Source organism: Scophthalmus maximus, chromosome 20 (genome assembly GCF_022379125.1).
Source record: "Scophthalmus maximus strain ysfricsl-2021 chromosome 20, ASM2237912v1, whole genome shotgun sequence".
Taxonomy (NCBI): Eukaryota; Metazoa; Chordata; class Actinopteri; order Pleuronectiformes; family Scophthalmidae; genus Scophthalmus; species Scophthalmus maximus.
In genome coordinates, this window is record NC_061534.1 from 11,840,620 (window position 1) to 11,910,704 (window position 70,085).

The window sequence follows — 70,085 nt, forward strand, 5'->3', positions numbered from 1 at the left end:
TTTGTTGTTGTTGATATGCTTCTGACAACAGTCTCAGATTTATATCACTTTGCACAGCCGAGAGGTAAATTAATGTGCATTGTTTTACATTATCGATAGGCCCTATTATTATATTTTCATTTTATATTTTTATAACCTTTTTGATATTTCTATAAACTCCTTTCCAGTCACGACCACGTAAAAATATACAAGCTCTTAGGTCTTGCTCGAGAGTCGCGGGGACTCAACACTGCACATCACAATATGATAAGAAACACATCAAGCCCCATGGACAAGCAATGTTTTCTTATTTTCTATTTTCACATTATTTGCTGCAAAACTATGGATATCTCTACTTTCAGCTTTTGTTTGTTGTTCACTCTACACAAAATACTAAATAAAACTTTAGTATACTATTATGCATACTAAGATTATGTAAACAAACCGTGATCCAACTTTTAGGGTTCCTCTGATTCATTGAGCAAGAGTGTGCATTTTCAAATTTAAGTCAACCTGTAGTATCATTAATGCTGCTGAGTAAATGCCCTCGACATATACAATATCTCAAAATGTACAGTTTGTTAAATCACACTTCTAGTTTTTAGTTAAGTATTCATACAACTGGAGCAGGTACCATCTTATGTTGATAACAATTTGATGAGTTACACCAGTTTCTTAAAAATTTAGCAGCGTTTCATGTTATTTTGTCTTTTAGATTACAGCAGCACTTATTAAGGGACTTATGAAGTCTCCTTGATGATCTTCTCCGATCTTAAAATGATATTACCTGTGTTTTTCTTGCCTGCTACATGGAACATGACATGCTGTACGCGCAGAGGCCCGATATGAAGTGTTGAAGGGTGAGGCTCCAAAACATGCACTCTGATATACAAGATTGCAGGAGGAGGGCTGGTGGCACAGACACTGGAAAAATACCAGTACTTCTTCACCCATGACCTGCATTTGTCACATTCCTGCAGCACTGAAGGACACCTAGCTGAAACCTCAAGCCTGAAATGTTTGCTGAGGAGCACAGAGCCAAACTTTATTAAGACTATTGGGACAAACAATATTTGTGGGCATTCAAACCCTGACAAAATGCTTATCGTTGAAAATCAAATGGCAATGTTATTCTTAGCTCGGTAAATTTACTTTCTTGTGCCTCACTTAATGACATCCTGCACTATTACCATCATCCAATATACATTTCTGTTTTCCTTAAACCTTATCTGTTTAATCCCAATCACATACACTGACTCCATATTTAGATTTGGTTACAGCCTGCAGATGGAATTTTTATTGAACTGAAATCAATCTAATTGTTTCATCTGATTAGTGAACTAGATTGACTTAATCTGTACTGACATTTAAAAAACAATAAAGCTTTCAGCACATGTCTGACAGAGAGCTAGGAATTATAGTTCGATTTCACCTTGAGTGTTTGTGTCAGCATTGATCCATCCTCGGTCACACAACCCCCCAAGAGCCTGCTGCGCCTTTAAAGTGTCTGCTTGTGATTGATTTGTGAAAAGACATGATCTTAAGCACCTATTAGAAACATTTTAAATTCAGTTTTGACACTAAAACCGCAAGCTATCTCAAAATGTGAGACTTTCTCGACAATAAAAAAAAGGTTACAAATAACTGAGCAGGTGGAAACTGCACAAATATCCATCATATTTTGAAATCAAGGAAAACATTCTGATGCTTGGCAAAGTGTATGACGTCTACAGTGTCATGCAGCACAGCAGAGTGTGTGTCTACCTGTCAGCGTAACATGGCAGAAAACATGGAGAAAATCTAGCAAGTTACGTCACTGTGGGATCATACGCAAAAGTCTTATGATTACTTGAGCCATTAAAACAGTTGTCAATCATGTGAGGGGGATTTCCAGCCATGCAAGTAGTACGTACCCTTTTCCATAGCCGAGCAGTTGAGGATATAGACCTATGATGTAGGACTTGAGTATGAGCTCAGGCAGAGCTGGCAGTCTCGGGGTGTGAGTCTATTTTTAACTGTTGTCCCCCGCAAGTACAAAGTCGGTTACCTGATATTGCGGGCATGTGCCGATCTTGAATATTTAACACTCGATATCTATATTTACATGCTGTTTCAATGATGGCCTGCTTTAAAGAATGACTCTGGTGAAAATGTTGCCTTTTGGTTGTTGTAGAAATTACAGTTGGAAGTGAGTTAATTGACTATTGAGAATTATTTAAAGCTACAGTGTGTAATATTTAGAAGAACGTATTCACAGAAATTTTTGTCCATAATTGTTGTGTTCATACATGTATAATCACCTGCAACAAAGAACCAATGCTTTTTCGTCAACTTTGAATGAGTTGAATATAGTAACATTAAGGGGACCTGACCTCCGTGTAAGTCGCCATGTTTGCTACATCGTGTGGTGCTGCCTCCGGTTCCACTGCGACTCGGGAGGTCGGAAAAAAAATCACCCCCCCGACTTCCAAGGTCCGAGTTCCGAGGTATAATGCAATGCAGCATTAAATATGGTTGTAGAAAACGGTCCAGAATACGTCGCATTCGCGTTGAATTTCCAGCACTGCAGGAACCAAAAATGGAATCAGCAGTGCGCCACCATAAAGTGTCCCCTGTCGGGTGCTCAGTTGGTTTCGGTTTGCAACTTTACCACCAGATGCTGCCAGAAAAGTACAAAAATTACACACTGGGGCTTTAGGAATAAGAATTTAGGCAAACACACATGAAAGTAATTGTTTTTCTGTAACTAGGTGTTTTGTATACAGAACAGTCATATGTGAATTTGTTTTTGTTCCACGACTGTAAAGTGACATCCAATATGTTTATCAGTTATTTAAATGTACCTGTAAGGTGAACATTAAATTGACACTTTGGGAAACTTGGCTTATTAGCTTTCTTGTGGAGAGATAGATTAGACGCTTGATACCACTCCTATCTGTTTGCTAAACTGGAGCTACTGGAGATTGTTAGCGTTAGTTTAGCATAAAGACTGGAAGAAGGTGGAAACAGCTAGCCAGAAAACCTCCCTATCAACACCTCTACAGCTCACTAACACATCTGAGCTAACCAGCTGCTGATCTGAGCTTCATTAAGTGTATTTTCCAAACGTTGAAGGCTTCGCCTATGATCTGAAACTCTATGAGAATATAGGATAATCGAGTAAACATTGTCTTTCACCTGGGCTAACTTTATGATCTGTTCCACTTCTCTCCTTTGTCAAGCACAACTCCAGTTCCAGTTACACATAATTGCACATTTGCACGCCGACCCTATTTCTAGGAGTCAGTTTGATTATTTGAGGGGATTTTCTCAAGACCAGCAATTTTCATGGCCTCCTCTTTCTTCTGATTACTTCATACTCGACGGTCCGATCCTACTATCCTGCTGCTTGACTTTCAGTGCCTCATTCTGTCTCTTTACTCATTTCTTTTTTTGTGGGAACCTCATGTTTTCCAGCCTTTCCTAATCCTCATCAAGTGTCACCTCTTCCTCTAACCTTGAACAAAAAACTCGAGACTTTATTTATTGTCTTTTAGTTGGATCTAACATGCTTGCAGACGTATTTTCCATGTCCTACCACATTGCAGGTAAATTTAGATTAATAAAGTTTGTTTTTCAGTGAACTATGTACTAAATGTTTTTGCATAATGAGAGTGAAGGGCAGTTTTATAACCAAGTAATGTGCGGCTGTTACATCATTGTTCCAGTGAAAGGTGAGAGGAACATATATTTTTATTTTTAAAATCAGCACATTGTAAATTGTGTTTTTAACAACAGAGAGCCTCCACTAAAACAGTGTTGCCACTGAACACTGACACCCCTACAACTGCTTTGGGAAACCAACATGTATTAGTGGACTATTTTTTACTATTTTTCACTGTTTATGTGAAAGCACTTTTCTGGGTTAATTTGCAGAAAGATTGGAGATCCCACTATATTTTTTCTTTCTTTCATTGGGCTACAGAAAGAACGGTTCAATTCTAATCAAACAAGTATAACGTGAACAATGGAATTAAAATAGAGTTTTATTCAGTCTCACATGTCACCTGACTGACCTGTAGCAGTAGTAAAGTGTGCCTTTAATAAGGCAGGAATTTTAAGGTCTCTGCAGGGAACAGCTGAATGTTGGGTGGACTGTTAGACAACAAGTAATCTGAGATTCACTGAATACAATTGAAAAATAATCACTTTTTCTATTCGGTGGTGGGGGTATAGTATAACAGTATATGTAAATATCTTTTTAATACAGGTAGAATTTTAGAACTACAGAATGTAAAGCATAGCAGGTACTGTACTGTACTAATGTATGTATGATCAGTTTTTATTTACCAATAAATATACTAAATTTATCAAACAGCAGCAGAGACCCCTTTCATCAGGAAACGCTTGAAAATGTGCTAAAAGTCTTGTTACACCATCTTGAGCATGTTGTTGTGGGGTGTTGAATTGGCTCTGGCCCCGTGGACTCGTGTAGTCATGGTGAGAGTGGTATCATCTTACCCAAGCAAGATATATTTTTACACCATGTTGTTGCACAGTCTGCGTCCGCCTGGCGTCTGCCCTCCCTCCTTAAACTTCCTGGACTGAACCAGGTGGATTGTGTGGTGCTGCACATGGGAGACGTGTGCGTCACAACCACGTTTTGTTTGTGTGGGTGTGTGAGAGGGTCAGCTAAAGGATGCTTTTTCCGCAACCGCTTGAGGCAGGAGAGCCATAGCAGGCAAATGAATGGCATGAGAGACATCTTCCAAACCACAAAGATCCAGAAGAACAGGCAAACACATAGCATTTACGTTCACTTCTAGTTTTTGTCATTATTTTGAACAGAGATAACATAATAACACTGAAATAATTTGTGAGTAATAGGAGTGACTTACTGTAAATAGGCACCTGCAGGCACCGGTTCAGACATATTTTAGGTGTTCAATATTTTCTTATAATTTACTGTTTGTTGAGCTTAAAACTTGTGGCCTGTTTTCAGACAATCTTGAAAAATAAGCACAACTAGAAATATACTGACTATGTATTTTTTTATCTATTAATTTCGCTGTCAAATCAACCATTGGTCTTCAGGGTCCAGGCATTGTGAATATGCACAATCAACCTATTATAAGGGGCAAGTCTTATTGTGACGGCTTCTTCTTAAAATTAAAGCCACTGTAGCTTTGCAGTAACACAATTACAGCTGGAGCTACAGCTGTTTTGCCTTAGTTCCAGTCTAATGTTTTTTTTGTTTTAGTAACGGTCACAGATTCAAACCTCACATTTTGAACAGCCTTAAATAAGCACAGAGGCTACTCAATCATTCTGCCAGTTCTTGCCAGTCTCTATGCTACGCTGAGCTAACCAGCTGTTTATTTTAGCTTCATTAAGTCTATTCTTCCTATTACCTGATGTGAACCAAACTCTATTAGACTATTCAGATATTAGAGTATACACTGGCTTTCCCCTGGGATAACTGGTCCACTTCTCTCCTTTGTCAAGCACAACTCGTTCCAGTTTCACATAATTGCACATTTGCACACCGATATATTTCTAGGAGTCAGTTTGATTATTTGAGGGGATTTTCTCAAGACCAGCAATTTTCATGGCCTTCTCTTTCTTCTGATTACTTCATACTCGAGGATCCTATCCTCCTATCCTGCTGCTTGACTTTCTGCCTCTAATTTCATGCCCTGCTAAATATTTTTTTGTGGGAACCTCATGTTTTCCAGGCCTTTCCAAATCCTCATTAGGGGTCACCTATTCCTTTAATCATAAACAAATATTCAATACTTCTGTAATTTTCTCTTGGTTGGATCTAACATTCTTTCAGATGTATTTTCCATGTACTACCACATTGCAGGTAAAATTCCCTGCTTATATCTGTCTGTGTGTGTGTGCGCCTGCGTTCGTGTGAGAGATAGAGTGCATGATAGTATATCTCAGAGGGAACAAATTTAAGATCTCTGCAGGGAACAGCTGATGGGTTTTAAAAGTTGGGTGGACTGTTAGACAACAAGTAATCTGTACAGAGATTCACTGCATTAACTTGAAAAATAACTTCTTTTTCCATTTAGTGGTGGGGTTATAGTATAACAGTATATGTTAATTTATTTTTGATACAGGTAGAATTTTAGAACTACAGAATGTAAAGCATTTCAGGTACTGTACTAATGTATGTATTTTTCTTTACTTGTAATTATACTAAATTTATCAAACAGCAGCAGAGACCCCTTTCATCAGGAAATGTGCTAAAAGTCTTGTTACACCATCTTCAGCATGTTGTTGTGGGGTGTTGGATTGGCTCTGGCCCCGTGGACTCGTGTAGTCATGGTGAGAGTGGTATCATCTTACCTAAGCAAGATATATTTTTACACCATGTTGTTGCACAGTCTGCATCCGCCTGGCGTCTGCCCTCCCTCCTTAAACTTCCTGGACTGAACCTGTTATGATCCGCCCCTTTCCCCTTGTTCTCCTGCCTCCCCTACCCTATTGCCTGTGTCCCCAGTCTGTGTGTGTATGTGTGGTATTGGGTCAGGTCTCAGGTTATTTCATGTATCTAGATCTAACTTCCACGTTCAAGTCAACTTACCGTAGTTCCTGTGTGCTCCAGGTTTATGCTGCCTTGCCTCGTCCAGCTCTCCACCTCCATCCGTCAAGTTACCTGCCAGGATCAAGTCCCCGGAATTGCTCCCGAGCCCGCCTCTGGAGTTGAGCCCACCAGTCTCGGATGACCGCCGCATAGCCAGGAACTCCAGTCCTCCTTTTTTGTGTGTAAATAAATGCCCTTTACTTACCTCAAACCATCTCCCTGTCTTCTGTGCTTGAGCGCTCTGCATTTGAGACCAGGCCTTCCCCGTGAGAGATTATAGAACCAGGTAGATTGTGTGGTGCTGCACATGGGAGACGTGTGTCACAACCACGTTTTGTTTGTGTGGGTGTGTGAGAGGTTCAGCTAAAGGATGCTTTTTCCACAGGAGAGCCATAGCAGGCAAATGAATGTCATGAAACACATCTTCCAAACCACCAATACCAAACCATATTTGGCATTTATCTTATACTACTGAGCTCATGGTAATCTATCCTAAACTATACAATGATAAAATTACAGTTAGTACATGCTTACATTAGAAACTGAAGAGTTCTTTATTTTACCCTAAGCTTGACTCAAAATCTCATAGTAATAGTAATAGTAAGTCTGTTAAGACATTGTGTCTGTCTATGTTTGTTTGTAGTGCTTTGTATTAACACTCTGTATTTTACTTGAATGTGTTTGATAATTATCTTATATGCTTTGTACATTTGATAATAGATTGTAATACATTATCTTAACAGACTGTAAGAAACTGGGCACAATTAATGAAAAGCCATCAGCAGTAGTTCAGTGTTGATTTTATATCCAAGACACACAATATTTTCATATGCAGATGATATGATAGTATATCTGTGAAACCATCAATCTAAAAACCAATTCAATTTTACAAAATTTTGACTTTTCTCCAACTCTGTATTCCTGATTTGTTAGTGTGGTTGATTCCGGAAGTCTTTGATTGAAATCAAAAATACATTTATAGTATCTTTTAACAATTATCACTGTGAATGTTGATGAAAGAGGAATCACTTATGATCTTTCCTTGTTTTGTGTTCTTTATCAATCATTTAAATTATGTTTATTTACTGCAAAAGCATATGGACACAGGGACACTGGCATATACAAGGCACAAACAAACAGAATATAGAAATGGGGGTGTTAATAACTAGATACGGTTTCTATTGTGTCTTGGCGTGCATCTATGTTCGGCTGTATTTTAGGAGGTAGGGCTTCTCAATGAGCACAGTCAACACGTAACTCCCCACCAGTGTCAGCACCAGGTGACCAAGGAACAGGTACATCTAATGAAGAGAGGGGACATAAAATACACTTTGTAGAATAGCACAGAGTGACAGCCAACCCATGGTAAAATCTGAAATAGCTCAGCATTAGAGCTTGATGAAATTGAATGAAAAGGACTGTTTAAAGCACTTACGAAGTTTAAGGCTGTGTAGTGGGTAGGGGTCTCTTGCAAGCCCATATAGAGGAGTATTAAAACAGGATGTGACAGATAGCTAGCAAAACTGATATTGGACAGTGGAAGCCAGAAACCCAACGACAAGAAGCTCTTGATAAAACCTGAAGAATCAGAAGAAAACAGAGAAAAATAAAGTGCCATGGACATTGTATTTTGTTTGGTGTGAATACAGTGTTGGATCTCTGGAACATTCCTGTCTGGACGTTTTACCTCCATGACCGTCCTCACAGGCCACTATGATCCAGGTCACAGCCAAAGACCAGAGTTCTCTATGCAGTCCTTGATAGAGGGCATGTGGCACAGATGGATGGTCTGGGGTCTCCTTTAGGACGTAGGCTAATCCAACCACCACAGCCATGAGGGAAAGAGAGCAAAACCAACCAAGTGCTGCCTGCCACTGGAGTGACAGCAAGAATAATGACAACAAGAACATAAGTAAGATGGCAGCATTGAGACTTGTATGTGTACAGAGTCTGAATGGCTTGATGATATTTCAAAATAGCGTATAATGTGCTCAAATTAGTGCTAAAAGAATGAGCAGAGTGTCAACATTTTGGCAGAGATGCCTGTAAGTGTGATCTTAATTTCTTACCTTTTGCTTCAGAAGCTGTTCTTTCTTTGACGTCAAGTACATTCCAGTCAAGATCCCTATTAAAAATGGCCCATATCTTGTGTGGGGATAAGTATAGTAACGGAAGATATAGTTGTAAGATTTCCTGCAAAACAAACATATACATATATATTATTCTCTTTAACATTGGATTTTACCATATAAAATCGCCAAGTAAAGAAAATGAGTGGATGTGTAAGTCACACGTCACTTAATGTATTTGGTTGCTAAGCTGGTTGTATTAGCACTAGACTATAATCTCTTACAGTGCAGAGAATCCGAAGACTGGCAGCTGCAGGAGTGCAGTTGTAATAGCACTGGCAGCAGTGGTCATCAGCAGCAGGCCTCCTGCCACGGCTGCAAACACACCTTTGTTGCTGAAAACACAAGATAGGATGGGTAAGATGTGACTAAGGGTCAAGGTGGTGACTATTTTACAAGATAGCAAATTAGAACTATTTTTATAAGATAAGGGACAGTGGACATACAGTTTGTAAAAATAGAGCAACAAAGGAGTGGTGGCATAACACTGGAAGTCAAGAGACAAGTACCATGACCAAGGAATACACTGAAGACAAATTGAGAGACAAAAATTAGTAGGTCAATACACGTATAATTACATATTGTGTCAGAAATAGAACCAGAGCCACTGAACTACTGGTTAAACTTACTACTTCAGGGTCATTGATGAGATTGTTGATCAAAAGCACGTGAGCCCACCAGTATGGCTTACAATTCATCCATATATCAAGATATGGAAACCAGTAGGGTCCCCACTGGACCACACAGATGAGGCCGTGGGTAAAACACATAATAAACAGATGTAGTGGCTGAAGCCTGTAGTGAGGCAAAGACAAAGAACAAAACAATCCCATTTATTTTGTCACTAGCTTTGAGATTGCACAAAAAGTACACAGACAGATTGATTCACATGACTAGATTTTGTGAATTGATGAATATACGTTACCTTTTAATCCTGTTGAAGAGGTAGTTGGCCACCAAAGAGGCGCTCAGTTTGCCTTCAGCCCTGTTGATGGAGTTTAGCAGGGATCTGGCACTGAGCAGACCTCTGAAACACAGAAGCTGATAGGAAAACAGCTAAAACTGTAAACTAAATACTCATCATTATTTTTTAAATGTAATTTTTTGATTCATACACAATGTTAACTCAACCAAATTCCATGTGGATTCAGTCTCACCCCAGCAGTAAAAAGGTGTCTACAGCCAGATAAACCGGTCCGCTGATGGTAAACACATACAGGACGCTGCTCTCTGTTATTTTCCTCATGGTGTTGGTGTTATCTACAACAGAGATAACGTTAAGTAAAATGATATGTGTGTAATGGGAGTGACATGCAAATTAAATGAGCTAATACAAATAACTCTGGTTAGTACCCAGGTTACTTGATTCAGTAAGTTGTGTATTGTGGCCACAAATGATCCATAACAGGCTGAGAACACGGATCCCATTCAGGGAGGAGTAGCCTCCTCCTGGGATGGAAGAGGAGGTGTTCAAGACTCCTAGGCTGGTGTTCTGTAGGGAAAAGGCCTGCAGGCACCGGTTCACACAGCCTCGGGGAAAACACAGTGGTGTCTGGTCACTGCTATCTACAACGACAATATTCAAGCAATATCTCATCATAAACAGAGGTTAAAGCTTGTGGCATGCTTTCAGGCAATCTATAAAAAACAAGCACTCACAAACTAACCATGTACTTACTATTTTCCTCTGAAATGTCGCCATTCATTTCGCTGCCAGATGAGTCATTGGACTTCAGGGTGCCATACAGGTTGAGGCCAGTGTTTAAACTGGAAGACTCTCCAGATGGACTGATCTCCCTGCTCCTTTGCCACACTATTATAGTGGTGAACAGGGTGGCCGCAAGAGGAATCGCAACCATTACACAACACACAAACCTGCAGGAGAAAAGGTATATCGGTACATCAGGGGAAGAGTGACCATTGTTGAGTATCCTGAGCCGAAGACTTGCACGTGTTAAGAGACACCTCAGTGCACATGCAGATAAGACAATACAGAGGGTTAAAAAAGTCCACCACTTACAGGCAAGTGATATGTGATGCATCTGGGGTAATCCTTGTTGGCAAACAGCGGGTCATGATCAACTGCTGATTAGACTGATTCACCAGGATGGAGGGAAAAGGAGGAATGAGGGACATCTGACCAAACTGAAGTCTCCCTGTTGAAAGAAGTGAAAGTGAAAATGAAACATTTGACTGAGCGAATCAACACAATAACAAGATTTAAAAATCACTCACCGGACACCACCAGCATTTCCACATCGTCTCCTGCACAGGAGTCAGGAACACAAATACCCACAAAATACTCGACCGTGTCCTTGGGTAGTAAAACAAAACTTAAATCAAAATCTAATTTTCTCACCTTCTCATAATTTTTCTTCTGTAATTGCGTTGTTATTGTTACCTGCCGAAGAAACAATTGGCAGTACTGTCCAGAGAAAGTGGGACCGTGGGCAGATCGACACTCCTGCAGCAAGCCAGGCCGGTTGGCATTTCCTCCTCTAACGTTGCTACCCATCTTTCCAAATGAATCATACACTGATAATACACACAAATGCACATATGTAAATGCAGTGAAGTGTGAAAAACAAAGGAATCTATGAATCAGCAATAGCTAATGTTTCAGTTTTGTGAGCGACCATGATTTTGTGAGACCGCCCTGTGGGTACGTGTTGCTGAGGATTTGTGGAAGGGAAAAAAACTCATCATGACATAACTTATACATCATTACATCATATGTCAAACCACCTGTATCAGGATCTTTGCTAACATTTACATAGCTAAATATATGTAATTAATTTGTTTTTTTAAAAGTGGTGTAATGAAGTTTTGTAAATTCTATTATTAACTCTATATCCCTATTTACCATGATATTGAAGCTTCAGTGTTATTAAAGGGTTTCCTTTCCATTTATACATTTGCCAGTCACCTACTGATTGTGTGAAATTTGTGAGAAGGCCTAAGTAGGTGGTCTTCTTGAGAAGAGGAATAATGGAAAATATGATTGACGGTGAAAATAAAAATTAAATGAGAACTGTCTGTCAATATAACAGCAACCAAGATAATTAAGATCTCCATAACCACGTCACTATAATTTTAATAAATGAAATCCTTTAAATATTCGAGGTACAGTTAGCAGTGATAATTACCTACAATACAAGAGGAAACACACCAAACACAGAGAGCATGTAAGCTGTGTATTTGAAATGATGTGAACATAAAATTGTATGTTTTGTAATACTGCAAATATTTTTGTATTCAAAGAAAATGCATATGTTTATGTCCATCTTCTCTTTTTGATTTGAGCTAAAGTCTGTTGTCTAAAAGATTTCTAGATGAATATTAGTACTACTACAAAAACAACACTGTACTATTCAATAATTTATTCTAACAAAAGGCAGCAACACTCACTGAGAACAGCATATTCCTTTGGTCTCTCCTGGTTAATTTCCCAGAGGAAAGCATTGGTATCCTCTTCACATCTTTGAGTCACAGTATAGTTCAGAGTATTTTCCAGCTCTAAACTAGTTCCTGCAAACAGAAGGAAAACCAAAAATATCAGGGCCATCTCAGGAGTGACTGCATACGTTTGGAGAGAGGTGTTTAAATAACATGGGAGGGGACACACCACACCATTATTTAAAAAAGTGTTGTGAAATCATCTGCCATAGGCTGGATTTAAAAAAAAAAACTGCCTTCTACCCCACCCACAGGTGGATTGTTTACATAAAGGGGCCCAACCTAGAAAAACAGAAAAACACAGCATTTCCATTTTCTTCCAGTTTTTGTCATTATTTAAAACAGAGACAACTGAATTTAAGTCAAATTATATCTGAGTAATGGGAGTGAATTACTGTAAATAGGCACCTGCAGGCAACGGTTCACCATTGGTTCGAGGTAGGGGCAAATAACTTGGCTAAAATATAAAAATCTATAAATCATCAATCCTTAGTCTACATTACAACCAAATCATTTTTCTACGATCCCTTGACTTCCTGTTTCAATCATCGCTTTGGTAACAAGGAACTGATCATTAGATCTACATGAGTCTTGACAGAGCCTCTTACACTGGGGTATTATATTAGAAATTAGGTAGGGAGGGCGATGTTTTATCCGTGTTTTCTTTTGCTATTCGGTAAAGTGAAAACATGCAGAAAGAAAGAAATTCATAAATGTATTGTGTTGAGTGAATGTGTGCGTTAAGGGGTGAATGTGATTCATTAGCAATTTGACTGGTGGTTAAGAGTAGAAATGCTGTATAAATGAACCCCATTCCCTTAATAATCAATGCACTGCAAGACAATTACATTTCAAAACCCCCTTCATCCAAATGTAGCATTTAACAATGCAAGAGTTTAAATGATCACAAGAGGAGTTCTGATTTATTTCCACGGAGAAGAGCTGATGTCGTATGTGTAGTAGACATCAGGTCGCCTCTGGCAGGTTTCATCATTTATTGACGCCCCATATAAAAGAGCAACTTTATACACAAGCATCAGAAATGTCTAAAAACAGCAGCAGCAGCAGCAGCAAGAAAGACGCGTTCTAATCCAAAAACAATTCACAGACTGATTCTCACATGCAGTTTTACAGCGCTAGACTGTTGGTCTTATTGTTGGAGTAAAAAAGGTACTGTTCATAACAGAGCGATGGTGATGATGAGATCTGGAAAAGAAAGCAAAGGAAATTAATGAGAAGATAGTATTCCTTTTTTAAACTTCCAACGAGATTTTTGATTTACTTGAACGGGTCGGCTTGTTAATTGGATTGTTAAGTTTTTCCTCCAGTTTGAAATGTCTTCATCAACATAATTACTGTCCATCCACAACCACCCACAAACTGAAGAGATTTAAAAAGAAAATAAGACAAACAGAAATGTTGACATATGAAATACAGGATAATTGGAAGTTCCTGCGGGCAAGTGCTTTCACTAAAGTGTTAATATCAAAGAGCTGCCATTGATAGTACATTAAGTTTCACAGTCTTTTACAAAATACAGTATTAAAAGCAAACTCAACTTTGTTTTTAAAATACTCCTGTTTCTGAAACTAATGCTTGACCTAATCATCCATAAAAATATGAGCTTTAAACTCATTTTCATTTTTTTAAAACAATTTTAAGTTCATGTGCATTTGATTTGTCATTGATAATAACTTGACAGGGTTTTTAATTGAAATGCAGGAGGAGATGGATGTTCAATGTAATATTATCTCAAAATGTATTTATTTATCAGAAGGAGACCAGGGCCATGGTTTATTGTAGAAGTCGAGAAGGGCTCAAACTGAAATATTAGTTATCCATGAAATCAAAAAAAAATTTGAATGTTCAACTTTTAAATTACAAAAATGAAGACCTCGGCTAGGTGTGGCTAATATAAAGGGGAAACCTGAATCTCCAATTTTAAAAATGTTTTCTACCAGACATTCATTGGACATTAGCAGCATTAAGAACTCAGAACACTGAGGTTTAATGAGGTTTAATCCCATATTATACTGACATCTCCTTAGATTATCTAATCCTAGTGAGAACACAACAATGGACACTGTTTAAAATAAAAGGATCTTCTGTAATAAGAGGTTTACTCAAGGCCTATAGAAACATCTATGAGTGTACAAAAAGTATGTTGTTCAAACACTGACTCTGACATATACTACACATTGCGGTGAGTATAGTGTATACACATTGCAGTTTACTTTGTTTACATTATATATATATATCTCTCTCTATATATAGAGAGAGATATATATCTCTCTCTCTATATATACAGCATAACCACAGCCAATGCACATACTGCCTGTTGTTTGCAACAATTAAACAAACAACAGTTGAAAAGGTTACAAGGTGAGTTTTCACTTCTCCGCCGCGCTCAGTCTCTTTGACTTAATGAATGCCATTCCATGTGTCCTCATGTGAGTGTTCAGGTTTCCCTCCGTTTCAAACGTCTTCCCACACACTTTGCATTTGGTGTTTGGTGTCCCGTCATTGTTCTCGTCCGTGACATCCAGCTGGTTCTCCCTTTGACTCTCGTCGTCGCCCTTGGCCCGTCCGTTGTATCGGCCGAGACCCTGCGGCTCCTTCAGCCGGTGGACGATGAAGAGATGCCGGGCCAGTGAGCGGTTGGAGGTGTAGCACAGGCCGCACTCCTGACACTGGTGGGACGAGCAATCGGACTTGTGCTGGGGAATGTGTTTGTGGAAGGCGGCGATGTCCTCTGTGGGGAAACCGAGGACAGCACACTTGTGAACTTTGGGGATGTTCACCTTGAGCCTCTTCAAAGGCTGTGAGTCGAAACCCCTGGAGTTCAAACCTGGAGACCCCTCATCTTCCTCTTGCTTCCTTTTAGGGCTGGGGGTCTGTAGAGGTGATCGAGAGGGTGTGTTTTAGGCGCCACAGGAGAATCGTGAAATACACTTCTACGGTAAAATGATTCTGATAAATGACTGTATATGTATGCAAATTTGAGCCACATTATCGTCACCTGGTCAGGTAAAATCTCCACTTTATCAGTGTTGACAGTCTTCCCCTCTGCTTCTCTGACGCTATGCATCATCTGAATGTGCTGATCCAGCAGAGATCTTTTAGTGAATGGTTGGCTGAGAGCTGGACAGTGCCTATCAGAGAACAGGAAATCACAATTACAAACTGATTTTGTCTTCTTTTATTTGCATACACACAATTTGTATTTTGCACTTGTCTACAGGAGCATTAAAGATTTGAACTTCTAGTGTACCTGTGTAACAGGGTATCTAGACACAACTTGTTGAAGACTGCATTTTTTTTGGACTACGTCTCTTGCACCTCTGACATACCAGATTCTCTTCTATTCTCTCTGCTCTACTAGTATGAAAGGATGCAAATAGAGACACCAGACAGCTAAAGTATTTTAAAGACCATTAACTTCATCAACTACAACAGAAGCCTTCCTGGTGTGGTTGCGATGGCAGCTCCTGTTCATATAAGACTATGACTTGCACAGTTATACACATTAATCGTTTGGACAATGCATGGATTTGCACCATCTGGGACCATGCAGGGCCATGAGTCCTGAACGATGAGTGAGTGTACTCACGGGCAGGTGTAGACCCTCCGCAACCCCTTGTGTTTGAGGCGGTTGTGTCGACAAAGACTGTGGGAGGACCTGAAGGACTTGTCACACTGTCGACATGGGTGCTTCTTCAAGATCTGCAATATGAGTGTGAGACTGCGTAAGGTACCCAAAGAAATGCTTCAACAGCCTTATCTTCGGAATGCAAGAAGTGTGCCTCTGTGGTTTGGATGAATGTTAGTGGCGGTCTCTTTCAGTATGGTTTTCTTTTGTGTGTGTGTATGTGTGTCTCCATTGCAAATCCATTTCCTGACAGGAATCTCAAAACAGGACAACGTGATCAAATTCAGCACTTCTCTATGAGAATGAAGTTGGACATTCACCTTGCCGTGCTCACGCCGCATATGAGCCACAAAGACCTCACGGGAGCTGAAGAAGCTACTGCAGTCTCCACATGTGTATCCTGAGCTCGGAGGGCTCTTGAGGTCTGCTGAGCAGTTGATGTTGGTTTTCTTCCGTGGTGCAGGTGAAGGCTTCTTCTCCCCTTTGTCTTGAGCGTTGACTTTTCCTCCATCTTTGTTGCTATGACTGCTTGGGCTGTTGCTTTTGGTGCTGTTCGAATTGGTGGGTTTGATGCTGAGAGGAAGGTTGATGCCCAGGTTAGGTGGACCCTCAGTGGTCTTCAGGGTCCCATGAATGGCCTGCATGAAGGATCCAGACGCGCAGATTCAATTATAGTTCTGCATTTATAAAGCACCAGTAAGTGAAACATTTGTAGACTGAACATAATTGTTGTTGGGATACATTAAAAGTGGATACAATTGTCAAGCATGCTGAAAAATATATATATATATTTTTTGGCCTACTTTGATATGGTCCAACATGAGCTGTTTCTGTGCGTAATGCATGGAGCAGTCAGGGCATTTGAACACTGAAACTTTGTGATTGACGACATGTTGGTCAAAGTGTGTATAGAGCAGGGACTGCAGAGTGAACACAGTATCGCACATGGAACATTTGTAGATCATCCTGAAAGAAAGAAAAAAAATCAGGTCTCTCTTTTAAAACACTGCCAATTTACTGCTAAATGTTAAGAAACGCACTTTATACAAAAATAAAGCACCGGAAAAAAAAGGGTTAAATAAGTGTGTCCTCTTGTGTTTTGCATGAAGCTTTTAAACATTCAGCTGCACCCAATGTGTGAGAGAGAATTTGGTTATTTATATAATGGGACTATTAGTCAAATTCAGCACACATTGTTAGTACAAACCGTTTGCATATTGTTTACCATCAGAGGTTTGCCAGAACACCTGCTCCTTCCAAAGAAATGAATTACGAGTGGTTTCAGTGAAAGGTCGCCAAGTGGAAAAAAACAAAGGCAGGTTAAGCCACCATGTCTAACACCAGCAAATCCTGCTACTGATGAAGCAGCAGCAGAATTGGACATGGGTATTTGATTGCATTGAAGTGCGCCTGTGTGAAATGAGGTGTTTCGATGTGTAAATGTTAGATTGGAATCTTTTTGAGGAAAGAGTTTACGTGTGTGTGTGTTGCCTGTATGTAAAGACCTACTTGGGCTCTCCTGCCACCACTCCTGGGTGCTGTGTATGAGTATGGGAATGTGTGCCAGGCGCAGACTTGAAGGCCATGGGGCAGAGAGGACATTTATAGAAGATCTCACAGTGAGCACTCTGGACGTGGGACTTGAGAGTTGCAACATCAGCGAAGATCACGCTACACTGTGTGCAACTGTGGGGAGGAATGAAAGACACGGGGAGAAAAAGTGTTTGGTGAAAGCAGGTTTTCATAGCCTAGAGTCATTCTGAATAATAAAGTTTTCTAAATTGGGAAAAACAACTATTCACTTTAAACAGGTTAAATGAGGGAGAGAGAGAGAGAGAGAAGGGGGGGATTTCTCCATGATGTAAATTAGTCAATAGTGTCGTTGCTGTCAAACTTTAAACCTGTTCTCCTCTCTTTAGGTGTCAGCTGTCATTTCACTGATTCGCTGTTACCGTCCTCCATCCCATTCACCTCTTCTCTGCAGAAACTCCTCATCGCATTCAGATCTTCAGCCTGGCTAAATATTTAGAATACGGATATGAGAATAATTTAAATCTGCTCATCTAACCTTTTGCGAGATGAGTGTCTTTCCCCAAAATATTGGACTACTCCTTTCAGGAGAGCATTTAGACTTAATTTTGTCACCTCTTGTTTCAGGGAGAAGATTTTTTTTTGCATTAATTACAAATTTAAATTTCAAAGTTTAAATCTCTCATGTTTTGCAAGTGCGTGGGCATGCAATGTCACATTTGTAAATTTGGCGTGAGTCAATATAAATATGCAGTTAAACAAGGAGACATTGTTCATTTCATACCATTATATTAGGATTGTTCAATTTTTAATGGTTTGTATCTTGGGTGACTCCACATAAAAATTGTTACTTTCTATTTTTTTCTTCATAAGTTTCATTATGAGTAAAATCCCTTAAAGTGATGTTGAATTGCTGTCAAGCTGAGGCAAACCTACTGTAACATTAAATGTAATTAGAAAATGAGATTGTAAGTGACACTTACAATGAAAGAAAAGCAAGAACCATTTAAATCAGGGTGTAACCACTTACCAAAGAAGGAAACTTCTAAATAAATGTAGTGAACTTATTTTTCCAGATTTGACAATCCAACAAAAAAAGATAATAAATAGTTTGGAAACCAAGGTGGAATGAACTTTCCTTCAAACTTTGGGAACTATAGCTTACTGGATAGGACTAAAATGCATATTAATAACGTCTTTATTTTACTTAATGTGAACTTACCGGTAGCCGACTCTACGAGTGTAATGTAGACAGTTCTTGATGACATGTGACTGGAAGTGCACAGATCGCCAGCTGGCGCCACACTCGGGACAGATGTATGGAGACTTGTGCTGATGGATACGTTGGTGTGACAGAAAGCTGCACTGATTTGGCAGAAGCATTTGGCAAATCGTACAGGTTTTCTATGGGTACAAAAAAAGAGGATAAAAAATGTATTCTATAATGGCTCTGACATGACAGCATCCTGAGGAGTTTTTGTATCTAATATTTGCTTTAACTCACGAACCTGTGCAAACAATTTCATTTACAGTATGTACCAAAGACCTGAACACTCAGGTCTTGATAATCTCAAAAGACATTTGTATTTCCATAAAGAAAATACTTGGAATAATCCACATATCTCTTTATGACTAGTGTTCTCTTTGGATCTCCTTTTTATTTTATAAAAAGTGCCAATAAAACTTGCCTCAAAGACATCTGAAAACCTTTGACCACGACACTAATAACACTAGACGGAAGTGATAAGGTGTGTGATTTGAGTGAATGGACCTTTTTTTTAAGTTTAAGTAGATGTAGACAATATTTTACTCTTTCAAATATTATAATATGAAAGGGCTCACTCGTAGGGATTTACCTATATAGAATTTTCGCCAAACCTGAAGGATCCCTTAGCTTTACAGAGCTTTTTTTTGTGAGTTTCAACTTACTGAGTTTCAGCTCATTCTTTTGCACTCCAGCCAACAACATAGCTATGGTGTTGGTTCACTCTCTCTTCACAAAGCATAGTTATCGGCTGCAGAGGGCTTCCTATTTTCAGCTAAAATAATTTTTAAAAGCCTACTGAACAAGGGGCCTTGGACTTGCTCTTCATCCAAACAGCAGACAGCCATGGTTACTGACTGGCTGGTGAATACGTGGATTATTTAGCTCCTACAAATCTTTCCTTCAGTAGTTTGTGGAGACCAAAACTGAATTAAAAGACAGTGAACATTGGTCTTACTAGAAACATGTCTCCAAATGAATGCCTGTGTTGCCTTGTAAACTGTTTGCTTACACTTTCTCGACATCAACTTAAAGTTACATCTTGTTTTTACTGCTCCCAAGTGGCCAAAAATAGATTTAGTATTTGCAGCTTAAATCACTCTATAGCAAATCTACAGCACTTCATGCCTCACTATGCTGTGTTAATTAATAAATCTTGCAGTAGTCAAACATGTCAGGGTGCTAAAAATGTAATTAAACTATTTTATGTTGTAGTTCACACCAGAAATAAACACACACACACACACACACACACATACACACACATACACACACACACCTGGCCACTGGACTCTTGTGCCTGTTGATAGTGCATGGCTAGTGAGCTGTCATCCTGGAACTTTTCATTGCACTCCATGCACTTAAGACAGTGCCTGCAGAGCTTTGATGCATCATTCTCCAAGGGCATGGCTGCCACAAGAGGAGCACTGCATGTGGCTGAAATCACTGCAGTTTGGGACCCAGTGACAGTACCTTTCCCTGGGGTTTGACTTGTTGGTGGTTGGGCTTGAGTAATGGAGGTGGTACCGGTAACGTTGGGCAGGCCTGATGATGATGTGGTTATCATCTGGTCTGCAGGGATGGGTTTTAGGATTAGATGTGAACACTGCATGACAACCCCTTTGTCCTTGTGGCCTCTGGCATGAGACAAGAGACTGCATTTGTTGTAGAACACTAGACCTTTGGCACAGTGGTTACAGGTGACCTCGATCCGCACACTGCGACGTTCATAGTGCTGTGTCAGGCTCTTCTCAAGAGCAAATGAATCTCCACACTCCAGGCACTTGTAGCCATGTGAAGGTAGAGCGATACAGGCTGCGGTAGGTGGAGAGAGGTTTGGAATATACACAGGTACAGGATTTATGCTACTCAGAACTTTATTGAATGCGTCCACTACAGAGCTTTGAGAGCTCTTTGAGGCCTGACCAGTAAGAATTGTCTGCTGTTTGACATGCTGTGATTGTCGCTTGCTCTGCTTGGAGGAGGACATCGCCTGTTGGAGATCACAGGCAGCAGAGGATACAGTCTGAGGCAGAAGGTTGAGGTTACTGAGATGCACTGTCTTTGGCACTAGTTTGGCATTGACCAGGCAGGAGGCCGGTACCATGACAGTCTGTTGCTGAATAATGTTAGCAGCTTTCAAAATGGCACTGCTGGCACTTTGCACTGATGCAGCAGGAATGACAGTTGCTTTGACTGTGGTGTTGTTAGACAACTTAAGGTTGATGACCCGTGAACCAGCTGTCTTGACTGCAGAGACTGGCAGGAAAGCTGTCGCTACAGCTTTAATAGTCATTTGCTTGGTTATTGCAATTGAAGGCCCTCCAGTAGTGGCTACTACTTTCGTTGGCAAAGAGGGCCTTGTGGAAGATGAGAAAATTGCCCTGGTGGCTGCCATGACAGATGGGCTAATCTCTCCTTCTTTCAGACCCTCAGAATCAAACTCAGGGAGAACTCGGGTGACAGTTCGCTTGATCTGTCCGGATGAGGTCTTGATTGTTTTGATCCGGACCTTTGGGATGACCGGGGTTGAGTCTATGCTTGAGGAAGGGGAACCATTGCTGCTACCCTCACTGGTGACACTGGATGGACTGTCTTGTGGTCTTGTTAGCAGCCTCTTTGCAAACTCTAAGGCTGACTCATGCTCCTGTGGCTTCTCTTTAGCTTCATTGGCTTTGATGGATTCTTTCTGTGTTGTAAGAGAATCCAAAACACCCAAGTCTGTAGCACTAGCCTTTTTGGCACTGAGGGCTGCTATGGCTGCAATACAAGAAGAAAGTTTTGCAGCGGGCTTGCTTTTGACCTGGGTGCTACTGGACAAATGTATAGGCACTGATGACTCTTCAGCCTCATTGCATTTCTTACTGTGTGACTTAAAGACAGTTTCCTCCTTGGGTAACATTGACTGACAGGGATAGTTAAACTTGGGAACTCCTACTGTGCCACCATTGTTGTTGTTGTTGTTGTTGTTATTGTTATTGTTTTGATCAGTTTTTTGGTCTTTGTTTGCTCTGGACATATTTTCCAGTGATACTGGTGATTTGGGATTCTTGTCCTCTCCCTTAGTGGTGTTCCTAAACAATGACTGATCAACCCGATTGTCCATGGGGTCATCCACCTCAATGTTATCATCATCATCAAACTCTTCAGCACTGGAGATTGGGCTGAACTGAATGCATGTGGATGATTGGTTGTTAACTGCCTGTCTTCTCTCCATGGGGGCTTTCCATCCATTCTTGCTGTAATGTTCACTTCTTAATGGCAATAAGCCATTATGAAGTCCCTTGCAAGTGCCAACGGAATGTGGTTGAGAATGGGAGTAAAGATGCCCATCCCTTTCTGATATGGTTCCACCTTGCTCACTGATGTCTGTGTTTCGGATGTTTTTGACAATGACACTAACGCCAACATCATGTCCTGTTGACGAGTTTTGGGCTTCGTCTTCATTGGTAGTCCGCCCACTGGGTTGCTTGAGCTGTCCATTGTCATGGTGGTGGCCAGATTCAATTGCAGCTTTAGGATCCACCATGTCGGGGATGTCGAAAGCTGCCAGCAAATCATCAAAGTCTGGTGTCTTCATATCTCCCATGATCCTGTTCCTGTTCTGGTGAGGAGATCACCTAGGGAAAACAGATAAATAATGATTAGCAATATAATCCACATTTAATACAATTTTTGTGGATTTTTACCTCTAAACTTTAAAGTTAAGGTGCAATGGACATAGATAGCCATGCTGACTATTATCATCCTATGTATTATGGTCCCAATGGAGGTATTTTCCTTTAGTGATGCAAACTGACATGGCGATTAATAGCACCATTTATATTAAATAGATTAAAGACTTTGTATTGTAATTGAAACAGCTACACAGCACATTTCTTAAAGTTGGGTTCATAAAAGAATAATTAGTGTGTTCAGATACCATTGGATTCTGTTAGCAGCACAATGCAATGTGTGCGTCTGCTACTTATATAATCTTTTCAGTTTTTCTCAGCTTGTCCACAGAGCAATATTTCCATTGTCTATGTAATTCATATGGCAATACTTGGAGATTGTAGATATTATAGTCAAGATACAACATTTTCCTCCAATGACAAATGATCGATGAAAGATTTTGACATAAGTTATGGCTATATATGCAACTTCTTGTCAAAGTTATAATAATTAATTATGGTGTGATCATACATATTTTTCTATTCTCATCAGCTGCATTCATTTTAAACTTTGAAAATGTCACAAGAGTACAGAATAATATGATTATTTACTTATTTTATAGATAAAAGCAAGGAGTTCATATATTAGGTCATGTTTATCATCAGCATCTAGCCATGTACTTGTATGCTAGCCATGCACTAATATGCTATTGAAAAATTATATTTGATAATAATATTGTGACATTTTTTCACTTTCAGCAGTGCAAGAAATAAAGGATCAAGTTACTTGACCCCAACTAAAGGTTGAGCAAGGGGATATTTCCACATTTTTGTTATCTATTTCAAGAAGCTACAGAATATAATGGTTGAAAGTATTTATTTTGTTTTTTCTGTTATATATTTTCTAAAAAACTCTATCGTCTGTGGGGGATTTCATTCCAAACACATCATTAAATCTTTAGTTGTGCAGTTTCATTTGTCACCACATGGTGGGCCATTGTCCACATACAGTACAGCCGAAGGACTGCCATGTAAACCATGACTTAGTTACAGCTTTCCGTTGCTTGATGTTTCATTTTTACATTATCAGGGCTGAGCTGAGTGCTCGCTCCTCCTCCCTCCGCAGAGCAAACATTATACTGATTCAAAACTCATCACAACTGTACAGTATGTACGGTAGCCTATGCACAATTAGACCTGATTCTGACATATTTGTCCTAACGTAAGATAACTTTATTGACTGTTTTCAGAGAGAAACACCAGGAAAGCACTTGCTGATCCACAAAGGGAGGTATACGTGACATACGTGACATTTAATGTGGGAACATTCATTATCCCTTATCAATCACTAGATGTTCAGCATTGCTAATAATTGATACAAATCAAATGGGGGGGGGGGGGGGAAATAATAATAATAATATGGCAGTGTGGTAAAGAAATCTATCTTTTACTTTTCTTGAAAAGCTGGATGGTGTCTTGACAACATTAAAGAGTTCCCCTTCTTGAATGTATATTTTCTAATGTATAACCAGGAGAATGATGGCATCAATACAATGTAGATGGTGAGTATGCTTGCAACTTGAGTAATGTTCAAATTAGAGGACACTGGAAGAAATAGAGGAAATATGAACATGATGACTGGAGAAAAAGCTTCTGATAAGGCAATATTGAAAAGATCTACAGATTATGACTCTTTCAAGTAACATAATGTTCATTTATTTTTTATTTATCAAAAAGAAACAATGTACATAGAACATGTTCTGGTTAGTCAACTCAATATGAAAAATACCTTAGTTTTTTTTTAAAGTAACATTTTACTTTTAATGGCAAATAATTGTTCAGAAACAAACTAGACCTTATTACTTCAACAGTGAGCACTGCAAATGATATATATGATATATACTATAATAATATAATATATTAACACACACACACACACACACACACACAGAGCCTCTTATAGCCTGAGTCTTACTGTCACTGCAACAATTCTGAATGCAGATGATGGGAAAGGTTTATAAATGATGAGGTCAACATAATAAACACGACAGAGACACGTAATGGAGAGAGAGGTCAGACGAGGCTGCTGAGCTGTGTGAGGCTGCAGCAGAGAGAGAGAGAGAGAGAGAGGCCTTGTGGAAAGAACAGCTAGCAACAGCCATGACGGCCACGGCAGCCTGACGTAGGAAGTAAATGAACCTTAGAAACAGACAAATATGAGAAATACACAACACAGAACCCCCCCTCAACAGCACTTTAATACACATGCATTGTTACCACCTGAAATCCACACACTGTGTAAAAGACAACTACAATCTCAGACAAGTGAATGTTAAAATAACAATTGTGGAAACATGCAAGTGAATGAGCCACTCCTCACCCTCTTGCCTCCGTCCCTCTCACGACACTAGCCAAACCTTCTTTTCTTTCTTCCTTCCATCCTGCAACAAACACAGTCACAACACTGCTAACCCCCCCAAAAGCCATCCACCCCACCCTGCCTGGAAAATTCTGTCCTGTTTCTTCCCAACCAGGAAAAGGCCCAGAATACAGGGTCAGGTTGCAATCCATGGATCTGGTAAGTGGTGGTGGTCCTGGTGAGGATCCTCCTTTAGTCATTCTCTGCCCCTCTGGCAGCACACAGACATGCAAACAGACACATAGATCATGCTGGTGTGTGTGTGTGTGTGTGTGTGTTGTCTGAGCATGTGTGCGTGTGTGTGAGGCAGGCTCCGGGCTGCAGATTCACAGACTCCCATTCGGCCCCCGGCCCTCGTCCCATCCCAGATCTCCCTGCTCCCCTCGCTGTGAGCCGCGCTGCGTAAAGCACACCGACATCCGGCCAGCGGCGAGCCGCAGCAGCGGATTCTGTGCCTGTGCCACGGTAGCCAGCGGCTGAGCTGTGAGGGGCTGCCAGGGAGTAGCCTGGGCTATCGCTATCCCTCAGTGGAGCACAGAGACGGCATTGTTCCTGTCAGCCCTCTGTCTGCCTCAAACCGGTTTCAGCTGGTTCCGGTCGCCCAACATAAAAGCCCTGTGCTGCAATACGGCCTCAGAAACACACACAGGCAGAAGCACTGGGAATACCTCCCAAGAAACACTGCGACATTCGCTCCACACTACATGTATGTTGCCACATAGATTTAGTGAAACAAGAAAACACAATATTTCATGAACAGATGGCGACATGGCTCGAGGAGATTCCCCGTAGACAGGGAAAGCGTACACAAAATGACAAAAATGACACATTTTAAATAAAAGAAATACACACAAATTGTGACGGATGATGACAGCTACTAAATACACTGAGAAGAAGAAGAAAAAAATGTAGGTAACCACGATGGTATTAGAAGCTCAACCCGGTACCTCGGCCTGTTTCTCCAACAGATCCCCCAGTGCTTTCATCCCAGACACACTGGCAGTCTGCCTGGAAACCAAAAACTTTCATGCAGCCTCCAGCAGCAGTACACGCAGCACTGTGACATGAAGACAAGGAATGTAAAAGCCCAACACAGACAATCTGACAGGGGCAAACAGGCCATTCATGCACCTCCCTCCCCAGTTGGCCATCAAACACATGCCACCCTTATATGCCGCCACGGAGACACACATACACATAAACATGCACGTTCATGCGTATATAGAGAGGTAAATGTGGCATACCCTTGTCAGATTTTCCCCATCTCAGAGATATTCAGGGGGAAAAAAAAGAATCTTCCTGTAGAGGCCTCAGCACCTGCCTTTACTCCACCCCAACCATTCCAGCCCCCATTCTCCTCCTCCTCCTCCTCCTCCTCCCCTCCCCCCTCTTCCCACTCTCCTTCACTGGGTCAGTCCTAGATGTTAGTCCCAGACCAGGCCGGGTTTTCTCCTGAAGCCCCCACCGCCGCCACCACCAACACCACCAACTCCACCGCCATGGCGGTGCATGAAGGGACAGATGGAGAGAGGGGGCAGTGTTCAGCAGGCGAATCAGGCCTTTTGTCTCTGCCTGTGCCGGGGGGGTGAGGGGACTCTCCACTCTGGAGCAGCAGCAGCAGCTGGTGCAGAGGAAGAAGAGAGAGAGGGAGATGGGGACAGAGGGAGGTGGGGAGACGGAGAGGAGCATAAGGGCTGGAAGATGTCTTGGGCCTGTGCTGTAGCATGACAATATGATCGAGTGAAAAAAAGGTTTATCCCCGGATTGTGCCGACGAACTGGTATTGATCCTGCACCTTTTTCTTCAGGGATATATTTTTTCTCTAACAACATGATATATATAAATAAAACAACGGAGGCCTCTGTTTAGGCCCAAGTGCCCGTCCGCATGCTGCGTAAGTCAAGGTCACAGAGTCTTGCGTCTGCTCTTTTGTTGTTTCAGACCAAAGTCTGGCAAACCCGCCTTGCATTCCAGCTGCCCGCTCTGAGTGCGTACACAAGAGAAACACACAATGCCGGGGAACATGGCTACCTCTCTGTTTAAAAGCGCGTCACCCAACGCAGGCCGTCATCATTCCCTCACACTTTTTTAAACATTTTCAATTCATTTCATGCCATTTCCCATGTGCCTGCGTACAATTGTCCCGCCGATTCAGTTATTCACGGAGACCAGTCAGAGAAAATTAGCACAGCAATAACAGTGTAATCAGAAAAAGAAACAATTTCACACTACGAAGGGGAACGATCATTTGCCAAACAAAACATGTTCAAATCAAGTATTTCATATCCTACCTGGAAAGACTGCAGGGAGAGGCTTTCAACAGAATGAGGCTGTCTCTCTTTGGCCTGCTACCAGTCCTTGATACATCTGGCAGACATGGATGCTGCAGCACAAACTAATCACCCTTCATTAAGTGGAGGGCCGTGCCAGATTTATTCACCAGACAACACAAATGCGTTTCATACACTGCACGGCAAATGGAGACGTGCATATATATCATTAAAAGGCCCTCATGGTGCCTCCTGCCTCTCCACGGTGTGAAAGACTCAGCGAGGAGGCTGAAGGGGTTGCCGCGCTCCCCACCCCTGACAAACACACAGTCACATGACGTCACGCTGCCTCCATTCATGTCGGCTACAGGCAGCTAAGGGAAGCGGCTGCAGGCTTGCCGCCTCGTTTTTCCTGGGATGTAAGATACGGATGGTTTGGTTTTGTCACTCGAAAGCTTTAACTACACACCTTTCAAGGGAACGCTACGAACGTCATTCAGATAGTCTGGTGTCCTTATACACAGTTCATTGTTTCCATAGCTGTATCGTGTGATGATGGAACATCGTGGTATATGCATAATCTCAGCGGTATTATTTGTCCAGATTTGAAATTGTTGGTATTTGTTTTTTAGCCCTATAGAATATATGTGTGATCCAAACACTATGTCAATAATGTCCTGAAAAATTGAAGACAGAACCCTGATAGATGTTTTCCATGATTGACTTTAGGCTTCCCGTACATTAACATTCCACTCCCCAACATTTTTGAATCCCAATTGTAACCCTAGAAACAAAAAAGTGAACCCTGTTACCACAAGTTATTGACTTGGTGCAGGGTGAACTACACTACAAGAGTTGTTTTATCTTTTGTTTCTGATTTTTTTTTCTGAATTCCTAACCTGCTTTATAGTCAAACATGGTCCAAACCCACAAAATCCTATTAGAATATTTGAAGCAATAAAAATATGCAGTGTTTTCACTCAGCTTCAGTGACGAGCTGGCTCGTTCCAGCTCGTCACTGAAGCTGAGTGAAAACACTGCATATTTTTATTGCTTCAAATATTCTACATTCTGCTTCAGAATCTAGACATATAGGCTACGTGATACTGTCAGATATTGTGGAATAAGATGATTTTGCCAACTTTAAAAATGAGTATGAGGAGGTAGCAGCATTTTAACTTGACATTCAAAATACATTTTTAACACAAGGATTCATTCATTCTCGTGTCTAACAACACAAAGCAAAACTTGTTGTTTCTATAAATCCCAGCACTACCTTCGCGGTCGCTGATTGGACAGCTGCCTGGTGATTTAGTCACAACTGTGACGAACAGCGGAGATGTCAGAATGGAAAACCGCCTGTCGTTATTGACACCCCCCTGCTGAAAGGCCTCCCTTAATTGCCTCATTTTTACTTTTCATAAAACATTAGTATTATTACAGTCGTCACACCATGTAGACAGAGCACTTACTGTGTCATTTGACATTTGGAAGAATGAACAGTATGAATAGGAAACTGACAGGATGTTATTTCCACAGCTCACTGATAGGAAGATATTTTATCACTTACTCTTCACTCTGTTGTCTATGAAATAAGTCAAATCAAGTCAAATGAAACTTGCGCAGCACAAATTTGAGTCATGAGTGTTTAACTGATATAATAACAACAGTTCAATTTGTTAACAATATGTATTACTACATTCTAAAAATAATATTAATGCCAGTAAATGTGAATTTCATGTCCGTAAGTTATATAATGATGTAGATACAAAATCTCAAAACTAAAATTACTGATGCAGCTTTGAATCTTTTCTATATTCACCCCACAGTGCCACCTGGTGTCTTGGGTCCCCAATAATATATTTTTTTTGATAGTTGTACATATTAAAGAATTGTTCATATTTTTCTCTTTAACGTCACCTTTAACTGATTTATGAAGTTCTACACAGCAGAGGATGACAATGTACAAAAACAACAGGTACCCTTCTTGAATAAATCTTAAATACTACTACTACTTCTACTACTGATAAAAAATAATAATAATAATATTTATAATAAACCTTCACTGCCCTTATGAGGGAAGAAAGATAATAAGTTCATATTTTCAATAGTACACTTTGTTTGACATTTTTAAAGATTAATTTGCTGGGTTTTAAAACATTTTTTTTTAAGGTTATGATATATGAGCGCAGTCAATTATAGTAGGGTTATGCACTTTTAACACATAAATCAAACCTCTTAATAAGCAATTTCCATAATAACTATAAGGATAATAATAAAAACAATAATAATAAGTTATATTTATATTTATTTATATATTTACAAAGCGCCTTTCAAGGGAGCCAAGGATGCTTTAAATTTCACACACACACACACACACACACACACACACACACACACACACACACACACACACACACACACACACACACACACACACACACACACACAAACACACACAGACACACACACACACACACAGATTGTTTCAGAAAATTTTCTTGGTACACGATCACGAGCAGGACCTTGTTGCCTCACATAAACATAAACCAACCGATATCTCAGCTGGCACTGCTCTGTGTCCTACCTGCGGCTGCCCTTTGACCATATGGGGCTCATCCTGTTTGGTTAAGGTCAGCCTTGGACAAGGGATGTGATACGCTATGAGCCAGAGATACTCTCTAATATCCTGCTTGGGTGTGTGTGTGTGTGTGTGTGGGGGGGGGGGGGGGGTTCCTCTGGACAATAACCAGAGGAAACCTTCAACCTTTTCAAGGCGAAATGTTACTTATACCTGTGAACGCTCACGGACGAGCACATGGACTCCTTATCTGTCCTCATCTATTCTTTTCCTCCAGCAATCTGTATGTCAATATGGTCATGAAAGGGATCAGTCAAGTTTGAGAATTTCACTCAGGCACACGCATGGGCGCTTTACTGTGTTTTTAAGGACTGCTTAATTCACACTGTTGACCTTTCCAGGGGGCTCTGTGTGCAGCAATAAGCTGTGCCGATAAATGATGGGGACAATGCAAAACAAGTTCACATATGCCGCATTGTCAAATATTTGAAACTGAGTACACGACAGGTGTTGGCTGCAGCAAAAATATTCATCATCGTCATTCATGGCATCTTGTTTGACCTGATACATGCTGCGTCATTTCCTTGGCTCCGAAAACAATGTGATGCCTGACTGGAAAATTGCATTTTATTCACAATAGCACAAAACTGGAGGCAATTTGCAGATTTCCTCTCACCATTTGGACTAAACAATGATTGGTTAAGACATGGACAGTACGATTACAGTACAGCACAATGTGAGGTCACTTGAGTCAGCGTCAGTCGGGTCTTAAGACTACAAGTGTGAACGTGGATTCAGAAATAAGTGAGCTCACCAGACCAACATGGTCCGCTCCTCACCTGGGCTCCAGGCTCAGCTGCTACAAGGCCTCAAGCAAGTCTGCATCCACAACACACCTGTGGGTAGTGGCGTTGCATTTTGGGTAATGTAGGTGCCAATCGTTGGGTTTGACAAGGAAGAATGTGTTGGATGAAATGATATCCATCGTGAGTCTGAGTAGCTTTATCTAAAACATGTTGGCACCCTTACTTTACTCAATATTTCTTCCTTTTTATGGACTCCACTACATTTCACCATTAAAAATCAAGCTCGCATATTTCACGTTTGTACATTTAAAATTAGTCAATGTTAAAACAAAATAACCAGTTCGTTATAATGAACTCCGCTTCAACATTATAATACTTCTCAAATGTCAGTGCTTCAAAAATAAGAATGAGTTTACTGTACTGTGAAAGGGACCCTGTTGCATTATCAATATTTTTCAAGCAGGAATATTTGGAACTAAAATATATTCACATTATAAACGCTTCATTTTTGGATCAATTATAAATAATCCAAGTCATTTCTTCTTCCACATTGCTGGGATGGTCGAAACGGAAGCAATTACCGACGGGACCCGTCCATCAGCGTGAGATGACGTTGACGAGCTCTGGACCAACAAAGAAAGAAAAAAAAAGGAAAAAAAGGGCCCAATAATTACAGGCTATAGATAATAATTTGTCCTCGTCATTTTTTTTCCTCACACCCATTGTACTTAAAAAAAAAAGAAAAAAAAAAGGCGCTGACGTGCAGCTGTGTGTGGGGGGGGGCACTTTAACTTTCACCGTTGGTCGCATCTGTCCTTGAAGGCATCGGGACTCGAACGCTCTCTGCGCACCACAGCGAGTTGATATTACACAGTTGTTCACATCAGGTTTTCATCCCGTTTGGCTCTAATATCATGGGCGGAGTGTGCTTGTGCTGCTCGTGGACTTGCAGACCGGTGTGGCCACTTTTCATTATTCTGGCCACTTTGCCCTGCGTGCTGCACTGCTCGGAGAGTCCGGCCGCTGCGGGGGCTGCGAAGGTGTACCCGCGGGGCAACCACTGGGCTGTAGGTAAGAGGAAGCCTCTTCCAGATATTTCACATGATATGATTGTGACACGTGTTGATTTCATCGATTGCAACTAGAAGCGTGCACCACGATGGGCGTTGATATTACAATCAAATTAGTCTATACCGTGCATCAAAAGCAGATATCATTTAGACTGTCAGTCTTTGAAGTAAATAGCAGTTCACTAATCACAATAATAGTTTGACTGCGACAACAACAATAATGACAATAATGATAATAATAATAATAACCTTCCTATAATCTTCTCATGGTGTGTGTCAGCTCTCACAACCCCCATTATTGTAATGGACATGTAGCTCTTTTTTTCTTCTTTTTTAAATCGTCTTATCTTGATGGACTCGTCAATGACAGTAAAAAGAAAATATTGAATTTAATCAAGCAAACATACTCTCTTTAGAAGAGAAATCTGTTTCACCGGAAACATATATTGAGCCCACTGCATTAGATAGTTTTCCAACCATCCAGCCTAAATATGCAGTGACATTTAGACTATTAATACTATCACTATTACAGTGTGAAGACGGATACATTACGCTAACTCACACATGTGACTGACCACACACACAGATCAGGTCACCGTCATGCCCTCTCTCTATCCAACTTCTGCAGGTCATTTGATGGGCAAGAAGAGCGTCGAGAGCCTGCCTGAGCAGCGGGAGGCAAACCCTGACGGTGACTACCTCGCGACCTCGGAAGGAGCTGGGGTCACGGAGCTGGACCGATACCAGCCTCTGATGGAGGCTCTGCTGCAGCAAAAGAACCAGAACCAGATGAAGCCAAAAGCTGCAGACGGGCTGCTCCGGCTGCTCAGCAGCTGGAGAGAAGAGGACAGGGACAAGTACCTCAGAGAGGTCAGTCTTTGGATTTGACCTCCTCATTTATGCGTCTATTGGAGTTGTTTTGTTTAGTTTAGCTTTTTAGAAATAAGATGCCATGGTTATGTACGTTTCTCTTATTCATCACTGCATTGCAGATGTCGCACCTGCGTCTTCTGGCTTTGAAACTGCGAGGCGATGACTCCACCTGAAGGCCTGACGGATTCTGTTTGAAAAGCGATCATCGGTATATAATTAACACGTGCCCTGCAATCACATATCTACACTGGAAAGTTTCCCTGCTGTAAGAAGAGGGCGGAAACCCACTGGGAAATTATTTTATCTGTAATTTTAAATGTCTCACTGCAGACATGCAGACTGGCTCGAAAACTTTATGTTGCATAAGCCCCAAAAAAAGAAAAAAGCCTGAATAAATTGAACCTTGTGATAACTGCATTGTGGATGTCTCATCGTGCTTTGCACACCATTCTGTTAATGGTCTTTTATTGATCAGACATTACACAGGCACCACTATGAGACACTCTCGTGTTCACTCCTCCAGTGCAGGGACAGGTTTGTACCACCAGATGGCGCAACATTAACGTTTTAAGAGCATCTGTAGATTCTCTGTTACCAATAAGGTAAAGTATGAAGGGTTTAAAATGATCATAATTACAAATTAAAACAGATCACAAGGAGAAGTTTATGGTCAACTCAATTCACTTCGATGCTGCTTTTTCTCATTAGAAGGGAGAAACACACGTGGGACAGTAGGATGGATGATGATGGGGCCTGTAATTAGCCCTCAGGGGTTACAGACAATGGAACATGCTAATTGAAACAATTTGGCTGCACACATCATTCTCTTAAAGCCAAAGGACAGTTTTTCCTCCTCTGTTCTCTTCCCCTGGTTTTTCACGGTTGATTGGGGCACAATGGACGAACAAGCTACTTTCACCCCATCGTTACGAGTCTAATCCCGGGAGCGAATGGGATAAGGTTTTACGGGAGCTAATGACGACGAAATAAGTGGGTTGACAAACTCGTTTCTCTGAAACATAGAGGGCAAGTCTGGGGGTCCAAGGAGAAACTCCTTCATAACACGCCCTCCGTGTTAATTAATGCTGCTTTAAATAAGATATCAAATGCCACGTAGGTATGCAACTTAATAACATAAAGATCTAGATATTTGGGGATTTACAGCCGGCAGGGTGGATCTACTTGAGCCTGTAACCAGTCAGGAAAATGGGAACTAATATATATATATATATATATATATATATATATATATATATATATATATATATATATATATATATATATATATATATATCTCACTGGAGGGATTTAGACAGCAGCTGCAAATTCTCCTTATTATGACACAACAGAATAGTTTAAAAAAAAAACAGCCAGAAAGCTCCACAATGTTCACTTCATCACTGACTTTGCATTTGATGTAAAATTTGTTTTCTTGCTCTGATTGGAAAATAGTTTTTCCCCAGCCTGACAGTTGTCCACCACTGAGGGACGCTATAATCAGAATTGTCCATATTGCTGTCTGCTTAGGTTCCATCCACTATTTATTTGCATCACGACAAATGATGCTCTATATTTTAACATAAATGTGAGATTGGTGCTTTACTTCTGATAGTTAATGCTATACTCTCCTACATATTTCATTGTGCATCATAGTCTTTCAGGACTTTACGACAAATGTCTCAAATATAAGAGAAAACTTTGATTAGTCATCATTTTCTTTGTTGATTTTACATAGAGAGTTTATTGTATAAAGAAAGTGGTTCACATCGAATAAACCTGTCAGGTAAAAAAACAACAACAACAACAAGCCAGCAGGAGACAATGAGGAGTGCTCCATTTACAACAACAGAATAAATACTTACACATGGGTAGATACGGGATGTGTATTTGTTATATTGATGACATAACACAGGGTAGGAATGAGACTGGTCTGAATGAACAATCAAAACTTTACAGTAAAAAGCAGAGAAGATGAAGGAGAAGAAAAGCAACAGAAAACTCTGTCTAATCAGCAGTTCCATATTTTTTACAGTCCTTTCACAGTTTGTGTCAAACCTCTCAAGAGGGTCATGTTCAACTGACAAGGATGTCTTGAAACCCTAGATGTTAACTGCACGTCTTACTTTTTAAAACTCCCAAAACCAAGTGCAACCCCGTCACCAGGAGGACGAAGTCCGTGTTTGTGAAAAGAAGCAGCAGGTGTTCATGTCTGACCTCCACTCGGCATCACCACGTTTTCCCAATAGACTGAATGTGTTCCTTAGCCTTCATCCTCAGTGAGGCAATACTGGAGTTTCTCGGATCAGCAGAGCACTGGTATGCCGGGGGCGGGGGGCACATAGAGCCGATGTGGGGCAGGTGAGGGCCGTGTCCCAGGGCCGGGCAGTTGAGGAAGGAGGCCGGCAAGGAAGAGGGCATGGAAGGGGGAGGAGAAGGGGTGTACGTGGCCGGGAGGCCCTGCGAGCCGCTGAGGAATCCCGGGAGGGACTGCAGGGAGGTGGAGGTGGTGATGGGCGTGGAGAGCCAGGGGTCCAGCTGCAGACCGGAGCCCAGGGAGCCGGTGGGGGAGCGGCTCAGGGAGAGCAGCGAGGCGGAGGTGTCCTGGAGGTTGATGGAGCTCACCTCCAGCTTCTCCTGCCGGCGCCACTTGGCCCGTCGGTTTTGGAACCACACCTGAGGAGAAAAGGGAGGATCTTTATTTTCAATTCACTTCTAACAACTTCATGTGTTGTTAGTCCCCTTTATCTATAGCTCACACACAATAGATAAAGAGAGACAGACAAAAACAAACATTTAAAGCGGGAAACCATCACTGGCTGTAAGTTTAAAGAGTTATGGATTTTTATTTGTATTATTTAAAATGTAAAAATGTGTTATCATACGTTTTTAAACATTTAGAAGTCTGGAGGAAGAGAGTTTGAGATGTTTGAGTGAAGATTAAGACTTTTAAACTATAAGCACTGTGCTTCAAATTGAAATGATCGACAATGATGCACACAGATGTGTATTCATATTTTCAGAATGTGACTGATCTTCCAATCTTCCAATTTCTTTGAGTGACGATGCTGCGGATAAAAAGTCACACTTTCTTCATAACTGAACTGAACCAGACGTTTTGTAAATAAAATAAAAATCATTTTCGGTGTTAAAAAGTCAAAGAAATTAAAAATGAAATAGCAATTTCTGTTCCCTCTGCACCAATTCTTCCAAAACAACTTGAGCGACTGGGAATTGCAAAAGTAATCAATAAACAATGGGCTATAAAAAAAAAGAAAATGATATGAGTATATAATAAGCTTTTATATTCATGATCCCGCTGTGAGAGTAAACGTCTGATACATCACATTCATGCGAGCTCATTACATTCAAATGTCATTTCTTTAACTCAAAAACCAATGAAACTAACTTTTTTTTTTTTTTAAATATCTGTTGTTTTTATTGAAAATATTATTTTGGTATATGGTTAGGCAAAAAGAAGAAACATATTTCATGCAGAGGTCTTATTGCCCGGGACGAACCTGCACCCGGACCTCCGGCAGGTTGACCTTCATCGCCAGCTCCTCGCGGCTGTACACGTCCGGATAGTGGGACTTCTCGAAAGCCCTCTCCAGCTCGTGGAGCTGGAAGGTGGTGAACGTGGTCCGGTTCCGCCGGTGCTTCTTCTTGGGGTTCTCGTCGTCGGACAGTTTGCCGTCGTCCCCGTCCGGCGAGTCCGGACACACCGCGGCTTCGGCGGCGCCGCTGGCGCAACACACACCTGCGGGGACGAGGGCGCGTGAGCACACGTGGATTATAAAGTGTGGATTCTTTATTGTTGTTGTCAAGTCTATTTCTTAATTTTCGTCAACACAAGTAGTCCTGTTGAAAAAAACTTTCAAACACTTTGATACGACACATCTGTCATATATAAGCGAAAAAAAGAACGGACTCTACTCACTGTCAAAACTGTCCGAGTAGTGACTCTTCTTCCCCGGAGTCACAATTCCATTCCCGTTGCGCTCAGCATCCTGGACCAGAACTTTTTCCGCCAGGCTGCAGGAGGCCGACTTGTGGAAGATCGTGTCCTCTTTAAATCCCAGTATGGCCTCGATGCTGTGGACCGTGGACGGGTGGTTCCCCGCGCACTGGAGCGCGCGTGCGCTGGGAGACAGGCGCTCATCCATCACCACGACCTGGGAGGCTGATCCGAGGAGCCACATTGGTCGGCGGGGTGCGGCAGATGGACAACAAGTACCACGCTCTCTCTCTCTCTCTCTCTCTCTCTCTCTCCAACGTCCTCTCTCCAGACGCGTCGCTGCTCTCGTGCTCAAAGTTGTAGATTTCAGTTTATAGCCCGAGGGGTGTTGGGAAAACTTGCGCACGAGATGCGCACCAGTAAAGCCGTCTTGCGCAGTGGTTGTGGGGCATCTTCAGAGGGGGCTTTTAAAGTGGCGCCCGGGTGCACGACCCCCTGCTCATGTGGCACCCCCGCTGCACGTCAGAGAGAGGACGTCCCGTCGGATTTGGCCCCTCTGGATTTAGGGGTGACTGTGCGCCCGCGCAGGCACCAGCCTCCCCTAGCTCCTCCCAATCTCAAGGGCACCAGTCAGTCGATGCTGGCTCTAAACCGTCTTACATAAATCTTAAAACCATCTTTCCACTCCTCCAGATGTCATGTCATGTCAGTCTGTAAAAGAAAAAAAAAAAAAGAGAGGAAGATTAGGCAAACAGATTAAGGTACAACAAAATCCTAATTACAAGATTTCTGGTCAGGACATGGATTGCAAGATGACAGCTTAATATTTAATCAAAGCGTCAAGATATTGTCGCCAAAATGAATAGACATTTCATTTATTCCAAGAAGTGTTTGTTTTATTGCCCTCCAGGGCAAATATTGCACCTCTTCACACAAATTGAATACGAGTAATATAAATTCTTTCATTTTGTCATTAATTCAATTAAATAGTGTGCTAATGATTCCTAAACCGGTCTATTAACTCTGTTAACCAGTTCTTACAGGTGTTGAGTCAAATAGGGTTACAAAGCCCAAACAATAACTATAACCACTTAACAGCAAACAAAGATTGACAGCAGTATGGTAATCCCTCTTAAGGGGATTACATTATTTCACTCAAAAGGGTTAAAACCCTTAAAACTATTTAGGTTTTCCTAATCACAGAAGGTGACCTTATCCTTTGTTTGTCCGAGGGAGGAGGGTTGTTTGTGTGTGTTTTAATTAACACCAGGAAGTTTTAAAGGCAATTCATCCCAAACTTTATTTATACAGCCACAACTCTGAACTACTCAGCTCTCTTGTAATCTTGTGTTTCGTGTGCACAAAAATGTGCAGATTTCTTAGGAACGAATTAAAAAAGCATGAGTGGAAAAATAATCCAACTCAAAATAAGTTTGAAATTCATCTGGTTTCCAGATGTATGTCTGAAACCAGATGAAAACGTGTCTTTTTCTCCCCAGTAGGATTCCCCTGACCCTCAAACCTGTGTGAAGATCTGTCACACATCGATAACATGTCATTCATTCTTTTATGTGTATGTGGGCCTTGTATAGTTTTATAGATTGCTGTGAGTATTTCATGTTTGTTAAGGCAGACCTGGTACTGACACATTGCACCTGTTGCTGTCCATTAGTCGCGGTTCTGAACTGTTTTGTCAACCGATGCACGTAGAGCGCTGCTTACTGTCCTCGGTGCTGAAACTTTCCAAGCGACTTGCAACCTGTTTTTTGTTGTTGTTAGTGACTTCATCAGAAGGGCCCCCTCCACAGTGCTCTGCCCCCGGTGTGCCGCGAGTCCAGCTTCACCAATGTTCTTTTTTCAAACTCATCTATTAACACGTTGTTTCTTGTTTGTTTAATCCATAGACCAAAGTGCAAAACAACAATCTTTGAGTCTTTTGCAGGGTTATATGTCTTGTCTCATGCATTTATGCAGAACGGCCTTCAGTATTCAGGGGGGTGTTGAACAAATATTTAGGATCCTGCATGGTGCAGATTTGCTCCCACACAAGAGCATTAGCGGTGTTGCGCGATAAGGCCTCGGGGCTTATCGCCACCTCTAAAGAGCTGGGTGCTGAGGTCACAGCTCTGTTCAGACCACTTGGTCATACAGGACCAGCAGGAGCTCTTGCAGGAAAAAATGCTGCTGGCATGTTGTCTAAAATATCATCAGTAGCCAGCGACAGAGAGAAACTGATTGCATTCAGTCAAATACCACAGAACACTTTTGTGATACCGCTACTTAACTAGTGTATTTCCATTACCTGCAAGGTTTTCCCATTGCATTTCAGAGGGGATTATCATACGTCTAAAATTAGTACATAATATATAATATAATGTGTCACGCATCAATAAAATGTCTTTAATTTTAAATATACTTCAGTATATAAGTTCATAAAGTGGGTCTATTGCTCCTTACATTTTCATGTACCTGTAAAAATAATCTGGTATTTTAATATTTCGAATGAACAGACCCTTTGCATTGCTAACAAATGGACTCAATTGAGTGTGATCTTTTTAGTTTGCCTCGAACTCCTGACCTCCGGCATGGAAGAGGGACGCGCAAGAAAGTCTCGGAAAGTGTCGGGGAGGGAGGTTTACACACACTGCACAGCCCTCGACTGACTGGCCACCTTTACACTTACATTACTAGGCTCCTTCTCGGACATTTCAACCGTCAGCCCAACATAGCCATCAGCTGCTCTTCCATGACTTTGGTACTTCAACTGTCAATCATTTCAACCGTTTGAGCTCGCTAACTGGCTGACTAACTTTTTTGAGCAGCGCCTGGTTAGAAATCATTTGTCAGTGCTAAACCTCCAGCTTCATATTTTCATAGATTTGAGTGTGGAACTGTTAGTGTGCGAACGTCTTGAGGTTCCCGCAGATGGGGAACGATTGTTGAGTGGATGAGACTGTCTACAAAGCTCCACAAAGCACTCTCTCTTTTAAGAAGGGCCTAAAACCTTTCTTTTTAAACAAGAATTCCACTAAATTTTTGTACTTTTTCTTTCTACCGATGTTTTTTGTCTTTTTAAACCTATTTTTTTTTATACTTCTTTTATCTTGTTTCTAGCCGCTAGCACTTTGAGATTGCTTTTAGCAATGAAAAGTGCTCTATAAATGAAATGTATTATTATTATTATGATGTGTAATTTGCCTAGCTGGTAGCTTAGCTTCCTATTTAAAGAAGAAGAATGAGATATGTGGCATTGGAAGACGTCTGTCCTCTCATATCCCCATCTGGAGAGTGAGAGACAGAGAGAGAGACAGAGAGAGAGAGAGGGCACAGGCTGACAACCTTGGCTACGCTGATCCTATTAGATGGTAATCTCCAGACTTTACAAATCCACAGCCATTTAGACTTGGGTTCTTGTGAAACTCTGAATGTTGAGGATTCCTTCCTGTCTCCCCCCTTCGTTCTGCCTAATCTTCCCTAATAAGTGTTTGGATAATGCCCAATTAAATTAAGACCAATTTCTTAATTCACTGCATAAGCCTTTGATTCAGGTAGATGGTATTAATCGTAGCTGGTCAAAAGAACACATTTTTAATTTTGTTTTAACAGCAGGATTTCTATATGGTCGACCATTTTCAATTTAGGATTTTACAATGGGAAATCCAGATATAAATCCTCGTGCAGTGACGTAACAGTTAATAAGCTCTAGCAAAAACCAAATTCAAGATCATTAATAGTTTAAATAATTGACCTACACATAAAGACATCACAATTAAGCTAAACTGATTTTCTGGCTTGAATTTGTAAAGGTAGTCTGCAAGGTAGTTTAAGTTGTACGAAGAGTTGGTCACCTTGTGTGTGCATGTAAAAAAGGCATTCACATATCTGAATGTGTGAATTTGTAAAACAAAAAACTCGACGTCAAACAAAGTTTTGTGTGCACAGATTTGATTTGCACGTGTAAAAAGAAGATATATAGTAACGTAGTTAACATTTTTGCAGCAAGTTTCACAAAGTCTGCGAGACAGTCACAAATTTCTTTCGACATGTGACACCGATATTACACGCTGCGAGGTGCCGGCATGAATTATGACCCAGTATTAACGCCTGAGCTGACTAGCCAATACACCTCTTCACCTCCCTCCCACCCATTGCCAGTGAAAAGTGGTATCTGTCAGGAATGCGACGGACAGGCCATTTACAATCAGCACACATTTACAATTAGCTAGCCAGTTAGCAGGCGGTGGCTAGCCTGGTCTCAGCACTGGGCCGAATGTTGCCAGGCTTCCTGCCTCCCACCGGAAAAAAAAGCATGAAACAATTCAAAAAATATAACAATATATCAAAATGCTGAATAGAAAGTTTAATAGCTGAAAGCTTAAGTTAAGTCTTGAGCTGAAAATATGCTGAAGTAGTTGAATTTCTATTATTTCTATTTCTATTATTTCTAGAAGTCTGAATTGAGTTTTAATCAAAGCATGTAGGGGTGCACACAAAAAAACAGAGGAATAATAAGAATATATTAATGGTGAAAAAATACGTTGAAAAATTAAAGTGTCATTTACAGTGTATAAATAGGTTGAGAGATATAGTGGCATTATGTTTGCGCAGCAATGCAAACCAATGGAGGAAGAGGCTTTTCAAGCTTCACGACACGGACACATTTCATGTGTTCAATATACATCTTTATTTGAACAATAAAATGTTCTTTTCTCAGGTTTAAGTACCTCCATATATTTCATCAGTGTTTATGTACATTGATTAATTTGCATGGTATAAATCACTCAATATTTTTTAAATGATGATTTGTGCAAATCTGCAAATGTCTCTGCAAATGTTTCAGGCTTACTGAACTGCTTAACTGTGTATGTGGAGAAAGATACAGTAGATGAACATGTCAAGACTAAAAAGATCTAAAATTCAGAATTAATTCAAACACCACATACAAAAAAAACAAACAATCTAGAATAACCGACAACCCAAAGGACAGTTGAAACACACAGAAAGGATTGGTATTTAACTTGGATAAGGTTTTTTTTGAAAGCAAGTCTTGGTATATTGTTATTAATGTAAAAGAAAAGCAGTTTTAGAGAATAAACTGTCTTATTTTACAGCAAACAGAGAAAAAAGAACACAAATAATCAGCATTTTTTCCCTGTATCATTTTTTGTACTGTGACCATACAAAAGAGATGTGAAAAGAAATCCTTTGCAGGGACGTTCAGGGAAAATCACATTATTTGCATGTTATTAAACTAAGAATACAGGGGAGAGGCGGGGCACCTGGAACATGATTGTAAACTATCCATTCAGTTACAGGCTAACAGGGAAACTGTTACAGTGTATCAGTTTCCCAGATGCAGACTGGTAACAGTAAGAATATACCACCCCGATGGGACTGGGCGCATTTCTTTGTATTTCAGGAAGATGATTTGCCTTTTTAGTGCTTTAGTAAATGTGAATTTTCGTAGGCATTTTACACTGTTTTCTGAATCCCAGACTTCCGTACACAGCTTGGTCTGTAGATTCCAGGAGAATGGTGAAATTGAGTTTTCCTCATTATTTAAACGCAGGCCGCTCACATGACGGAGCACTTCTCCTCGGCCTTGCTCTTCAGCTCGGTGACGGTGGCGGAGGCCTTCTCCTTCAGCTGGTCCATGTCCATGTTCTGCAAGTTTTGAATCTGGCCCATGAGGGAGTCCTTGCCCTCCTCCTCCGTGGCGTCCTCGTCCACCATCTTGAGCAGCTCCTCGGGCACGTCCACGTCGTCCCCGGCCATCTCAAGCATGTTGTCGTCCTGCTCGCTCTGCAGATGACAACATCAGCCGGAAAACACGGTCAGAACCCAGAAACACATATGACATGTCAGTGGAGGGTATTACAACATAAATCTGATTACTGATATTAGCGACCAAGGTAATATCAGCTTTTATACCTGTATGCACGACCACAATTCGTGCACCTGCAGAGCAAATTATTATTCTACAGAGGAACTTTGTACATTTGAAATTTCACAAATGCCATAGGAAATAGATTTTTTTCTTAGTCAGTTCTATTTCAGTTTTCTCAGTCAGATTTTGAAAATACGTCATGTCTCTCTTTTTACTTAAACATTTTAAAAGTTAAAACAATGCTGCCAACTGTCACTTCACTCATCTAAAGTCTTTAAGATGCTACCCAAGATGAGGTTTTGTGGTTTTCCTTGGTTATAAAAAAGACTACATATTTATAGCACTGAATTAATATGTGCAGAGGTAAACAACCTAAAGACTGACTTAAAGGATTGTTACAGGATTAACTTTCCGCCTGGCTCCCTGGTCTCCAAAACATTCGTAGTTCCGCTGCCACACTCAGATCTAATAAACACTGCATATGTCAGTCGGGTTCACCAGGACGCATCCCAAAACTAAACTGTACATAAACCTAAAAAAAAGAACAGCAAAAAAAGATGATCCATTAATTCCATTATTTCCCTCTAATGTTACACATTCATAACTTAACAAAGTCTTAATTCAGGTATGAAGTGAAGTCTCCTTTGACCCTACAATCTCCACACTTTTGTGCTCTAGCATCATGGAAATGCTCAATTTAAAACCTTTTCCAACAAACTAAATCTAATCACTTAGTATCTGGAAGAGTCATGCAATAGCCACGGTACTGTGACTACTTTAAACTTCAATCTGTGGGATTATCTCGGACCTGCCTTAGCCTTTCCTCTCTGAATCCCAACGATGGTCTAAAGATATCCACTATGGTGTCGCGCGGGACTCTAATTCCAGTGGACGAACAGCACCAACTTCCTGTTTCTGCTCATACTGTCTACTTGTGCTATGAAATATATGTACATATACATACAGTAAATCACATTTGTATGTGTGTGTCCAACCCCACAACGATTAAAAGAAAAGAATAAACAGAACAGGATGCCTTTAGGTGCCTTATTGTTATGGTGTGGGAAATACGTTTAAATGCATATTTCAGCTCAAATAAAGACACTCTGGCTTTTGTAGGTTGGTGTTTTTCAAATTGCCATTCAATGCAAACATCGTTTAAGGAAAGATAATTACATTTATACTGTATGCATAGCCTCCTGGCGTTGTCTTCATCATAAATGTGTTGTTTCAATTTAAAAGACAAAGAGTAAAAGGAAATGAGTCCATTGTTTAAAACAGAAAATGGAAGAATAGAGTGTCTGTTGCAGGAGGCTGTTGGAAATGCCTCCAGCAGCCAAGGTCATCCCTGCATTCATATGAATAAAAACTGCGGCATTAGAAAACCTGTACAAGGGATTTTGCCACAAAGAAACACAAAGATATTTACAAGTAATGCTGGATCAGCAGATTAATTTATAGCATTCTGAGACCCTGTACTATTTATCCTTCAAAGGCATAAAGGAAATCCCAACATACCTTTTTTGCTCCTTCCATTAGCGCTTATTTTTTTCTTTACGAGTCCTTCTTTTCAATCATGCAACTGCTCAGTTTACATCCACCAGAGGTAGAGTGTTGTTTTTTCCCTGAAGCCAGTTCACACTGCCTGTCGCTCCCTAATGAGCCTGGGACACCTGCTCAGCAGCATTTGGCCTGGTAAGACTCAAGGTGCAATATGGCACACATAGGCTCACGTCTCCAGGACGCCGTTGAATGCATTTGTCACTAATCTACTGGCATGGCCTCCACCTCCTGTCTTCCAGGCCGCAGCTGCCAAGTGCTCCCGTTAGATAAAGGCAACCTCAGCTCACCATGAAGCAGCTATTTGTTGCACACACTTACCTCAGTCATGACATCCTGCCAGTCACTGGAGAATAAAGCCATATAATAAGACCTGACTAATATTTTTTACTAGTCATATAGCCTACTGAGAAAAGGACAATATAACCTAAATGAAAAATAATACAAATTGCTCCACAAACTGCAAAATTAGTCTCAAGTTAAAGCAACAAGAAATGTTTTGCTCTTATACCCCGACTAGTGTTTATTATCTTATTTGTGAATAATTAACTCCTCTGGGCACACATGAGCGGAGGCTGGTGTATAAACATTGAATGGAATAGTATAAGTAGTAAAAAAAATTGATTATACATTATAAAAAAACATGTCCTTATATCTGTTATTAATAAGGTCAGTTAATATCATTTTATAAAGTGCTTATACAAGTTAAATACTCTAAGGGGTCATGGTTATGTGTTAACTTGAAAATGTTTGACTTAGAGTCAACCACTACGCCTTTGTGTTCCTAGCAAGGATAATTTATTGATGTATGATACGAAATGAAGTTTTAAAATATGAATTAAAGTAAAACTGTAGGGATATAAATCCTCAGCTGTTTACCTTTGGCAGTCTGTATTTTTCTCTGAGGCAAACCCTGAGTGTTGCCCTCTCTGCCTTCTTGTGTAAGAAATCTGCATCTCTCTCCATCCTGAAATAGACATAAAAAAACAAATATTATTACCAAAGTCAGTTTTTCTGTTGGTTATGTCCACTGTCAGTCAAAGTAAACAATATAGTCTCAGTTAATATCTTTTCTGGAGAGCACAATCGGTCAGAGAGGTACATTTTTTGTCTTCAGTGTATCAGTGGTTCAAGAACAGCATAATAATGTTTTTTTTTATTGGGATTTCATCAAACAAAATACCTTCCCCGTGTCTTATTCGATTTTACTATCAATGTCTCTCCAGTCAGTTTAAAAATAAACATCAGCTCGATCGGACAAATTATTGTGTTTCTCATTACAATATCAAGCTCATGACCAAATCTAACTTTTGTTAATTTCACCGGGATATCATTCCAGTAGCTATATATTCTAGCTTTAACCAATTTTGCCTTTTTGTTAAAAGACAATATTTTTTGTCACCATATTGTATATCAGTGCATTGGCATAAGAGTGGACCCATCAACAATTTTACAGCCAAAACTGTATTTTGTGCGTACATGCTGTTGTAGTCTAATGCGTGTCTTGTTATGGTTGAATTCAGATGAATCTTAAAAAATGAACATGAACAGAGATATAAGAGGCCCTTGGTCAATTTGAATATTGTATTTTGATTAACTGTATTCATTTATAGCTGCTGTGTTTGTATCATTTTGTGTTTTGTACAATTTCTAGTTATTTTATATAGTTAATCAACGTCATTGTTGAGCCCTCAGTGATTTCTCAAGCCAACATAGATATTTGACATGGTTTGATGCAACCGTCATTACAATAGTTAATAACACTTGATATATTGACTTTAAACTGTATTTTACAGGGTGAGTTTGAAGTTTGGCAAAAAAAAAGTATTCCCCAAACATGCAGTACAAATATGTCACTGATGCTACCTGTGTAATAAAGTGTGTTTAATTTATGGTCCACCACTGTTTAATCCCCAGAATATATAGAATGCACACTGAGACTCTGGTCTAGTATTATGTTCAACAAGTCATCAATAAATCATCAAAGGCCTTTTGTTAATGTAAATGTGATTATCACCGTATTCCTGTATTTTACGACAGTATTCACGTACTTTCCCTCAACCAATTAAACATAGGATTATTAGGCCAGTCTGTGTCAAGCAGATTTGAAATCAAGCCAAGATGGCACAACCTGACCTGTAGTAAAACACAATGGACTGAGGTTTCAATCAAACCATCCACAATCTACACATTTGTTAAAATGCTCTTTATCGCCAGAAAGATTATAAAGATACTGATACAAAGTCTTCTTATTTTCAATCAAAGGTGTGTTTGCATCGGGAGTTATCGTTGTGGATGTGAATACATTGTTAGAAATTCAACAATTGTGGAGAATGTTGTCATTTTAAAATAATAAATGAATTCCCCAAACATGAGAGTGGAGAGGTTGGGGTTAATCCTTTTGTGCAACACGGACAGACTGGATTGGATGCTTTAAAACCTAATGTTTTACTAAAGTGTCAATTTAGATTTGTCAAATTTATACAATCACACAATTTGCAGTATTTTTTCAAAATGGAATTTCAAGATTGATTAATCCCATTGATCACATTGTGCACGTTTTTCTGTGGAGATATTTGATTTATTGAAAAGAACCGGAACATTATTTGAGATGGACTGACCATAGCATTAGAGGACAGCAACATGGAGGTTGACAAAACAAGATACCCGTAGAGTTATTAAAGCCTATCAAAATAAAATAAAATAGATATTGTAAAAACTCTCCTTATCCATGTAATTTATTTAGGGTTTCAGTCCAAATGCTGTAGCAGTTACAGCACTGAAGTCCATGTTTTCAACTGCACATTGAATTGTGTTTAAAGTCCCTCAAAATGTTACCCATAGCTGTTTTTGATGCAGAAACAGATGCCAGATTATGGGAGATTATTGATCCAGGTCCGGCATGACCTCTAGCCTCAATGGATTATTATGGAGAAAATTCAGTGCGTCTCTCAAAACCACATTGTGCGCACATAAAAAGTATAAATTCAGTGGCATTTACATTCAGTCAGGTCTGGATGTGAATCATATGGTTAGGTGTGGTTGCAAAACAGGGAAAATCAAACAGTGATGAAGTGGATAGCAGCTCGTCAAGGTCAGATAGTAGGTTCAGCAGCCGTACTGTTTTCCATGGACCAATTGCATGAATTCATAATAAAGTACCGTCCTTGTTGCTACTTACTTCTCCTCCACCACCTGTTTTTGGTACTCTTCATACTCCTCGCGTGTCATCCCTGCCGCCTTGGCTGGATCTGAGGGGGCGGCCTCCTCTTCTTTGTCACCTCCACCACCAAGACCGATTCCTGACAGGGGGTTCCCAATCATGCTCTTGATCAAGAAAGCCATCTTGAGTTTCTGGGACCGTTTACTCTGCTTTCTGGATTAAAATAACGTCGCTCCCCTAATGGTGCCCTCCGCTTTGGCTTCCTATAGCTGTCAAATCCAGTGGGTAGCTCTCTAGCTAACCTGCTGCTTGCCTATGGAACCAAGGACACACTGATGACAGGCAACACACACACACACACACGCGCGTTTTGCCTCGGACATAATCTGGATTTAATCCTCCCTGCTCCACTATACTAAGAGGCAGATGGCCTGTTTTCTCTCTATTTTTAAATCATGCAGACCTTTGTGGACGTTTTTGTGTTTACTATTTTTGACACTTGTGCATTCTTTTTCTGACCCAGGTGCAGAATTCATCATCAGAATTTGGTGAGATGGTGTGTGTGTGTGTGTGTGTGTCCACGCATGGTGCCTTCACCCACTGCTGCTTAATCATATTAGTTAAGTACGGGACGGCCCGTGTGCAGCTTAAACTGCTGAGACCAAGCAGTGGAGAGAGAGAGAGAGAGAGAGAGAGAGAGAGAAGCAGGATTACAGTCTTGTTTATCTGCAGGGGAGCCGTCCTTCATGCCGTGCTATTGTTCCGTGGGAAGATGATTGACGGGAGGGTGAGAGATGGGGAGGAGACAGCTCTGACTAGATTTCACCATTTCATCTCTGCAAGCTTCTCCATCACCTCTTTAGTTTGAGGCTGTCAACATTTTAGAAATACTGCAATCAGATATCTCCTATAATTTCTAAAGTTATGCTAAATGTAAATACGTTTGTTTTTTTTATACTGTGAGATTGAAATCAACAGGTCCTGGATACTGGTTTTCACAGAGTGCAGGTAAATAGAAGGAGTTTGACATTTTGCTTTCTGACAGCCTCTTTGGCAGTGAAAGACATTATTTGGAAAAAATTTTAAAAAAGACCTATTGATCCAGTTTACAGAGCTGCAGCATTGATAAATACTGTAGGTCTGAGCTGTGAAGTATAAAATATAAGAACCTATAAAAAGAACCTGCAGTACCTGCTTTATAGTGTTTTTTATCCATTGACTCCTGTGTGAGTCTGTTTGCTGTGTTTCAGTGTGTCCCTGCCTGTTTTTCCATGAGACTTATTTATTTAATCGCTGCCCATCTTGGCAGAAGTGATAATGCATCTCAATGGGTGTTCCTGGTTAGATAAAGGAAAAATAATTAAAAAAAATAAGACAACAAATGTGCAGCAAACTGCCTCAGTGTCTGCTTAATCCCTGATATGGTTTCAATAATCCTTTTACTAGAAATGTAGTAATTTTTTAGATTGCCACAATGTAGCAGCACCACATCACAAAATATGAAATTTATTATTTTCCAACTGAGCTGACTACTATTACATGTTGCTGAATATTTGATGGAAATGTCGGTCGGTTTTAAGTGAAATGTCTCAATCAATATTGAACGATTGGATAATTAAATTATAAATTGTAAATTTTTCATCTAGAACCCTCGTAAGGTTAACATTTTGGTTAATGACCAAACACCTAACTATCCACTAAGTACTGGTAATCTCTTTTGCCTCCAGCGTTCTTACTGCTAAATAGATTTTAGGAACAGTGAACATCCTAAACATTAGCACATCGACATTCAGCTCTTATGACGGCTATGACAATGTTCAGCCCCTCGGAGCCTCTAGGGGAAAAAAAGGAACAATTTCTGTTTATTATTCGTCAAAAACTATAACTCCCAGAGTATTCTTAACATTGTACGGCATACGGATTTGTTTGTGTAATTGAACAGTTGCATTAGCCCATGTTATGGTAAATTTACACATCAGTTATGGATGCCTCATGAGAAGAGTGGAGAAATATAGGAATAAACACTTAAAATGTTAAGTTAAATTATTGGACTAAATAAATCTCCTTATATTTGCACAACATAGTGTTTCACAAACCGCTTATTAATGGGTTAATAGTATTATACATGTTAAGTGAGGTCTTCAAATAATAAAAGCTACCTGTAATTGTAAAATCTTGAAGTTATCTGTACAGTGAAAGCAGAAATTAGAAAAATATTTTATTCTTATATAATGAACTGTCAGAGGTATTGTACCAGCATCATTTGCTGCTCTTCTTCAGTGGTGCTCAAACATTAAGATGGACTACAAATGAATAAGAGGAAACATTATTGGATGTTGCTGTATCTTGTGTGGAGTGCATCTCATTTGATGAAGCAAAAAGCAGACGCCACAGAAAAATTCATGTTTTCAGTTTATGTAAATTGTTCAGGTAGAGGATATGTCCGAGTCTGACTCAAAACAGATAAACGGCAGCAAACACCTGCACTTTGAGTTTTCATCACCGGTTCAGAATTATTTTATACAAAATTGCACATTTCAAAAACACAGGTTATTTTTTCGTTTTCAGTTCAGCTTCATGGAAAAGGGACTGTGGCAGATTTTCACTTTTGAAAACAAAATCTATGGATCTGACCAACCAAAAATACTGTACGGAAGTTTTGACATTGTGTTGGAAATCGCACACTAGCACTCATACACGCTGATTGATCAAATTAAAAATCTGCAATTAATTAAAACAAACTCCACCAACAAAACTATATTTTTTAATAACTTACAATCTGAAAATATTCAAACCAACAAAAAAAAATTACCAAAATGGACATTCCCTCATTTACAGACTTTCATTTCAGAACTATGTCTCATCAAAAGAACTTCTTTGCTGCTGCTTCTTGTTGACTTCTACAAGAGAAAAGATGAAGAGACATAAAGTATTAATAGACCAACAAGCACACATACATAACGCCAAAGGAAAATCAAAGTGTCTTACTTGTACATGACGTAGCAGAAGAACAGGACTGATTGAATGACGATGAAGATTACAAAATGCACAGTGGATAAGCAGGCGGGCAGGGGAGGCGGCTCAGGGCACTTTACAGCCTTCTCGGCAGGATTCTGCAGGTGAAAACGTACAGAGGAGAGCACAGCAGGGTTCACTCGGCTGAATTCATGAAATCTATTGAAATTTCACGAATCCAATTTCACACTCCGGATCCATACCTGTACACTACGCTGCACCAGGTGCTCGACGTCCCTTTTGACTGTGTGCAGGTGTTCCTTGATGTCGTTGAAGTGCTGGATGGTCTCATATGTTCCCAGACCCGCCGCATTCCCCTGCTGTTGGGCTGAGCCGATCTGTTTCAGCGACTCGTGAAAGGAGTTTCTGCAGAGACAAAGAGGAGAAGTGTTATGTGAGACCACCAGCGCCTGCAGAATTATTGTACTATGGACATAAATGCTACAACTGATTCAAGTCCCACAGCCTTTTAAAACCAAACTAACATCTCCCCGATATGGTCAAAATATTTACCGTTCACGACCTGATAGGCGTGTTGAGTGAATTCATGTTGGTAAAACACGACGTACAGTAATATGCCATGTGGTATCGTTTATTTACCATCAAACAAATACTCCAAAATTAATCTTTTAATCCCTATTCACAAGGGGCTGCATATTCTCAAAGTTTGAAAAACAGAAAATTACCATCTGATAAAAGAGGTCATGATTGCTAAATTAATCCCTTATAAAAACATGTTCTTACAACAGATTACAAGTACAGTAGGTTAATAAAAAGACAACAGAGGAACACTATCTGGAAAAAGCAATCCACAGATAGTCTCGCCATGATGCCAAACATTAACAAAAAAATAGCAATAGGAAAAAAGGACATGTAAAATGTAAATGTATTGAACTGTATATTTCATCGCACGTAAAGAAGCACTATGTTTTTTTTGCCCAAACTATGAAAAGGAGAGAATTTTTTATTTATTTAATAATAATGTATTTTGTAAATCTGTGTCTTTACTTTCAATTTCACAAGTAAATGTGGTTAAACTACAGTTTAAACCACTCTCGGATGAGAATGAAGAAGAAAAGAAGATGAAAGAAGTCTAAGCCCAGATCATATTTCTCAACAAAATGTAATTTTCTCGAGGCTGATTACTTACAGGGGAGGGAGCAATAAGTTTCCTTTATCATCTTAAACACATCTAAGACGATTACAAAGAAAAAAAAAGTCACTTGACAAATGAAAGGAATTCCAGCAGCGTAAGTAGGAAGGCCCTGAGGGAGGATTGTGACAAGAAATCAATTGGAGGCAAACCATGTTTTGCCTGTGTATGACAGATGTATTTAAAGACGACTAATCTGATAAGGACAAAATGGTGCTAAGATGTGGCCTTTTCTTGCCTCGGCCACATGGCTGCAGTCTGAGAGGATGGCAAGGGATGACATATAAACAAAATCTAATTTGTTCCACATGGGGGGGTCTCCCTTGAGAAAGAAAGTGAGTATTTATTAAACCCTATATCTTAATCTTCATTTACGACAACTGACCTCATTTATGAGCAGAACGCCCTCCTTGGAGTCTCAGCTGAAGTCCTATCATAAACTTGGCGTTTCAAAAAGACGGGTCAGGATAAACTGAGCACTTAATCTACAAAGTAATACAGATCAGTCGCTCACATTAGCACGAGGGGGGCAGCTGCCGCCTTTTTCGCCGGGGTCTGAACTTATTTACCGTGTCATCAGCTTACTCCTGTGCACCACCGCATCTTCAAATTACCACTCTGATATAATGTGCTTTCTTATAATTGAATCATTACAGAACCTCTGTCTTTCCCTGCCATATATGGGATAACGTTCACTCACAGAGGCGTCTGGGTAAAAGGAACGTTCGAGACAAGTGAGAGTCCATGCGAGTTATGGGTCAGTCATACAATAAAGAAAATCATGTATGCAAAATCATGTCCTGTTGGATTTAGGGCACATAAACAGCTTGGTTCTTTTATGATACATGAGACTAAAGAGATTAATGTTACATAAAGTAAAATCTTTAATATCTTCTGATTTTGATTAATTCTTCATGCAGATGGTGTGTTGAAATTAAGCAACAATCGAGTGGCAGCCGCAGGAAAATTATTGCATAAATTAACAAATAAAAATGTGTTGTTGTTGTAGTTGTAGTTCATGCAGTTGATTTTGTAAAGGGCCGGTGTGCTTTTTTTGGAATTTTCTCAACAATTACTAGCTGGGCCAAAGGTTGACAAGCTATGTTTGAGCAGACTAGCTTGATAATTTTATAACTTCATTATTTAAAATATTAAATTATTTGGGGTTCTGAAGATGGCTCCCCCCCTTTTTTTTATCTCTTGCGTGCTCACAATGACTAAGCCCAAGAGCACCTCAGGCGAGCAGCAGTACAAAAGCACAAATATGTTATTGACAAAGTAAAAGCTCTAAACATCAAAAAATTACATTCCGTACAGTTAATCAGGCTTACTGTACGGTAAGTACCAAAATCAAACAGTCATTTTAGTCTTTGACATGGAAGACACACCACCATAAAATCTCTTAAGCTGTATTATCTTGGCATTAAAATCTGGGCAGGCTGTTATCTGAGAGTGATAAGGAGAGCAAGATTACAGCTGGGCATTACTACACCTTATCACACTGTAACTATTTCTATGTCTCAGCAAGGACAGAATTCATATTCTAAGAAATTATATATATTTAAAATAACTGACTTTCTTAATCATTTATCTGCTGGCATACTTTTAAAAAAAAAGTGCAACTACTAAATTCCTCATATTTTATCAATCCTTTGATTTTTTAAATGTTATTTTGTCAATAAGACAAGCAGAGACAACAAATCAGTAATATGGATTAGAGATGAGATCAGGGGTGGGTGGTAGGGAGTCAGTAAGCAGTGGCCTGACTGTAGAGGACACTGTTCCTGCAGCTGGATTATCAGGCTGGCAGACACCTGCGATGCTGCAGCCACCGCATCCTGAGATTAAATATGATTTGAGGGAATTAACCGGCAGGATTTCCCTTGTTTTTCTGGAGTATCACAGATCACTCTCTTTTTCTTGGCTGCACAAACAACAACCGCTCACAAGTCATCAAAAAGTGACATCACTTTTGCTTACCTCAACTCGTTCAGGTTCCTGAGAACCTCCTGCTGGGTGACCAGGACGGAGCCCAACTGTGGACTAGCAGCATCCACCTAAGAGACAACAACAGCACAGTGGTGGTGAGGACACAAGTGTGTGTGTGTGTTCAGTGTTGACATTTGCGGAAGCTGTCATGTAAGAGGTTTATAAGTTATGATAACCTGTCGTAAAAAAATGTTTACGAGCAAGAGGACAAGAAAAAGTAACTTCAGTGAAAGTTTAGTGCCACTTGCTTGCAAAGTTTAACATAATTTGAGCAGTTTATCAGTGAACTCATGTTACAACAAATAAATCTCAGGTTTGTAGAAACAAAACCTCTCAGTAACGTTTGGATCCCAACATTTTTGTTTGTGGGAAAAAGGGGAAATTCTAGCTGCAATGAAATGGTTTAAAATCCTGTGCCTATTTCCAACTGCGTAGATCTGGCGTGACAAAATTAATCAAAATGAAAATTGTCAATGACATGCCCACCTGTCCTGACTCGACGTTCGTTCCCTTTTTGGCGATCTCGTCAGTGATAACGGAGACGTATCTGCGCTGCTCGTCCAGGATCATAGCAAGCTGTCGGTGGAGCTGTTTGATCTCCAGGTGGATCCGGTTCTGGCCTTCAAACACCTGACGGATCTCCCGGTCGTTCACGCTCTCGTACATGTCCTCAACTGAAGAGGAGAACAAAAGTAAAGATTAAAACCAATTGAGGAAAAAAAAAAGAAAAAAGAGGAAATCTTTCATGGGGCAAACATTTAAATGCAATGTCTGGCCATGTCTCATGTCTCTAAGTTAATTATGATTCGTCAAATGTATATTTTTAAACACTTTTTCTATTCGCTCCAATAATATAAAATAAATGAAATAAAACCTTTTTTTAATTTTTTATTTACAATGTATTTTACATAACAATTGGGCCACGTGGTTTCAGAATACTAACTTGGCTCTCCTTGGACGTCTGGGTGCTCTTTCTGAAACTCTTCTTTCTTTTTGTCGAGCTCTTGCTGGAAGTTCTGAAATTCCTCCTGGTACTTGTCCTTCTCTTGTTTAGGAATCTCAGATTCAGGTGGGGGCTTCAATGGGAAAGACAAAAAAAAACCCCTCTGGACTCAATAGAGGCCGAGCTTAGGCCACGGTGTGCACATGCGTGCATGCGCACATTGAGACACACGGCTACAGAAACGTAAATTGCACACTGGACTTGGAGAGTAGTAGGGGCTCTATAGTTACCGGTTGCTGGCCTGGCTCCGTGAGTCTGAATAACAAGAAGGACAACACGTCATGGTCATCTGAGGGAGGAAAGAAATGCTGAATTAGACAATGACAACAGAGAAACATTCACAAAATGATGGTAACACAGCATAGTATTAACAAGGTAATAGGGGAGTAATATCTTTGGAACGACCTGGTAAATACAGAGTCATAAACTGTTGATCTCTTGGTAATGTTAAGAGTTTATTTTCTGAGTTATATCTCCAAACGGCAGAAAACCGCAGTAATAACATTAATAATGCGACTCAAAATAATTCAGTTGTCAGGGTAGAAAAACTATAATAATGGAGAAATATCAACACATCATATCACTGTTAATTCGTACAAAGGTAATGCTGTGGTGAGGAAATGTCCTGATTCAAAAAGTGAGTAATAAAAGCAATAAAATTCCAAGAAATAATTAACAGTAATTATCGGACAAAATAGAAACTTATTTTTCCGACTGATGAATCTTAACTTTAAACCAAATAGTCCAGACTGGGAAAGACCATCAGTAGTATTTGTGGAATAACTACAACTATCAGCTTGTTAACTGAAAAAGGTAAACGTTGAAGCTCAGCTCAGACAACAAGTTGGAATTCTGGTCGACTCACAGAAGTAAATATAGACATAAAAGTTTTCTTTCTTTTTTCAAACAGAGAATAGAGTAGTACCTGCTAAACCACCGGTGGCGGCTGAAATGCCAAAGAAGCCCTCAGTGGGGATGACCATGTTGTCCACCTTTGTGCAGAACTCGTAGTCGTCTCTGTCCGGAGTGAAACCGTTGTTGATCATAACCTGAGGAGGAGGCAACTGATAAATCTACTGCCGACTGTGCTGGTCATCAAACATCATGTGAGATTATACGATCAGTGATACGATTCATATTAGAGCTGCAACAATTTATCGATTAGCAATCCACTATTAAATAAATAGCCAACTCATTTTGATAATCGATTGATCTGTTTAAGTAGATGTTTTTTTTTTAAAGATTGAATATTTTTTGATTTCTTCTCTCCTCTATGACAGTAAACTGAACATCTTTGGTTTGTGGACAAAACAAAACAGCATCTCTGGGTTTGAAAAAACATAATCAACATTTTATGAACTAAACAACGAATCAGTTGACCGAGAAAATAATCAACAGATTAATCGATTATGAAAATAATTGTTAGTTGCTGCCCTTATTCATAGCTTGAGAGTTTGTGTTGTTTCCTACCGTCAGTGTCTGCTTGTAGTACATTATTTTGGCTCTGACAGGATACGGCTTGTTGCGGAAGTCTCGTAAACATGTACCGAGGGCCTGCGTGCTGCCGTCGCTGGATGAAAACATCGGATTTCAGACAGTCAAAAATAAAACCATAACATGTACAGTAAAAGGCTCCATGCAGACATTGATCATGAGCGGGCATGAAAGTTTATTACATTAGTGAATAAAATTAATGCTCGAGTATGTTTTCGTAAACACTCAGTATGGAAAACACCATGAACCCTAAGACAAACTGGAATTGGAAAAGTGATTTAAAGCTTTCACTGGCCCACGGGAGATTAGGAAAGATAGAGGATTATTTACTTTCCAAGCAAATATAATCATATTTCCTAATCTTCTTTAAGTTGTTAAAAATTTGAGTTGCTGAGCAAAAGAAATGTTTACTTACTTTTGGTGGTCATAAACAAGGTTGCCGTTGTTTCCCACAACAAGTATAGCTGGGTTGTTTTTCTGGAGTGAAGATGAAGAATATAAGGAGATGCATTAATCTTTCACATCAAGGGAATTGATTTTCAGTAATCTTATGGCAAAATATCAATCTCATACCTGAGCTAAAATAAACACTGTTTAAACGTGACAGTATGAAATACTTGTTTTGCATGACAGTTTGACAGATAAATAGATGGAAGGATCGTCTTGCAAATATTTTTTTTCTTATTTTCCACACACTTCCTCTATGACCACAGCAGTCGATCAAAACCAAACAGAAGCCGTGATTGTGTGGATGCCGGATGCCGGATTTAGCTTTGAATCTCTATGGCCCACTGTCTTGAACTGTTTTCAGACATGAACTCCAGAAAATGGGGTCTGGGCACTTTCCAGAGTTGGCCATTTCGATTGTGAAGAATGCAGCAGGAGATTGCAACTGTAGGAACAACTTCTGGAACGTTCAGGCAAGGGCTGTGAATCTTCCGGAGATTTTCCTGCTGTATTCTCACATGGGCTCGCTCGGAAATTTCTTGGAAATGGGGGGCTGGTAGGAAAAATGTCTAAAGCAACATTTGCGTACATTTGCATTCTCACATAATGTCCCTCCGTAAAAGTTCAGGAAAATGTTCAGACTTCAGTGCATGTCTGAAAGCAGCTACACAGAGCTAACACACGTCCCTATGAAACGCCATCAGAACAGTCAAAAAGGCATTAATTGTTGAGGCTAAGTAAATGTTTAAAGTGTGAAGTTGACACCGACCTTTCCATCATTGTCAAAAGAGTCAAAGAAAATTCCCAGTCCGTTCCACCGGTCGGCAGCTCCGTACACCGGACCGTCAAGGCCTTGTTCAGTTGTGAACCACAAAGCCTGTCGGACAAAGAAAAAGTGGCACAAATATTTAACTAGGGAACATTTGGTTGAGCAAACTTTGTGAAACAGAAGATTTTAAAATGGTAGCAATAAAAAACTGTGTTTTGAGGAGCCAGGTATTCTTCCATCCTGACAAACAGGTTCACCGGGTCAACAGGGACGGAGAATAAGAGTGTAAATATTACAGAGTGACAGAGTGACAGAGTGAAGTATTTGTTATGTTTTGAACCGTTAACACACCGAGATAGAAGACCATTGCCTGATTATGTAACAACCCCTCTAAAGCTTTTCATTCCAACTTTTTTATATTATAATAGTACAATTCCATAATGATGCCATTATCCTACTTTGTGATCATTAATTATTTTTCGAGCTTCAGGTCGTGTCTATAGTCCTATAAAATGCAGATACCTCCAACCTCCAGACGTCACTTATCATTTGATGCATTTTACAGTGGAAGTATGATATTTTTTTCTGATCAATGTAGGCTTTACATTGTCTCTCTAGCCCCAGAGATATCTTACACCTCTTACAAAATAATAATAATAATAATAATTTTGGACTGTTACAGAATAAGATAGCTCAATATTTAATGCTGCTCTCTATTGTTGTAGTTTTTTCTGTGGGGTATTTTTTTGGAAGGTGTGGAAATGCTTACCATTTCCCCTGTGGGAATGACACACCTCCTGAAACAGGTTGTACACCTTTCCTTAAGATACAGGTTTTTCCATATTTTACATTCACAGTGCGAGATGCACCGGGTGCTCTGTGTTGTACAGTATATCCTATCCTCAGCTCTCATGACACACATCAGCGTGGTAGTAGGGTTTAGTTTCTTCCTCAAATATGTGGTTTGAAATTATTGGGTGTACGATTGTGGTTTTCAGGTTAATGGAGATTACGGCAGGTGGATATTGTTGAAAGATGTTTGGTACAAGAGTCTCTGTAATGATACAAAACAATACTTTTGAGACCTAAATTACCCACTTGTCATTGAACAAAATGTGCTGATTTTCTTTGCAGACATGAAAAGTAACAGTCTTAAGTAAAAAATGGGTTTACTGATTTTGATTAAGTGATAGCTGTATGTGTTTCTACTCAAAGTATTGAGGTATAATACCCAACCTTAGTGTAAATTCATACAGACAGCATGTCAGTTTCGTGTTGCATCAGGGTAAGAGTGCCGGGGTCAGTTTTGCAAGGCTAGGACTTTTATTAAATCTAAACTAAACTTCAGCTGTGATCAGAAGTAGACAACCATCTTGTGCACGGATTACTATTACACTATATTATATTGCCTAAAAAAGAAAACTTTGCTCTCTCCCCGCTTCATTAACACTCCCCAGCAGTTTCACCCATCCTCCTTACCAAACCGTCTGCCCCCATTCTGCCTCGTCCAGATACTCTGAAGGTCACCTCGGCCTCCCAGTGTTCAAAGTTGACTTTGTTTTTCGTCCACACGGAGCCCTTCTGGCTGCGGAGAGACGGCGTGATGCGCACCTGGTCTGCGCTGGGAATAGCATCTGGGATGGAGAGGAGAAGCAGGATTTCAGTGTCACGTTAAATTCAACACTCTCTATGGAAACAATATCCCGGCAACAGCCATGACAAACATGTCTAAAACTTCAGCAATGTGTTTTATATCTAGTAATAGAGTTTTTTTTCCACTTTGTGGTACTGTCTCAAAAGCCCAATATTAGCTGTATTTTCTCTGTGTTGCCCCAGGAAATGATTTAGAAAACATAGAATATACTCCTCTGGTTATTTGTTGGACACAATCTAGACTTACCCAGTGCCACATAAAAATGTGTGTACTTAAAACAGATATTACCTCTTAACTTTCTTCATAATCTATTGATTGTTGATGTCACTACTTCTTAATTGCGGCCTTTCTCTGTTCCACATTATACATTTTATGTCCTTGGCTTTGTGAAAATGTAAAGGGCAGTTTGCAGCATTTTCCGACATCTTATACTGAACAAGACGCCACTGTACAGATGCTGCCTTGCTCTGGTGCGTAACGATCCATTGTGTCCTTCGTCACCCACAAAGATGTCTGACATTACGTCACTTTGTGATGATTTGCTGCCTCTCTTGTGTGACAGTTGACCGCATACGTTTTGCATTTTGCGCCACAGGTGGCACAAAACAAACAAACGTGTGTCACTGTGGCCTGAGAGGTTAAAGCCGTTAACCTTGTAAGCATAGAGTCCTGGGTTTGAGTCCGGCTGCAGACTCCTACATCCCACTCCTCTGGTCCCCTTCCTTGTCACCTTGGTTTATTAGGGGGACAACACAGAGGTGACAGGACAGAGCAGGTCTACCTGGACTACAGGACATTATGAGGACAAGTTTCCTCCATTTGTTTTGGTGAGACATTCTGCCAGATGTTACTATATTCTGCCAGACTGATTGACGGTGATAAACCTTGGCGCCGCGTGACGTCATCATCGCTCGCTCGCGTCAGCAGCTGGACGACTCGCTGCGTGTGACGCAAGGATCCAAAGGCCTCTTCTTCCTTTTCTCGTTTTTTTTGGGGAGGAGGAAAGTTCAACACTTCGCTCCCAATGTGTCTGCACAGACTCTCGCGGCAGTCAGAACAATGTCACAGCGGTTAATAAAATAAATAAATCAAGCCTTCACACGTCACCGGAACTTTGAAGTGCAGCTAGTGCTGCTGCTACAAAAAAAACCAAAACCCCAAACGCCGATTCCCCCAGACGCAGACTCGAATGCACAAACACGCCAACCGCCTCCGAGGCGCGACGTGTGCACGTCCGCAGCCCGTCGCTCTTGTCTTTTGTTACGCGGCGTTCGACGAGCGGCGATGTTGACAGCTGGACGCAAACTTACTGCCCGTGTGGATCCAGAAGGGGACACTGCCGTCGCTCTGGGACAAGTGCGGCCCCTTGAAGCTGTACTTGTACTCGAAGCGGCGGTGCGGCGTCTCCGCCGACGGCGAGCCTCCCGCGGCCACGTCGGCGACACCGCGGCGAAGCGCCAGCGCCGCGAGAAAAGTTAATATCAACACGGGAGCGCGGGCAACCGGCGGCCGCGCTACGGACACCGCCATGTTTGGTATCACTGCTGACGTAGCGCTCCGTCCACGAGCATGACGGGATGCCTGTAGGGCCAACAGGGCGCTTTCTCATTGGACGGTTTTTTCTTCTTCTTCCTTTTTTTTTTGCTCTCTCTCTCTCTCTCTCTCTCTCTCTCTCTCAATATCATCACAGTATACGCGCAGGGGCGTAGGATTGCGGGCAAAATAAATATTAAGTCCCCCCCCCCCCAATGACACCATTATGTTTAAAAGTGTTTAAACCTTAATCTCTTTATTTAATAAAAGGGCCCATATTGTCAAAATTGGGATTCTTTGGCTTTTTTCATAATTAAAGAGGTCTAGGGGTCTCTGTAAGTACCGTAAAAGTGTCACAACGGTCAATACAACAGACAAATATCAAGAATCAAGAATCAAGAATCAAGACATTTTATTGTCATTTCCAGATCACGTTGGTACATGTGAAAGGATACAAAATTACAAAAATACAAAAATACAAAATACAAAAAGAACTCAATAGAACACAGAAACTCAAAAATACACACAGCCTGCATTCAGCAGCTGCTTTTTTTTTTACGATGCCCCAGGACCTCCGTATAAATGTGATGTCATAGCGACGCAATCACTGCCTTTAGCCTTGCCCCCAGCGCTCACCTGCCATTCCGTTGCTAAGTGATCGACAACACGAGACAAATCAGGAAGCTGCATCATTGCACAGGATTTCTAAGGGTATTAATACAAGAGACCAGAACTAACTAAAATTCATCGGTAACCGGTGTTGGCTGCCGAGACGCCGGCTGTTCTGGACGGTGAAGGAGCTCTTGAAAACGTGTTGGTAAAGTGCCATCTAGAGTGGCGAAAATGAGAGGAAGTTCCCTAATGGCTGCCCTTCACATGGGAAGATAATATTGCCTTTCATGCAATAAATTATGACGACGTGCCTTTTAGAGGAAGACAATTTGATAACGTGTCTTAATGAGTGAGCTTCTAGTGGAGAAAACGTGATGCAGTGCCCTATGAGGTGCCCTTACAATAGTCTTGACTTGACGTTCCCTACATGGGTGCCCTTCTAATGGGAAAGGGTGCCGTTATGAAGTGCCCTCTATGCCGCCCCTACATGACTGTGCCCCAAAGGGTACCCTTTCCAGTAGAGAAAATGGGATTCAGTGCTGTGTACGCTACTCCTACAGGTGAGAAAATATGATGAAGTGCCAGTCCGTACGATTCTATTTTTGCGAGTTGATGGGGCCCCATGTCGTGCAGTAGGTGCCCCTTTTTCGCCCCTGCACCTCAAACAGCCTGAGTCCGCCACTGAACTCAACCATAGAGGTTATGTTTCCACCCCTGTCCGTTTATTTGTTTGTTTGCCAGCAGGTATTTCACAAAATCTACTTATGGAAGGATGGGACATGGGCAAAGGAAGTTACATTTTAGTGTGGGTCCTCTTTTTTTTTAACATTACATGATGGTGAATGTCAAATCTTGATATTTAGGGGACTGCCATTTTGTGTGATTTGGGCCTTGGCGGAGATGTGCACTCTACTGAGTGCCATTCTAGTTAGGATTATAATATTCAATATTTCTTGCATCATAAACAATACCAGAGCATACATGGTGAATTTACGGTATTTTGAAGAGTTTTTCTAACATGTTTAGCTTTTTAAATGTTTAAAATAAACCTGTAGTAGCATCCCACTATGCTGACTTTTTACATTATTTTACAACCTGATGTGTTAGGCTCATTGTTATTTTTTTCTCCAGAAAATTTCTCAAAACCAGCTAATGGCTAACTAGATATAATACATCAAATAAAACCACTCGGTCTATGTCCACATGAAACTGGCTAGAAAACAAAAAAACAAAATGCAACTTTCATGCAAACACAACACATGTACACATCAGGCATTTCAGCTAATTTTAGCAATTACTTCTGGATGACAGAAAAGCCATTGCGCCGTGCAAACAACCAAGGAAGAGAAGAAATTATATGCTATTTCTTTTTTGTGTTTCATTCATTGTTTATAGCATCAGTCAACAGGAATTTCAGCCACAGTTTGAGTTATGGCTTCACCAAAGAACAAGCTGAGAACATTATCTGGAAAAAAGAAAATCAATGGACTGTGAAGTGAACTGTTTGTTATCAATGAGTGCAAAGTACAAACCTGTGGAGAACGCTGTTTTCAGGACAAGTTGTTCGGCCGAAACAACCATATACATTGATATACATCAGAATGCATTGCATATCTTTATGCACACTTCTCTCTGTTGCAGATTTAATTTTTACATGGATAATATTGACATTTTTGCTCATCAATGATTAAGTGAAAACATGTTTTTAAAAATGTACTTACAGTGAGATATGAAATAAAAGTCAGTTTTCTGTAGAGAAGTTAGTGCATGTGACATCTACCACAACTTTATCACAACTATACTGCACAGATTTCACCTATACATTTCATGGTAAACCTTAACCCTAGCAAACGTATTTGCTCATCTACAAATTAGTTGCATGAGTAACTGAAAAACTACAACAATGTAACAAGCAATGAAAATATTAAGTATGCCATAAATGTGCATGGTCCTTTCAGTTGCTGTTGTTGTGGACCGGCTTAAAAACCCGCATGAGGTCAGTGAGAGGTTAGGTGACAAAGTCATGGCGGCTGCAGGAGCTTTCACCGCTGTCTGAATGCCTCAGTGGGTGAAGGGAAACGACACGATCATGTGGCACTCACTTTCTTTTTACCTCTAATCAGCTTCCTCCCATCACCTCTGGGGCCGCAGCATCACTTTCTGTGAGGGCCTGTGATTACTGGTTCAGAAACGAGCCCGAGGACAAAACAGCCTATTGTGGTGACACTAATCTGGGGATCTTTACTATTCTGGCAAATGATCAGCAATTGACAAGGACTGATCTCCATGGGTTGACTGTGACAAGGTTTTATTTTGCCTTAATTTCATAAGCAAATGATAATATAAAATACAGGGCTGGTTTGTTGCTTTTGGGGACCTTTTTTTCTAGCATTGCGTTAACTACAAACCACTCTGTCACAATAACGCAGCAGCTGTGGTTTCAGGAGTAAATTTGATGTTTTACTTATGCAACACAGAGTTCCAATCTATTGCAACAATAACTATAATATTGTATATTACTGTTTTACATTGCTCAGTCTGCTCTCGCTTAAGAATAAATGTTGCAATCGTGTTTTTAACACATTTTCAAACTCAATAATTACTAATAAAGTTCAACGAAGGCATGGCAATGCACATTATCAAAATAGATATTTCCTTCATTGAGTTTTCTCACAGAGCTGAGGTAATATTGTTTGTCTCTCCGTTTAAATCCAATCCAAATTCATGCTTGTTTGGTTGAAACACACTTAATCTTTGGAATCCACAGTATAGAAGAAGATGAATGACAATGACAAACACTTTGTTTAGATATTTTTATAACTGGAGGTAAAATGTGTCAAAGTTGATTTTAGAGAAACAGCATAATGAAATCCATTTCAAGACTGGAATGAGACATCATTGCTTATTGAGTTTTGAGTGAGCCAGTGAGTACAGAGGCATATCTGGAAAGTGAATATTAGGGAGAAGATCACACGTAATTATCTCTTTGAGAAAATTATAATGGTTCTTGGACAGATAGTGATACTGTGGATTAAGTAAAAAATGATAAATAATGATAGGAACATAAACAACAACATCAGGAAGCATGAAATCCTGAAAGGACTACATGAAATTTTATTGCGATTCGAACCCTTGTGTTGCATTTGAAACTCAATGAACTCCAACAGGTTTCCAGTGGATTTAGGGAGCAGAGAAATTAGAGGCCTCTGTCCTTTGTCTGAGGAAGTCCCCATTAGAAAGTTAAACCACACTCTTTGTTAGGAAACAGGGGATTTAAATGACAATGACGATGCTAATGGGCCCATTTAGAGGTGGACAATGGGATCCTGTAGGATGTTAATGGGTCACTGAGACTGTGAATAGTTTATCACGAGTCAGCACAAATATTTGGCCAGTGAATTACACGATGCTGTATCTTGGAAGTGACAGCGAGATGATCTGAGTTTTGTGGCGCACTGTAATTGCTGGAGCCTGTACTTCTGATGTTCAAACGTCCATTTAAATAATACGTCTCGGATCTATTTACTCTGCATTTGATCGAGTCATACCCATGGGTGTAGTTTAATTGGTTCTTTCATTTCTTTTCACAAATGAACCTTATGTTTTTTCTACCTCAACTAAATTTGATCTGTTTATTGATCTGTTTATTGTAGGCCATCTTTTTAGGTACGTCAAGGTTTAGAGGGGCCTCAATTAGCCTAATCAGTTAAAACAAATACCATTTGTGCTATGCGTGGGGCTACACGGGGCATTTAAAAGATGTTTGTGTTACCCGTGTCACATTAGGGGGAAAGGGAGAGTGGCCTGTCACCCCCTGGTGTGACACTACGGCTTAGTTAAATGAAGCCTGTTGCCTCATGGTGTTTGGAAGCACAAAGCAAACCATTATCACACGAACAAAAAAATGTCTGCTGTGGTGACAGCATGCGAAAGGAAACGTCCTGCGGTTGAACCTGCTGTGGTCTTAAGTTTGCCACCATGATGCAAATCTCTTCACTGATCCAGCAACACCAGCCTAAATGAGTGAGGCTGATTTTCCTAATGTCACACATGGTAGATGTGCACCCAACAGGAGACACACAAAGCCCCATTTCCTATAATTAGGAGCAGATTTTTTGGTTTGATTGTGGATAACTTTGAAACAATCATCGACAAAGAAATGTGGTGCCTTCAATAACGTAACGGCTGCCGTATTATTTGTAGGCTCAGTTCTGCACACATCACCCTCAACAATGCAGAGGGACCAAACCTTTATTTCACATTGCTTCAACCTAGTCCAGTGTGGTCCAGGGAAGAGAGGGCACTTGTTGTCCACTAAGGACTGTGCCACATTCATTTGAGGAGCAGCCCTTTCTCATTATTAACAGACACACTAAACTGTGGGCCCCAAACAATACAGAACAGATCCCTTTATGCGCACAAGTGCCCAACGTTTCAGCAACCACTGTGTGCCCTCCACCACTCCCTCGTCTTTTCAGATACCTGCACATAAGTGAAAGATGGTGAGGAGACAAAGGATATCCTCAACTTTCCTTTTCTCCCATTCTGTGAAACAGGCCCATACTGAATCTTTTATTTGGGCAAAGCCTCTCATTAACTCCACTCATTCTGCCTCCCTCGGCTTGCCATTGCTTAAGTATTGGGTGTTGTAAAAAAAGCTACCAATTAGTCCCTCATCAGCTCCAATTAGAGGAGACAAAGCCTGTGTAAAGATAACTTGATGAGAGGGAGAGGTGGAAGGGTGAGGGCCGTCTACGTGTGCTCCAGAGAGAGAGTGTGTGTGTGTGTGTGTGTGCTTGTGTTTGTGAACATGTGTGGAGCCCAGGCCGGCACAACATAGTTTGTAATCATTGAAGAACTTGTAGCCATTCAGCCTGACCCACTGCAGCACAGGTCCATTCATTCTCCGGGCTCCTCGGTGGACCCTTTTTCTCAGGGCCAAGTGTTGTTGTGCTGGGAAGACAGGCCCCCCAGGAGTCCCAGAAAGAGAGCCATTCAATCCTCTTTACCTGTTTGCAGCACATAAAGCACTTAGGGCCAGGCCGATCTCTCATTATTGTCCCCTTCACTCTCAGTACTTCCTTAAACTTAAGAGCAAGCCCATTTAGAGAGGGAAATAGGGGATGCATGTTAAGGGGGTGCCTTTCGCCTCATTACAATTGAATTTGCACTGTCTTGTAATTACGTTGGAGGGCAACAATGTCTTTTTTCCATCATAATCTTCGCTGAATGGGGGTTTTTTGGGGCAGTTAATTTGCTGCCCACACTAATGCATTAATTAATGAATTGGGTAACACTAATTTTCTCTATGCTGCCCCTCTCTGTTTGTTTCCATCGGTTTCCAACAGTTCTGGGCAGCCACTACTAATAAAATTACCTCATTAAGGCCTTTTTAATTGCAGCACAGTAACTCACTCATTTATTTGCTATGTAACATTTTCTTTGGAAAGGGGGCTGGGTGTGTGACAGTTCCCATTCAGTGTTGCATCCTTTTGTGGGTAGTTCTAAATAATGAGGGGGACAAGCAGGGAGATATAATTAGGAACAAGGGGGCACTTCAGCAAATATTTTAAATCTTTTAAGGCTGGCCCTTGTATGATGGTGATTAATTACTTCCAGAAGGGATTTTGGAGAAATATATTGCCAAGTTTTTTGTTTTTTCTTGTTTTTCCACTCTATTAGGATGTGATGACCTTGTTATGAAGATGTGCACCGGACTATATTATCGGTCCTCCTTTAATCAAATGCAAATCATGACATGACGGTTCTCTGAAGATGGACTCATTATAAAACAAATAAACAACACGTGAACGATGCGTTTCATGAAGGAGGCATCTGACTGTTTTAAAGGCCTGTGTTGTTTTGGTTTTTGAACAATATAAATGATGTTGGCCTGGTGATTACATTGATAATTATTCTGATAACATGGCTAATTTCATTATAATTAATAACAAAGAAGGTCTACAGTATAATATTGTTAGTTCGTATATTTCATAAAATGTATTTTAGAAAATGGATGGTGATCAAACCAAATAATTACACTTACTATTTGAGAGTAATGTAATAATAATAATAATATATTGGATTTATAAAGCGCTTTTCATGTTCCCAAAGCGTTAAATACTGTTGCATGAGAACATTGAACATCACTAGGTCTGAGCATACACAATAAAAGTGAAGCGGAGTGAAAATGTCCACAAAGCTTTATTCATGATTGTGTTTTGATTGTAGTCATGTGCTTCTCTTTGAACTGCTCTGCAAAGTTTAATGAGTCCAATGAACCCAGAGGGCTCTGCATCATTCAGAGGGGTGTTACCAATCATCAATACACACTGTATATGACTGAAAAATTAATGTCACCTAGTGGACAATTTTTAAATCATATTTTAAAAAAGGAAAAAAGAAAGAAAAAGAGACCATACCTGGTTAGCACCCTGTTACACTTAAAAGACTATGACATGCTGCTACCAAAGGATGAAACACTGCCAGATTATTCTTATTCAAATCCCGAGAAGGGATATTAATTTTATTGGGCAATTTTTATATCAAATTACATGGAAATTACTTTTAAATAATTAATGAGGCATGTTTTTTTTTCTCTTTGCCTTGCTGCGATAGCATACTTTATCACATTGAAATGTTTTTAATCATTAGACAAAACATAAACCCCACGTAAAGTTCACATACTCACTTCACAGATGTGGGGGTTACTTTATTCTCCTGTGGTTGATGAAGTACTTGGAAGGCAGTTCCAGCCGCCTCGGATCAGCGCTGATAAACGAGTCTGACGGTTTCTTGAGAGGTCTGTTTTGAGTTTTATTGCATGGTCTTGTTATTTGTGAAAATAAAGTGACGTCACCTCATTTTTGGACAAGATTATATCTGCGACTTCTCTTCTTCCAAATACAAGACAATGTGAGTTAAATGTAAGTTTTAAGAGGCAATGGTGAACAAAAGAAGAAAAAAAGAATGAGACTACAAAATTTATGACTTGAGAAAAAAATGCACCACGTCCAAAACCCAGTTGGAAACCAAACACCAGAACCTCATACTGACTTCAGAGGCCCAGCAGCCTCTTCCAGCTATGACTACATAAGTATTTGAGATAAATCGGGAGACCAGAGCAAGTTAGATCGATGATGAAAAGACATAATCTAATGTAAATCTGTATAAATCTATCTAGATAAAGAAAGGCATTTATTCAATGATGCTGGTAAATGCCCCCTTATTCAGCATTTGTAAGCAGTATACAAATAATGAATAGTTAATTTACAACACACTATGTAACATAGTGGTTTTTCCGCAGATATTTAAGCATTTAAGCATTTATCAACAACTATAACCCCTCCTCTACAACTTGACACTGGTGTATAAACAGATAGCGAATGTGAATATAGTATGTAATATTTCTTTCTTTCTTTATATTTGCTGAAAGATGCTGTGCATTAATAAACACAACATCCTTATATCCTACCACTACCTTATAATGTGTTGCAAAACATTCATTAAATGCTATACTGCTTACATATGCAAAACAGGACTTAAAGTTAACATCTAATTTTCCAACACTATATATATATATTTTTTTTTTTACATAAAAAAAGTTTTTAAAAATTCATATACTTCTTGCCACCACAGATGGGTGGATCACTTGTTTCTTTACAGGCAAACTTTAGCTCATGAAGTCAATTGAAGTTAAACTAAACTAAAACTGCACAAATATAAATATATGTTAATTTAAAGTCACAGAACCCGTTACCATACCAGTCTTTGAATTTCACGTTGTACTTCCATTGTTTGCAGTAGTTATGTTGCTGTTGTCTGCTGATAAGTTGTGATAGTCATTACATATATATGTAACATGTGATCTATCCTTTTGACATTGCGTCAACCAGTAGTATGTGAATGTCAGTACTTTGCACCTTTGGCTTTGAGAAGGTCGCCCTCTGGTGGAGAATCAGGCAACCACAGTTTCATCCACGAAGCCTTCAAACAGATGACTGAATGCAGCAATGGAGAGTTTTGGTCAAATGTAAATTCACTTCAAACATGTGTTTAAGTTTGGATATATATTTGATTTTACAGTTAGTGGGCAGGAACCACACTCTCTCCAACAATAACAGCTCTGAATTGACAACGTTCTGCAGCAAGTGAGACACTTCGATATTAATATTAAAATCAGTTGAATGCATGTCAAGCTGTTACCCTCTCTGTTGCCTTGTGTCCTCCATATGACGTACTTTAGAAAATATGCAGTGATATAAACCCCGCCTTATTTTCCCCAGAGAAAATCTGAGGTCTAGAGAAGATGAACTGGATGAAGCTGTTGTTCAGCATCACAGCCCCTTGAACTGCTGGAGGGAAAATTATTAGTTAAGTCCAATTACATTACACCGAAGTACATTGCTACACATTATAAGGCTCCAGCTTCTCATATGGCAGCATTCACAGCTTTTCGTTGACATTATAAGACATAATTTAGTGTTTTGTGTTCTGCATTTTTCAACTTCTTTTCCCTTTTTAACAAGCAAGATCTGACCAATTGAGGGAAAAAGGGTGGCAGTGCAAGTTTTCTTATTCATCTCCTGTACAGATGCGGACACAGTCACAGTGCAGTTTCAATGCTCCAGTCCAACATTGTTGCTGCTTTAGTCCCTCTCGTAAATTGAATCAAGCGTGATTATGTCAGTTGATTCATCTTTTCTTTGGCGGGTCACTTGGTTTGTGTGTGCAACAGAACAAAATACAGTGTCATAAAGCAACGAGGAACGAACTGCTTTCATGAGAGACCTGTTTAATGTGCTGTGGAGGAACCATATGCTTCTGAAAATATGAAATATAAAACAAACATGCATTTGCACAGTCTGCTCATTTTGTTAAAAAAAGTACATTATAATCTTGTATATCATACAAAAATAAACATCTGTGATCCAAAGACATACAGTACAGTTAAATAAAAAAAATAGCAAACCACTTTCAATATTGACATCTGGTATAAAGTGTTTAAATCCATCCTCTTTAAATATTTCAGTCACAGTTTTCACCCCAAATTTCCCCCGTTGTGGAACAAATCAAAAAATCTTATCTTCTCTGTCTCGCGCTGGTTTCCTCTTCTCTGTCCCCATGAACTGTCCACGGTGAAAGTTCCCCCTAGTCCTCACCCGACCCAGTATCTAGACTGCCCTGGTTGTCCCTCCAGCTGTCGGGGGCTGAGGCGAAGTCGTCCCCCGGGGAGGGCCTCGGTCGACCGAACACCTTGCTCTGCAGTTCAGAGATGTCGTAGCGGATGTCAGCCATCAGAACGAGGAGGAAATTGAAGGAGCCTGGAGGGCCCTGGGAATCGAAGAGAGTGCCAAGAACAAATGATAAAGGAAACATTTTTGTCAACAGAAATCCAGCTGATCGATGGGCTGTCTAAGAGTTGACAGCGGCTACTGAATGTTTTCTCCCGATATGTTCACGTTAGCACCATCAGTGCTTATCTAAGGCGGCAATGCTTACTCTGCCCTGGATTCTATTTACTCTGATTACGACAGTATCATCAACTGTGGTGTTTAATGTCCACAGTCAACAGGGGTCTGTTACGCTTTAGTTTAAC

At 40.3% G+C, this 70,085-nt stretch overlaps 7 protein-coding genes across 10 annotated transcripts in view; 1 reads left to right on the plus strand and 6 right to left on the minus strand.

Moving 5' to 3' along the window:
- Positions 1-7,346: 7,346 nt before the first annotated feature.
- On the minus strand, positions 7,347-12,266 carry oacyl (O-acyltransferase like). Its single transcript, XM_035609295.2, has 15 exons — positions 12,091-12,266; positions 11,084-11,217; positions 10,918-10,996; positions 10,703-10,838; positions 10,361-10,557; positions 10,036-10,248; positions 9,840-9,942; positions 9,608-9,709; positions 9,312-9,477; positions 9,129-9,208; positions 8,907-9,017; positions 8,623-8,746; positions 8,241-8,427; positions 7,989-8,131; positions 7,347-7,854 (listed from the first exon to the last, which is right to left on the minus strand). The coding sequence occupies exons 1-15, from the start codon at positions 12,245-12,247 to the stop codon at positions 7,753-7,755; spliced, it is 2,034 nt and encodes a 677-aa protein (XP_035465188.2). The 5' UTR covers positions 12,248-12,266; the 3' UTR covers positions 7,347-7,752.
- A 1,873-nt stretch (positions 12,267-14,139) lies between these two features.
- On the minus strand, positions 14,140-27,181 carry znf532 (zinc finger protein 532). Of its 3 annotated transcripts, none has more exons than XM_035609216.2 (9): positions 26,945-27,181; positions 19,861-22,201; positions 18,540-18,721; positions 17,297-17,473; positions 16,591-16,753; positions 16,108-16,425; positions 15,749-15,861; positions 15,158-15,290; positions 14,140-15,032 (listed from the first exon to the last, which is right to left on the minus strand). In XM_035609216.2, exons 2-9 carry the CDS (start codon positions 22,168-22,170, stop codon positions 14,529-14,531), a joined length of 3,900 nt encoding a protein of 1,299 aa, XP_035465109.2. In that variant the 5' UTR covers positions 22,171-22,201; positions 26,945-27,181; the 3' UTR covers positions 14,140-14,528. The 3 variants fall into 3 exon arrangements, with proteins under 3 accessions (XP_035465109.2, XP_035465108.2, XP_035465106.2); XM_035609215.2 differs by lacking the exon at positions 26,945-27,181 and adding an exon at positions 25,898-25,980; XM_035609213.2 differs by lacking the exon at positions 26,945-27,181 and adding an exon at positions 24,615-25,882.
- A 3,961-nt stretch (positions 27,182-31,142) lies between these two features.
- LOC118285015 (gastrin-releasing peptide) lies at positions 31,143-32,668 on the plus strand. Its single transcript, XM_035608291.2, has 3 exons — positions 31,143-31,381; positions 32,009-32,250; positions 32,373-32,668. Exons 1-3 carry the CDS (start codon positions 31,225-31,227, stop codon positions 32,424-32,426), a joined length of 453 nt encoding a protein of 150 aa, XP_035464184.1. The 5' UTR covers positions 31,143-31,224; the 3' UTR covers positions 32,427-32,668.
- A 1,336-nt stretch (positions 32,669-34,004) lies between these two features.
- rx3 (retinal homeobox gene 3) lies at positions 34,005-36,640 on the minus strand. Its single transcript, XM_035608252.2, has 3 exons — positions 36,191-36,640; positions 35,772-36,010; positions 34,005-34,926 (listed from the first exon to the last, which is right to left on the minus strand). The coding sequence occupies exons 1-3, from the start codon at positions 36,450-36,452 to the stop codon at positions 34,480-34,482; spliced, it is 948 nt and encodes a 315-aa protein (XP_035464145.1). The 5' UTR covers positions 36,453-36,640; the 3' UTR covers positions 34,005-34,479.
- A 4,233-nt stretch (positions 36,641-40,873) lies between these two features.
- cplx4a (complexin 4a) lies at positions 40,874-47,152 on the minus strand. Its single transcript, XM_035609303.2, has 3 exons — positions 46,837-47,152; positions 44,535-44,622; positions 40,874-42,010 (listed from the first exon to the last, which is right to left on the minus strand). The coding sequence occupies exons 1-3, from the start codon at positions 46,998-47,000 to the stop codon at positions 41,783-41,785; spliced, it is 480 nt and encodes a 159-aa protein (XP_035465196.1). The 5' UTR covers positions 47,001-47,152; the 3' UTR covers positions 40,874-41,782.
- Positions 47,153-49,217: 2,065 nt separating this feature from the next.
- Positions 49,218-59,921, minus strand: lman1 (lectin, mannose-binding, 1). Its single transcript, XM_035608799.2, has 13 exons — positions 59,653-59,921; positions 58,168-58,322; positions 56,689-56,796; positions 55,888-55,949; positions 55,449-55,548; positions 54,904-55,027; positions 54,209-54,267; positions 53,919-54,051; positions 53,462-53,649; positions 52,967-53,043; positions 50,037-50,199; positions 49,807-49,931; positions 49,218-49,718 (listed from the first exon to the last, which is right to left on the minus strand). The coding sequence occupies exons 1-13, from the start codon at positions 59,870-59,872 to the stop codon at positions 49,682-49,684; spliced, it is 1,551 nt and encodes a 516-aa protein (XP_035464692.1). The 5' UTR covers positions 59,873-59,921; the 3' UTR covers positions 49,218-49,681.
- Positions 59,922-69,261: 9,340 nt separating this feature from the next.
- The window catches only part of ccbe1 (collagen and calcium binding EGF domains 1), a 28,275-nt gene continuing 27,451 nt past the window's right edge, over positions 69,262-70,085 (minus strand). For both annotated transcript variants that reach the window (XM_035608827.2, XM_035608826.2), the window contains exon 11: positions 69,262-69,820. In XM_035608827.2, coding sequence (XP_035464720.1) covers positions 69,638-69,820 — 183 coding nt within the window. In that variant the 3' untranslated portion in view covers positions 69,262-69,637. The remainder of the gene's footprint in view (positions 69,821-70,085) is intronic.

What these genes read in the sequence shown, in the direction of transcription:
- rx3 (XM_035608252.2), bottom strand. Translation starts at nt 36,452, where the DNA reads ATGTGGCTCCTCGGATCAGCCTCCCAGGTCGTGGTGATGGATGAGCGC. An exon ending in CTACTCGGACAGTTTTGACA is followed by an intron (nt 36,011 to 36,190) that starts GTGAGTAGAGTC and finishes TCGTCCCCGCAG; the next exon opens with GTGTGTGTTGCGCCAGCGGC. An exon ending in TGCCGGAGGTCCGGGTGCAG is followed by an intron (nt 34,927 to 35,771) that starts GTTCGTCCCGGG and finishes TTTTCTCCTCAG; the next exon opens with GTGTGGTTCCAAAACCGACG.
- cplx4a (XM_035609303.2), bottom strand. Translation starts at nt 47,000, where the DNA reads ATGGCTTTCTTGATCAAGAGCATGATTGGGAACCCCCTGTCAGGAATC. An exon ending in AAACAGGTGGTGGAGGAGAA is followed by an intron (nt 44,623 to 46,836) that starts GTAAGTAGCAAC and finishes TGTCTATTTCAG; the next exon opens with GATGGAGAGAGATGCAGATT. An exon ending in AAAAATACAGACTGCCAAAG is followed by an intron (nt 42,011 to 44,534) that starts GTAAACAGCTGA and finishes TGTCATCTGCAG; the next exon opens with AGCGAGCAGGACGACAACAT.
- lman1 (XM_035608799.2), bottom strand. Translation starts at nt 59,872, where the DNA reads ATGGCGGTGTCCGTAGCGCGGCCGCCGGTTGCCCGCGCTCCCGTGTTG. An exon ending in CGGAGCCAGGCCAGCAACCG is followed by an intron (nt 54,052 to 54,208) that starts GTAACTATAGAG and finishes TTCCCATTGAAG; the next exon opens with CCCCCACCTGAATCTGAGAT. An exon ending in AGACGTCCAAGGAGAGCCAA is followed by an intron (nt 53,650 to 53,918) that starts GTTAGTATTCTG and finishes TCTCCTCTTCAG; the next exon opens with TTGAGGACATGTACGAGAGC.
- LOC118285015 (XM_035608291.2), top strand. Translation starts at nt 31,225, where the DNA reads ATGGGCGGAGTGTGCTTGTGCTGCTCGTGGACTTGCAGACCGGTGTGG. An exon ending in GGGCAACCACTGGGCTGTAG is followed by an intron (nt 31,382 to 32,008) that starts GTAAGAGGAAGC and finishes CAACTTCTGCAG; the next exon opens with GTCATTTGATGGGCAAGAAG. An exon ending in GGGACAAGTACCTCAGAGAG is followed by an intron (nt 32,251 to 32,372) that starts GTCAGTCTTTGG and finishes ACTGCATTGCAG; the next exon opens with ATGTCGCACCTGCGTCTTCT.
- znf532 (XM_035609216.2), bottom strand. Translation starts at nt 22,170, where the DNA reads ATGGGAGATATGAAGACACCAGACTTTGATGATTTGCTGGCAGCTTTC. An exon ending in TCATGTTGGACCATATCAAA is followed by an intron (nt 16,426 to 16,590) that starts GTAGGCCAAAAA and finishes TCCTTCATGCAG; the next exon opens with GCCATTCATGGGACCCTGAA. An exon ending in TGCGGCGTGAGCACGGCAAG is followed by an intron (nt 15,862 to 16,107) that starts GTGAATGTCCAA and finishes CTCATATTGCAG; the next exon opens with ATCTTGAAGAAGCACCCATG.
- oacyl (XM_035609295.2), bottom strand. Translation starts at nt 12,247, where the DNA reads ATGGCCCTGATATTTTTGGTTTTCCTTCTGTTTGCAGGAACTAGTTTA. An exon ending in GACACCTTTTTACTGCTGGG is followed by an intron (nt 9,710 to 9,839) that starts GTGAGACTGAAT and finishes TCTGTGTTTCAG; the next exon opens with AGGTCTGCTCAGTGCCAGAT. An exon ending in TCATCAATGACCCTGAAGTA is followed by an intron (nt 9,209 to 9,311) that starts GTAAGTTTAACC and finishes ATTTGTCTTCAG; the next exon opens with TGTATTCCTTGGTCATGGTA.